At 41.0% G+C, this 72,089-nt stretch overlaps 3 protein-coding genes across 4 annotated transcripts in view; all 3 read left to right on the top strand.

Annotated features, from left to right (window-relative positions):
* Positions 1 to 8,056: 8,056 nt before the first annotated feature.
* Positions 8,057 to 30,780, top strand: LOC310634263 (keratin, type II cytoskeletal cochleal-like). Its single transcript, XM_083352471.1, has 9 exons — positions 8,057 to 8,594; positions 10,475 to 10,686; positions 19,015 to 19,075; positions 20,845 to 20,940; positions 22,764 to 22,928; positions 23,663 to 23,788; positions 26,311 to 26,531; positions 27,371 to 27,405; positions 30,095 to 30,780. The coding sequence occupies exons 1-9, from the start codon at positions 8,235 to 8,237 to the stop codon at positions 30,283 to 30,285; spliced, it is 1,467 nt and encodes a 488-aa protein (XP_083208597.1). The 5' UTR covers positions 8,057 to 8,234; the 3' UTR covers positions 30,286 to 30,780.
* Positions 30,781 to 47,673: 16,893 nt separating this feature from the next.
* On the top strand, positions 47,674 to 48,705 carry LOC310633254 (mitochondrial carrier homolog 2-like; the record flags this gene model as incomplete). Its single annotated transcript, XM_083350940.1, is given in 3 exon segments — positions 47,674 to 47,737; positions 47,740 to 48,481; positions 48,567 to 48,705. Coding segments are annotated over 3 exon segments (882 nt in total). The 3' UTR covers positions 48,643 to 48,705.
* Positions 48,706 to 69,626: 20,921 nt separating this feature from the next.
* The window catches only part of ETAA1 (ETAA1 activator of ATR kinase), an 11,791-nt gene continuing 9,328 nt past the window's right edge, over positions 69,627 to 72,089 (top strand). Inside the window, exons 1-2 of one of the 2 annotated variants that reach the window (XM_083357098.1) lie at positions 69,627 to 69,841; positions 71,094 to 71,231. In XM_083357098.1, the coding sequence (XP_083213224.1) occupies positions 69,694 to 69,841; positions 71,094 to 71,231 (286 nt within the window). In that variant the 5' untranslated portion in view covers positions 69,627 to 69,693. The remainder of the gene's footprint in view (positions 69,842 to 71,093; positions 71,232 to 72,089) is intronic. The other variant, XM_083357099.1, reaches the window with a different exon arrangement.

The following is a 72,089-nucleotide window of genomic DNA, read 5'->3' on the forward strand; positions in this document are numbered from 1 at the left end:
TTGTTGTTAGCTGCGAAGTCGTGTCCGACCCATCGCGACCCTATGGACAACATTCCTCCAGGCCTTCCTGTCCTCTACCATCTTCTGGAGTCCATTTAAGCTCACGCCTACTGCTTCAGTGACTCCATCCAGCCACCTCATTCTCTGTCGTCCCCTTCTTCTATTGCCCTCGATCTTCCCCAGCATTAGGCTCTTCTCCAGGGAGTCCTTCCTTCTCATTAGGTGGCCAAAGTACTGGAGAAGGAAATGGCAACCCACTCCAGTATCTTTGCCATGAAAACCCTATGGACAGTACCAAAAGAACAGGGCATATATAAATAGAAAATACAAAAATTAAAAGAGAATTAAATAATTGCCCAGATAAAACAGTAACAATATAAAACCCATTAAAAAACCCTAACATCCCCCATCAGGCCAGGCCAGCTTGTTCAAATAAATGGGTCTTCAGACCGCGCCGGAAGGAGCGAAGGTCCAGTGCTGTCCGGAGCTCAACCGGCAGTTGGTTCCATAACGCCGGAGCGCCCACAGAGAAGGCCCTCCCCCTGGGGGCCACCAGCCGACATTCTCTGACCGGAGGCACCCTGAGGAGGCCCTCTCTGTGGGAACGCACAGGGCGGAGGGAAGTTGACGCCGGCAGCAGGTGGTCCACGAGGTACTCCGGACCCATGCCATGTAAGGACTTAAAGACCATAACCAAACCTTGAATCTCACCTGGAAGACAACTGGTAACCAATGCAGCTTGCGGAGCAAAGGTGTAACATGGGAGTACCGGGAAACTCCCAAGACAACTCTCGCGGCCGCATTCTGTACCAGTTGGAGCCTCCGAGTGGTCTTCAAGGGGAGCCCCATGTAAAGAGCATTGCAGTAGTCCAGGCGAGAGGTCACGAGCGCTTGAGTGACCGTACACAGGGCATCCCGGTCCAGATAGGGCCGCAACTGGCGCACCAGGCGAACCTGGGCGAAAGCCCCCCTAGTCACGGCTACTATATGGTCTTCCAGGGTAAGCCGTGAATCTAGGAGGACTCCCAAGTTGCGAGCCCTATCCACAATAAGCATTTTGTCCACAATAAGCATTTTTGTTTTGCTGGTGCCAGCTTCTGGGGGGGGGGGAAATCATAAATCACAGTCATGGATGATGCAAACGCAATCATGTGACAACAGGGTGGGATGGCCATCCAAATTTCAAATTGGCTTGTATGTAGCCTTTTGAAGTAGCAGCCTTTTCTTGCTGCACTTGAAAATTGCTGACCAGAACAAGCAGTGCCAAGCGGTCAATCTATAGCAAGATACGTTCAGAGGCAGGGGTCTTCCCTGCTGTTACTGACCTCTAGGTTGTTGAGGTCCCCCTCTGGCCCCTGATGCTGATTTTCATCGCTCTCACTTCTGTCCTGGAGGAGGTGGTGGTAGTAGTAGCAGCTACACTGAGCTAAACTGCTATCCGACAGTGGAAATCCCCTCCTCCCGTTTGAGGGCTGTACTATGAAGCATTTTAAACATGTGTTCAGTGGCCTTCCTATAGACCTCTGCACAGATATTTAAACCACTGGTTCCTCTATGTCTCCTTGCAGCTTTAGTGCTGTAGTGCCAAATCCATGTCACAGTCTCTTGTATGCAGACATGCCAGCTGCAGAACCAAATGCACAGGTACAGTATATAGGTGGTCCCTTGCTCAACAGTAGTAACTCTGAGAGGGATCTCAGTCCTGAGTCCTGTAACTCATTTTTCACCAGATATCCAGGAACTCCAACATCTAGCCCGGACCTTGTTACCCTGGGCAACATCTGAGCTGGTACGGCTTTCTGAAATTTACGACTCACCATATTTTTTATGGGAGAGACACTCTTTGTCTGACTGCTCTGATGAGACCTGTCCAGTATGGTTGAACCTCTGGCATAGCTCTCATCTTCCTCAGAGTACAGAAGCACCACAACCACATCAAGGTAATGCCTCACTGGGGGATGATGATGGTGATGATGATGATGATTAAACTTTATTCATTAAACATGAACCTCAGTCAACTGAACATTCAAACTGACTGGCACTAATGGTTGACACGGGTTGCTGCCAGCATCCTAGGTATCAACCAGGTATCTCCTTAAAATGTAAGATGTTCCGAGTAGCGCAGTTTGTTGTCCAGGTTTTGCGCTTTTGTTCCAGTCACTTTTCAGTTGTACGCTCTGTTTTCCCAGCAGTAACAACTGAGCCCTGTGGCCCATTTTTCGACAGATGTCCAGGAGACATAGCATCTGATGCGGTCCTTGTTGACCCTGGCAACGACTGATCCAGCATGGGATTTTTTTTTTATTTCTTCTCATCATTGGTGATGGGAGGTGCCTCAGTTGGTTCATGATGGCTAAGCCACTACCAATTCGAAAACTGGTAATCCCATAACCATAGGGACCGCACCCTATAGCCGTCCAGGGCCAGCCATGGGTTGTTGATAATAATAATAATAATAATAATAATAATAATAATAATAATAATAATAATAATGATGATGATGATGATGATGATGGTGATGGTGATGATGATGATAGTTATTTCCCAGGCTTCTCAAGGAGAGGAGGTTCTGCAGGGTGCTCTCCTATGAGAAACAGGGAGGGAACATAGGTTACAGAGCCACGACAAGTTGCTTTGCAAGTTTTCCCACTCCTGTGGGAAAATGGTGAGAAGACCTCTTTCTCCTTCTCTCACTCCTTTGCAATATAGTCATAAGAAGCAGTGGGGGAGAGAAGCAGTAGAGATGGTTCCTTTGGTACTAGTTCTCCGATTTCACCTGCCTGTTCTCCAGTTACCCTGTGTTCCTTCTGCTTATTAGTGGGTGGCACCAAAAGAGGCATTCCTCACACTGCCTCTTCTCTCCCAGATTCTCGGTGCAGAAAGTACTCCTGTTCTGCTTCCTTTCCAAGGCCGAAGAAGGATCCCAAATGGTCAGCCTTTCTTTGGCATACAAAACCCACCCTGGATTAGGAGCGCTTTTAGGGTTGCTATGTGGAAGAGCCAGAAGGCAAGCAAAAATGCACTGTTTGCACTGTAGGCCTAGAAAGAAACTTCTTACCAAACAGGGAGGGCAAGAGGAGTACATTCCCTTGCTATTATTATGGTAAAATCATGTTGACACCAACATATAGGACTGCATAAATCAATCCCACTTCACTATTCTTCAGAAATGAGACATAAATCATGTCTTGTTTCAGCACAAACTTGAAGTAGGGGAAGAAAGCTCATCCCTAGAATTTCAGTGACAGGCATGGGATTTTCTTGCTCTGTCACACCCTTCCCCTCCCTCCTAAAATTCCTGGATTTGAAGATATTTCAAGTCAGGCTCAGAGCCCTTCAAGCTGGGCCTCCCAATAAGAGTTTCAGGTATTTCTGTCTCTACATTGTAATGTATTGGCCTTTTTTTCTATAAGTTGTAAGTGTTTGCTTATCTTACACTGCTTGGTACCAGCTACACAACATACATAATCCTCCTTTCCAGACTGTCATCATTCCGAAACAAAATAAATCAGGTTATGTTCTAAAGCAGAAGATTTACAGAATAGTGTTGTATTTTTCAAACTAAAAATCCAATTACTTTTAAGTTTGCTATGAACACTCTAAATGTTGTTTTGAGCTCGTTTGCTTTTTTATATTACGAAAACTACCAGCAATTTATAATTCTGTCTCACAAATGAGATCTTACCATTTTCACATGACATCTCACAATAATCTCTGAGTGAGATAGCTGAAATCTTGCAAGATTTTGGATTGCGAGGCGGGGCATGTAAGGATCATTGCACAAGGTCATGCAGTGAAAAAGAGGCGGAGGCAGTTAAAAAAAAATCCTTTCCAATATCTGCTACAGATCATTCTCCTGACATCAAAACATGACAATTTGCACGATTCTGTTGTGGCAATCAGCACATTTTGTGGAAATGACCTCAGACCACACTCATAATTAATGGGAGACTAAACTGAGTGCAGAAACATTCATTCTGATTGAAAGACTTATAACATATAAATAATAATTAGGTATGAATGTACATTCTTCTTTGTATAATGTGACAACCCCAACAATTATCCATTGTCTAGCATTACATCATGGTTTAAACAAATAAAGCTATTGTTTACATAAAACTTGTTAAGAGGTAGGAATGAAGCTAGTTCTCTCAGTCTGGCTGATGATGACTTATAGAGAGTGTGAGAAAGAAAAAGAAAAGATGAGATATGGTAATACAGGACTGTGTCATATGACTCATGAATGAAAATTGCACAAACTAGGTCCTTTAAAGGAAAAATAGTAAAGAAAACTTTTTACCTTCAGGGAATATTTTGCACATTGATTTGTCTGTAGTAAATCATTGGTGTCTGCTATCAAATCTATTGATAAGAAGGATTCAGATTGGTGTAATAGATGAAGTTTGTAATCCTTATTCTATTATTTCTGATAATCCTTATTGGATTTTTGCTGATTAATATAGAGAGATGAGGCTTTAGAGAGAATAAACTGCTAAGCTTGTAAGCCGCCCTGAGTCTTCGGAGAAGGGCGGGATATAAATGGAATTAAAATAAAAAAATAAATAAAATATGGAATGAGGAGGTGTCTTTTATCTTAGAAATGATAAAAGAAGAAAACTCGCTCATGATCCCTAGCAAATATAATCAGCATTAGCAATTTATCACTTCAGCCCGACATCTCTTTTCTGCACTTTATATTTTTTTAAAAAATTAAAATATATTCCTGTACTATGCAGTTTTATTAGTTTTTATCTATATAGTATAATCTTCAATAAAATTATTGGGGGGAAAAAGAATTATATATTTTTCCTTCTGTCATGTTAATTTTTTTTTAAAGAAAATGTTTCTGAGGGACACACTAAAGCTCCTAGGGACTCTTGTAGTTCTGAAGCTTTGGCCTGTCACCTCTGCAAAAAGTCTTCATGGAAATGGGAATGGAATTTGCCTGATGACTGTCCATTCACGATTACTGGACTTCTTCCTGAGAAACCCGTAATGCATTTCCAAGGTGTGTCTTATGAGAAAGTGTAGGCAAAAAGAATGAGGAAACTGTTGATTCCTAATTCATCATAGACATCATAGGGTACAATTTTCAAAGACTTTCCTCCGAGGCAACACTCAGTTGTACGATTTCCTTTTATGGCCCAATTAATCAATTAAATAATTACCATCGCTATTATCTCTTTCTCCTTCTTCATAGAAATACAGGTGGCCTCAGTTAACAAGCATTTGAATTTGCAATAGCACTGAATAAGTGATGCTTACAACAAGCCCTCACAGTTCCAGCCATCTTGGTGTCCCCCATAGTTATGCAATCATGATCCAGGTGCTTGGTGTGCAGCTCACAATTATGACATTGCAGCATCCCACGGACACTTGGTCACCCTTTGAGACCTCTTTTGCTGACTAAATACAAGAAAAGTCAGTGGGGAAGGGGGCAGGCGATCACAGATGGTGACCACATGATGTCCTTGCTTAATGGCCACTTAACAATGACAACTGGAACTGCCAGCACTAAGCAGTGTGGTCATGTGACATCATGCTTTACAAGGTCACTTAGCAACAGAAATTCTGGTCCCAATTGCCATAGTTATCCAAGGACTGCCTGCATTTAACATTCTTTTCCTGCCAATTGTGTGATTGTCCACCCATCCTCCTTTATTTTCTTCATCCTCTCACACCAGGCATGTCAAACTCACGACGTCACCTGAAGTTGTGCAACATATTGTGACTTTTCCCCCATTGCCGGCAATCGGGTGGGTGTGGTTTTGGCGTGATGCATCCGGCCCGTGGGCCAACAGTTTGACATGCCTGTCTCACACAACCTTATTGGTGGTATGAGAAGACAGTAGAGCAAAGCAGATACACAAAGATCTTTGTCACAGAATGGACCAAAGAGTTGAAACCAGCTCCCTAAAAAGATTTCGCCACCAATGAAGCTCCCTTTTTCCTTTGCAGCAAAGCATAAGACTTTTTGTCTTTTAGTCAGTTGCTATATTTACAAAGATCTGCAGCAACTTTCCACATGCTTGCAAACCTCAATGTTTGCTTTAGGTAGGGCTATTACTGGTGCGGAGAAATCACCTGTTTTCTTCTATCCCCATTTTCAGGTTCACACACCCAGGGATCTGAGCCTACCACCTAAAGACTGAATTTTCAATCTTCACTTCAGCTTTGCATCAAAAAGAGGAAGGCCTTTTCTCCATGTTGCAGGAGACAGAACTGCCAAGGGTCAGCTCTGTAGACTGAGATTATTTGCCTAATGGTGGCTGATGTTACCATGGTAACCAAAACATCAACTTGCACCTTTGTTTCTGATAACAAGTTTGGCCTGAAACCTCCCAGGGCAAATTCTTATCTGTTTTTTCCCTTCCCTCTCACAATAACTCTTGAGTCAACTCATACCAAAGAAATGAATTGCCCCCAATTCCATCTTAAGCAGGATTTGAAATGCAAACGTGAGCCAAGTGGGAATCTTTGCTGGGGACTCAGGAAAAAGTCAGCCTTTTAAAACTCCTTGAATGTCAGAAAATAACAGTAAAGGTTTTTTTTTCTCCTCACAGAAATAAACATTAACCCTTTGTAACAAGAATGTAAAAAGGGCCAGGGACTATTTCTTAAAACTCAGCTATTCTTTCAATTTAATGTGAAGGACAGTAAAACAAGGAGATCTTACAAAAGGTCATTTTGGCTACCCTATTAGATTTGTAGGCTGCTTCCTTTGGCTTGATGCATCAAGTGTAGTAAACCAGCCAGTTCCTGAAGAAATACACCCTGAGTTTCCTCATAAGGTTTAATTCCCATGCTAGCCAAACCAACATCTGAAGAGCAAGTTGACTAGGTTGCCACATTATATTAAGCCACAATGTCTTTGTTTGGCTGTGGCTTAATGTGTGTGAACCAACCATTGCTTATGGATAAGGGAGCAATGTATGAATCTAGCTACTGTGGCTTAGTTTAACAAGCCATGGTTAAAATATATCCAGCCAGTCCATTCATATTATCAGAATATAGTCCACAATTTCTTCTCTAACAGTATGCTTTGAATCTATGGAGACAATGCAGGGATCTAGGACTATAGAAAAAAAATCTCTTCTAGATTGAAAGGTCCAGGAAGAAGGTTTGATTGCAGCTGCACCAAAATAGCTCATGTGCTGCTTTAGTCAATATAAATTACACTAAAAGAGCATATGTTTGCTGTGCTGTTTGCTCAGCAAACATATATTCCATTTGGAGGCCTAGGATTAAATTTCCTCTGTTGTTGTATCGGAGTATCTAAAAACCTTTCAGGTCAACTGTTGGTGAGCTGAAATGATCAATGGTTACCTTCCTTCAGTATGAGGGAACAAAATCCCACCAACTGGTGCATAAAAACACAAAATATAAGAAAACCAAATATAAATTATTAACCATGGAAATGATGAGAAATTGAAGTATTGGTGCTTATTTAGGTTATACCCATTTGATGCAGATATTACATTACCAATAGTTTAATACAACCCAGCCCAGAGTTCTGCTTTTCTGTATCCTGTTCATGGCTGGAAGGTGATAGGATCTGTTGTTCAACCTATTTAGAAGGATATCAACCTGAGGTAGATTTTTCATTATTGTATCTTTTTAAATGTTATACAAAGAAGGCTCAGAAACAGCACATCTGAGTGAAGGCCCTGATCGAAGATGCTGGATTTGCAACGTTCAACAACGTTTTTCTTCCCTTTTGATCTCATTATCCTTGGTTTATTCTCCCCATCATCTCTCTCTCTTTTTTTTTTAACATAAAACCACACATTATTACAACTTCTCTCTGATCCCCATATACCGTATTTCTTTTTACATGTCTTTAGCCACAAGGCAGGAATAAAAGACTGTCAGACATTAACTTTATTCTGCTTGGGGCCAAGCTATCCGGGAAGGTGGACAATAGCTGCTAAGAAAAGGGCAAGGTGTAGGGAGTGGAGCTGATAGCGTTTGCCCAGCTGCCTTTCTTCTCCACTGAGCTGGGCAGGTTGAAGGCAGTGGGCCGGCAGCCAGACACACCCAATTCTTTCAGGCAGTAAAATGATCCTTTCTCTGCCCCCAAGCCAAGCCCAGCTCTTTCTAATAGATAAAAAGGAAAGGAAGTGCTAGCCTCCAGGTTCAGTGGGACTTTTTTTTTAACTCCCCTGAGTCTACCTTGCTGTTCTTCCTCTCCTCATCTGTAGCTTGCCAGATTGCAAACCCCTGTTTGAGCAATCATGTCGCAGCTGGCTTCATTCAGTTCTCGTTCAGCAACTTCCCCTTCTAATTTTTCCCATGTCCGGATCAGCTCTGTTTCTTCATCGCGTGGAATCAGAGGGGGTGGAAGCTTTAGGAAGCCGGGTGCCTTCGGTAGCACCAGTCTGTATAACTTGGGCTCCAGCAGCAGGAGGCTTTCCCCATCCCTCTCTCACTCACCTTCGTTTGGATATGGTGGCGGTATTCAAGAAGTCACTATTAATTCGAATCTCTTGCACCCACTCAACCTGGAAATTGACCCAACCATCCAGAAGGTACGCAAGGAGGAGAAGGAACAGATTAAGGTCCTCAACAACAAATTTGCATCCTTCATTGACAAGGTGAGATATCGGGCCTTTTTGTGATTTCAAGAAATTCCTGTGGGCCTTAGTGGGTTGCAACTGTACTCATAATGCTGTGATATTTCATTGCTTTTTTTTTTTTTGCAAAGTTAGGAATTCCTCCTCCAGGCTTACTACTTAAGTAAGGAGATACTTGATTCTCACCCAGATAACTTGGATTTAAACTGTGATGGCTCAGTGACTCTATATTTACCACAAGATTGTTCTTAATAATCCCTTGATTAAGGCTGGGTATGGCAGGATAGCGGCTTTTGAGCCGATCTGTAAAAGACGGTACATCTTCACAACCTGGATATGCCTCACTTTGTTCTTCCCATGTTGTCAGGATGGAGGCTGATAACGTTATACACACAGGGGGAAAAGGAGAGAGATCTCCCAAAGTTCAAAATTATTCTGGGGGGTCATACCCATAGCTATGAGTGCACACATCTTAAATAATTAGTAATTACACTTGATATGTTCTGTAACATTTTTGCTTGGCTCTTAAGTGGCCAAACTGTCTTGTTTTTATATTTGCGCCCTAGAGGTTGCAATGCATTTGAGTTAATGTAGTTCTTGACAAAGGAAAGAAAAAATTATGGATCCCATCCCATGAGGATTTTATCTCTGTATACCCTTGCTCATAAATTCTTCTGCATATTATCTTGTTCCTGGGAGCAGCTGCACTGAATATATATAGGGATTTGCTTCTGAGTAAGGATACTTAGAAGCATATTGTCAGATATCTACACAGAGATATCCCATAAGTATTCATCACAAGCCATCTATACCTTGATGCCATTTGTGCTCCTTGCCCAATAGTTCTGGGTTGGGTTGGGTAGCTAGCCAAAAGCCAAAGCTCTGAGCATTATGAATTGTCCACTTACAACCATTTGTTAAGGTACTGTTCGAAGTTACAATGACACTTAAAAAAGTGACTTATGACCATCACAAAAACCCCACAATCATGTAATCAAAATTCAGGAGATTGACAATGGTACCAAAAAAAGAGAAAAGAATATTTGTAGCTCAGGTTTCAAATGAGGAGTCCTTATTGTCCCTCAGAGCTTGGCAATGGGCATGTATTTAACAACTGCAGCTTGCCATAGTCTTTCTTGCCATTTGCAACCTTCCCAGATGCTTCCCTCTCACAAGCAAAGTCAATGGGAAAAGCCAGACTGGCTTAAAGATTGCATGTTTCACTTAACAGCCATAGTGGTTCACTTACCAACTATGGCAAAAAAAGTCAGAAAATAAGGCTCAACTTACTTATTCACCCCTTTGCTTAGCAATTGAAATTCTAGTCTCAATTTTTGTTGTAAATTAACATGTCTCCTGAAATGTTATAGCCCCTATAAAGGTAGTTTATTCATTTAAACATTAGAGAACAATGTGTGTGCATGAATGAATCTCTGCTTAGCTGTAAAACTGATCAGGAGGTTTCTTTGCTGGAAACCCAAGTCTGTAACCTCCCTCAGTTCTTAAACCAACAAAAGGAAAATGCAGTAAAAGGCAAAGCAAACATTCCTGAACTCTTAAACTGTGCACCGTGCAAAAACTAAATATCACAAGTTCAAAAAGCTTGTAAAATGCGCAACTAATTTCAGGCATGTGTTTTGCGCTGAGCCGTGGCTAAAATTCTGTCTTCAGACCAATCGGCTAAAACAAAGATTTATCCATTGAATTTTTCTTCCTTTGCAGCTTCCCTCCCTCCCTCCCTAGCTACTTAATAGTGTCAGATAATTCATTCTTTTACCCTCTTCTCTGTATCTGAGAGCTGAGGGCTATTCAGGCTGGTCATTTTCTTATGATTTTGTGGCATTTCATGTTGTGCTGGAAAAACAGCTATTCTTTAAAATGCACTTGTGGGTATTTGTCAGGTCCGATTCCTTGAGCAGCAAAATAAAATGCTGGAGACCAAGTGGACCCTCTTACAGCAGCAAAAGACCTCCACCCGGAGCAACATTGCACCCATCTTTGAGGCGTACATTAACAACCTGCGGAGACAGCTAGACAGCTTGCAGAATGACAAGGGACGGCTGGAAGGAGAACTGAAGAACATGCAGGATCTTGTTGAGGATTTTAAGAACAAGTAATGTATTCATAACGGTTTTTGTGAAGTCTGGGAGGCTCCAGGTGTCTCTTTGCAAAGCATCCCAGGTTTTCCTTTAGGGGAAGAGTATCTAGAAGAGAATTTAAGGTCTAAAAGTGTGTGGGATTTTTTTTTTGGTCAGAAATTCATCGCGAATTCCAGTTGACCCTACTGAGACTCATGCTCAAACAAATGTGCATTGAATTGTAAATAAGCAATATGAGCTCACAGGTGTTTGAAATAAGCCCTGGAGACATTATCAGAGTTTATTTCAAGCACAGGACATGCAGAAATTGAGCTGAGATTATTCTCATGCTATTTGAGATCTGGAAAACTCTGTCTGTCTGTCTGTCTGTCTGTCTGTCTGTCTATCTATCTATCTAGTATTTATTTAATTTCTAAGCTGGCCCATCTCTCTCAAATAGAGGCAATTTTTATTTCTTTGTGATCTACATTTTTGCAACCTAGATCTGGTAATTCTACTATTTAGGTTGCTTCAGACAACTTTTGGCATACAGGGGAAGTATGCAAACCTTCTGTCCAGGTCAGAATCCAGGAAACCGGTGCACTTAATTGGACCCAAGATAACACTGATGATTCATCATAAATTGTGTACATAGCATAGAGCAGTGATGGCGAACCTTTTAGAGACTGAGTGCTCAAACTGCAACCCAAAACCCACTTATGTGTTGTTGGGTGCCGAGTGGGCATGGCCCATTGGGGGGGTCGTGACATTGGGTGGTCGTGGCTGCGGTGGTTATGGCAGACTGGGTGGGACTAAAAAGTTCAATCAATCAAATCCGACTTTGCGAGATCTTTTTCCCCCTGCAAGTTGAAATTGATTAATTGATTGAATCTTTATTTCTTTTTTGCACAAGGCGGTGGAGGCATAAAGCGAAAAGGTTTTATAAAACCCAGCTGAAGGCCTAGGACTGGGGCAACAGTGCACGTGCCCACAGAGAGGGCTCTGCGTGTCACCTGTGGCACACGTGTCATAGGTTCAGCACCGCGGGCGTAGAGAGTTCAAACCCGAATGCAGCATAAGTATCTAAACCTGGCACAATGTTACCAACCATTGCCCAGTATTGTCCCTGGCTTGCTCCCTTATCCATTCTTTTACGGGGTAAAAGCAAGATTTTTTTACGTGGACTTACCATCAATTTAAGTAAACAACTAATCTGCCTTCCTCAAACTAGTGTTTCAGATAACATTTCCCAGAATTTCTAACCATAAAAGCCTATTGATAATCTAGGAGATATAATTGGAACATATCTGGAAAATAATAGCTTGAATAAATGCTAAAGGAAGAAATACTCAGAGGTATAGAACAGGGGTCTTCAAACTTGGCCCTTTTATGACTTGTGGACTTCAACTCCCAGAATTCCTCAGACAGCATGCCTGGCTGAGGAATTCTGGGAGTTGAAGTCCACAAGTCATAAAAGGGCCAAGTTTGAAGTCCCTGGTATAGAAGTTTAACATGAGTGGGACCTTAAACAGAATAAACATGCTTAGACCAACATGCTGTCCTCAAGTTGTCATTGTATTTAGCAAGTCTGAGAGTTGTAGCCCACCTAAGGACAGCATTTTTCATTGCATCCTGCCAACCTATTTAAGCACCTTTATTATACCAAAGGGTAAATCCCAGGATTTTTTGTTATCATAACTTACTTGATATTTGAAGAAATCTATACACAGTTGAAATTTGGAGTCAATATTATAGTCTTCATTCTTCTACACTTGTATCAAAGAAGTATTAATATTGTTCACAGGAGGATAATAAACATTATATTGCTATTTCCTTGTAAATGGAATAGCCTTAATCTGACAAGATGATTTTTTTTAATCATTGAAAGAAACAAGGTCGAACTGTTCACACAACACATCTTTCTCTTGTGAACTGTCTAATCTTCTGTGCAAAATGTATGAAGCAGATACAGAAGAGCAAGCCATCCTATTCATGGTAGTGGCTGGGGAAAAATGCCATGTATTTATAATCATTTTGCCCATATACTGTTTTTATCTAATCAAAGCAACAATGACTTCTAAAGTACAGGGTACTAGATATTAAAGCTATGCATGATTCAAAAATTACTCGGAAGCAACATGCACAATTCCAGAACATCTCTGTTATTCATTAAAACAGTTTGGTTGGGTGGGGCTCTGTTGATTCAATATTGGTGGGAGACCACAAGGAAAGTAATTACTACTGCAGAGTCTGCAGTACAGTCAAGTTCAGAAGCATTTGAAATGTAGTAGCTGCAAGGACCAAGAATATTAGCAATGTAGAATTATGTGAACTACAATATAGATATTGAATGGTATCCACTTCTTGCCAGCTTTCATCAATAGGTAGAAATAGCAGATGAAGAGAAATTAATGGTCAATCATATAACGCCTAGGATCCAAACAGGTGCTCTGTTAGTAAAACACACACACACACACACACACACACACACACTTACTTTGAGAACAGTAGACTGACTTTCCCATACATACAAGATTTAGGTTTGGCATGTCTAAAGGGTTTCAGGCCACAGAAATTTAGATGAAGCATTTCTGCTTATTATTTTATTTTTATTTATTTTAATCCCATTTATATCCCGCCCTTCTCCGAAGACTCAGGGCGGCTTACAATCTAAGCACAAACCAATGTGCTTAGCAATAGCCTTCATTCTATGTATATGCCTGCCTATTAGGGCTTTCAGGGCCCCCCCAAGTGGCATTATTACAAAGTCAGCTTATTGCCCCCAACAATCTGGGTCCTCATTTTACCTACTTCGGAAGGATGGAAGGCTGAGTCAACCTTGAGCCTGGTGGGATGCGAACCTGCACTAATTGCAGGCAGCTGGTGTTACTTAAGGAGACATTAGCCCACTGCTCCACCAAGGCTCTTATTGAATTGTTGGTACTTAGGCTCCAACCCACTGGAAAGTTTCATGTCATTAATGTTCATGTCCCAATATGGATTCTTCCTTCGATGGTGGAAGAATGGATAACTAAAAGGATTAGCGTAGGGAATTTAGAAAACCTTGACCTGTGAAACTGGAAAGAGGATGGTAGGCATACAACATATGGAGTGCTGCATATAGCTGTAAAAATTACTGAAGGTTAAACATTGTCAGACAGATTTTTTTTAAAGGCTCAAGCTATTTAGAAATGGCACGTGTTATAGTCCTAGTATAGCTGTATAGTATTATAGGTGCATGTGACAAAAATGTTGGTTATAAGTTGGGTTACAATGTACTAGGGTAGTTGTGGTTGAGCATGATGTGCACATAGTCATTAAGATCTCCAGCCTATTTAACCTATTAATTATGAACTCTTAAGAATGGCTGAGTCTGGCCAAAATGGAATCTAAGTATGACACAGCCCTCTTTGGATGGTACCATTTGCTGATTTGCAGAGGGGGGGGGATCCCATTTAAGTCATTCAGGAGACAGCATTAAAACACTTCTGCCTGATGTTCACACATCTCATACAAGGGGCTTTCCAGCAGGTGTGCAGATAATTGTAAGGGCTTAAAAGATTCACTTGGGGGAAAAAAAACCTTCAGGTATACAGTTTCTGGAGGTGCAGAAATGTGGGTGTTAAACAATTTGTTTCATCTGCCTGATCTCTGCATGTGTACTTTATGGGCAGAGACAGGAATGCTTTGTCTACCTTTCCATCACGTATCCTTGATTTAATGGTGTGAATGACCTGGAGCTGTTTTCTGTGTGGCATTCTGTAGTATGGAATGGAAAGAGAAATTGCTAGAATCCAAGGGGGTTGCTGTATAGTTAAAGCACAGTATTAGCCTAGATAGCTGGGTCACCATATTTTAGTTTATGTATTGTTTACAAATCTTATGCACTCTTAAACCAAGATTAAATAAAGCAACCCTTATAATGATAAATAGCCTTATAATTTGATCTATGACTATCCGTTATATTAATATGCATATATTCCACAGTAATTATGCTGCTGAGTTGTATCTTTATATGTAGCAATATTCTGCAGCCTGGCTTGTGACATTAGCAGATAATTTATATTAAAGTCACATGAGCTTAGGAAAATGTTTGTTTAAGGGAAGAACCAACTGTCTTGAATCAGGCACAGTATGGAACAATTGATAGATTCTTCATCGGTTCTACTTGGGCATAACTTTTTTTCATATTGGTATTTTATTAAAGCTGCCCTCTAAAAATGCTGATAGTAAGGCATTAAAACAGGCTTTAGAAAAGCCCACAAATACTTAGAATATAAAAGTGAGAATAAATAAGAGGTGATAGGGAAGCCACTGTGTTCTCTGAGGGAGTGATGTATTCTTATAATTTGGCTCAACACAATATCTTATTGTGTGATAACAGCTTTAACTACCTCTAACCCCCAGTAATAGACACTTAGGTAACACTGCATATGCAAAATTTATTTCTAATATTCCACCACCTGCCAGTTTTGATGTATGGTTGTTCCTTAAAATTAATGATACCTGTAAATTATGGCTTAGTCAGGCAAATATTATTTGCAAACTCTACCTTCAGTTTTGGGGAGTCCAGCCTCTAATCTCATTACCACATTAGGGACAAATCTAGGAACTGAGAAGGAATTCCTTAAACATTCTGATCTCTTAAAGTATGAATGACAGCCTACTTTTGCCTTGTATAGTGGTGGAAAATGATTTGGTTGTGAGAAGTTTAAGATTGAGCCAAGATTGAGAGGAATCTCTGGCTTAAATGGAATCTCACAAGGGCCCCTGAATTCCTTTGGGCTACAGAAAAGACATAGTTGGACTGAGTTTTACTGCTTTGTGAAGTTTGGATACTACTCTTAAAAACTCGGAAGTTTTTAGCATGTTTGATGGCTTGGTTGTTTATGAGCCTTTTATTTAGCTTTATATAACCATGTATGTGGTTATATTTAAAGTCAAATTCCTTTCTAAAGAATTCGGAGCAGGGCACACAGCTCAAACACAAATCCTTGTTTTGTCTTCTCAGTGCTCCTACTCAATGTTCTTATGAGGTGGATTTTACTGAAAGCAACCTGAGCAACCTTTTACTGAAAGCAACCAATGAGTGATTTAACAAATTGTACAAAAGACTGAGGATTTTAAGTGAGTTTTTTCTCAGTCTGTGTCCCATACTTCAACTATTGCGTGATTATGATGATATGGCAGACCTTGAACTTAGGACCTCTTATCTCATCTGTGTAACTTAAAGGTAAAGGTAAAGGTTCCTCTGCACATGCATGCTAGTCGTTTCCGACTCTAGCGGCTGGTGCTCATCTCCGTTTCAAAGCCAAAGAGCCAGCGCTTGTCCGAGGACGTCTCCGTGGTCATGTGGCCGGCATGACTAGACGCCAAAGGCGCACGGAACGCTGTTACCCTCCCATCGTAGTGGTCCCTATTTTTCTACTTGCATTTTTACGTGCTTTCGAACTGCTTGGTTGGCAGAACCTGTGACGAGTAACAGGCGCTCACCCTGTTACGCGGCACTCGGGATTTGACCCGCCAAACTGCCAACCTTCTGATCGACAAGCTCAGCATCCTAACCCACTGAGCCACCGCGTCCCTCTGTGTAACTTAAGGGTATAGTATAGCCTAACTCTTCCACATTAGGAGCCATTTTGAGTGGAAGCATTATAAATCCCTTCCACGAAGGTCCTGGATTAATTTCTCATGCAATCAGTCAATACAAAGAGCATGCTAGCAAGTGAAAGGTCATTTTTTTTCCTCCTATCTCTCGACAAAGGACTGTTGAAAAAGGGAGTTGGAGGAAGGAAGTTTAATATTTTATCTGCTGATAGCTCTCTATTTTACCAAGGAGCACACCTGCTGTTATTCAGAAAGCCTCTATGGAGACAAAGGAGCAAATGGTGCTGAACTCGTGTGAAAAAGCCTCTTGCTGAACCTATCTAAAAAAGCTCTTTGCTTCTTACAAATGTCCAAGAGAAACGGACTCCTTGCCTATTTTGCCCACCCGGCCACACCTGCAGTGTTTAAGAAATAGAAAGTTGGCACGCTAGCTTCAGTAAGAATGGAGAGCAAACAGAACTGATAAACTGCCTGAGGGTGTGTCTCTGTGGAGGAGAAAAGTCAATAACTTTTAATATTTCCCAAAGGGCAGGCAAGTTACAATATGGATGGCTGGAGAAAAGGAGGAACAGCCTTAGGATAGGCCTTAACTAGGCTTTCTAAATGACTGAGGGGCACCAACCCCTTACATATGTAGTAGGGATAGTTCTTTGTGTGAGACACCAATTGTGCCATCAGCTGCTTAAAATGGTATTTGCTTTTATGAACTCCTGGAATTTGTGAGAGAGTCTGTTACCGAAGAGTCTCTTCATCTGCTTCAATTTATAATCCCCACAATTTTTTTGCAATGAGGAAATGCCATGGCAGTTGTTAAGTTTCAGGAGTTTCAGGTTCTTCCAGGAAAGAACAAATTTACAGATTTGAGAGGTCTTCGTGCCCAAAAGGAGAGTAAGAGAAATAATTATAGGCAGAGCTCTCCTTTCTTTGTTCATCAATTTAGGTTTTCTAGTTCCAGCTGAAAACAACCCAGGAGATAATTTCTACCTTTTCCTCATTTAATGTATGCTTGGCCCATGCTTGCAGAACCCAATCTCAAAAAAGATAGACCAGTTTTTTTAAAAGAAAAAAAAAAGATTAATGATGGATTGAGATCTGTGTAATATAAGGACACACACACACACACACTCATACAAACCCCTTCTTCCACCGGGCAGAAAGGAGGCCAAAAGGAAATTGAAAGTGAAATGAAGATAAGAAGAGCTGTATTGGACAGGAAGGAAAAAAAGAGAGTGAGCTCAAGCTGTAACTATTGTCTATTGTGGAAAGGACCACGTTGTAGTTCTCAGAAGTCCACTTTTCTTATGAATTCATTTTGTGTCTTTGAAGGCTCTGCCTATCTACAGTACAAGACTTTTAATTGTCATACACCATGTCAAAGATGAATACTTTTTAATTTATTTGAAGCATGACTGTGCACTTAGCTGTTGTAGGTTAACTGGCCAGTCTTAACAATAGACATGTGTCCATTTTTGTGTTTTGAGTAGGTGGCTTCTCATTTATTTATTGTTTGTTTGAAAATTGTTGGATCAGAAATCAGAATTCTTGCCAACCACACCCCGATTTCTGCCATTTCTATTAACCCTAACTCAACAGAGCAGAGAATCTAATTTTTATAAAGGCAGAATTTTCAAGGCTACTGTTCAACATTCTTTTTCCATTCCAAAGGCAATCTGGCTTGCAAGCACTCAGCCTTCTTTGCAAAAGCACTGTATTCTCTCTTCCAAATTCACACATAGTTTTCAGAAATAAGATACTGTTTGTTTAGAGCAGAGGTCCCCAATCTGTGGGCCGCAGCCCACTAGTGGGCCACAAGGGGTTTGCAACTGGGCCATGGAAATGGCCGGCGAGCGCATGTGCATGCAAGTGCATGCCCACTTGCGCGAGCAGCGGGCAAGCACATGCGTGCTCTCTTTGCATGAGCATCAGGCGCGCGTGCATGCTGCTCATGCAAATGGAGCTGTGTGTGCACTTGCCATTCCCTCCGCCAGTCTGGAAATGTTGGGGAACTCTGGTTTAGATCATTCATTTGAGAATGAACATTCCAAGTTATCTATTGCATTTCTGTTTGATAAACTTATGCCTATTTTGTACAAGTTGGCAAATATTCAATAGGCCAGATAGCAGCTTTAACCACCTTAGCAACCAATATCTACTAGATCATGAACTATTGGAACTGAAAACAGTATGTCTTTATTTTAGTGGGAGTGCAGTTCTACTCAGAAAGATAGAGCGTGCATGCTGATAGTCCCAGGGTTAATTTGTCTAGTGCCTGAGATCCAGACAGCCCTTGTCAGTCAGTGTTGATGATGCTGAGCTACATGACTCAACTGCTTTGATATAAAGCAACTTGCTTCCTGGTAATCATATACATTTGGGAATAAATCCCCTTCAGTACAGCACAAGTTAATCTTACAATTAAGCAGGGGGTTGGACTAGATGACCTCCAAGGTCCCTTCCAACTTTATATTATTATTATTATTAATAAGGACGACATACAGTATCTAAGCTTATCGTCCTAGATTTATATGTCCACAGTCACAATTTGACTTCCCAAACTTGAATGTTTAATATGAAGAATCCTGTTAAAAGATAAATTTTCATTTTCTAAAATAGTGTGGTGGGGGAAGGAAACTTGATTAGTTTTAAAAGCAGGGACATCCCATCATTGTTGCTAGGGTTAGATGAATTTACAATTTCTGTGATGATTTAATTCATGAGCCTATTTAAACCATCTGTCTCTTCTGCATTCATCATAGGTATGAAGATGAAATCAACAAGCGCACCACTGCAGAGAATGATTTTGTTGTGCTCAAGAAAGTAAGAGTCTATTAACCTAAATTTGCATGTTGTGCTATAGATGGCAGAGTTTCAGGTGTGGAAAGGATTTCACTAATAGAATTTCTGTAGCATTATATGCAGGATAGCCCCTGAAACAGTATCTTTAAAACAATTGAAATGGATCAGAGTAGAAATTTATGTCTACTTATTAAATTTATTAGCATTACATTGGGATGTAAAAATTTATTTCAGTGATGATATCCAAATGTCAAATTTATTGAAATTTAATAGTAATTATGGAAATGTAAACTATTGGGTAGCATCTGCTCTTGTCTATACACACGCACACAAAAAAATGATGGCATTACCTCAAACTGCCAATGTGGAAAGGGCCATCTATTTATTTTCAAAAAGAAAAAAACTTGAGAACCTATTAAAAATAAATTGTTATGGAAATAGACTTTTTTAATGTCAGGTTTTTATTTCTGTGCAGAGATTATTTTCTCATGGGAAATATTAACTGGGGCAACCTGTCATCTCTACTATAAAGTGGCTATTCCACATATATGCTTTGAACAGAATAAAAACTGAATTTAATAACCATTCTGAAAGGAAGATTCTTGCAAACATTAGCCCAACTTTTTATGGAGCATATGAATGACAGGAAGAGTAAAAAAAAATATATTTTTAAGTCACTAAACACACGGCTGCAATCACCAAACTCCTTAGAAGAATACTTTTTTCGCCAATTGGTTTCATTCATTGATTCAAAAAGCTGTTGGATAGCCCTGATGCAAGAATTACATTGGGGTATAATAAATGTAACACCTATCCCCTTATTCTAGAGTTACAGCATTAAAAGCAGGGCTTTATATTATGCAGACAGGTGTTTCTTGTTCTTTGTATACAAAGCAAACAGATGAGATGGAAGAGGAGAAGGATAAAGGATACAGAGCAAGGCTAGGTGACCTACCCAAGGTCAACTGAGTCATCAATATGGACAAGACATTTAGGGACAGGCCTACATATTATCTGAAATGAATTACTTGCAGCTCCCTTTTTTCCCTTAAGTAGTTCATTACAGAAAAAGGAAATTTATTTTTGAGCTTGACAAAAGTGACTGGGCCATGGAATGAGAAGGCAAGCGCAATTGCAATTAAAACTAGAAAAGGATAAAATTCTCCTTCCCACATGCAGTGAACTCAGTTATAATTGTGCCTTTAAATAATAATGATTAAAAAGCCACAGTTACCTGCTGCATGTTCAATATCACATGTAAGGAGCCCCTATGGATTTTAATCTGCTACTCATTGCCGATTATAGAGGGCGGTCCCCCCCTTCGTTTCAAAAGCCATTGAGCCAGAGATGTCCGAAGATGTTTCTGCAGTCATGTGACCAGCATGATGTCAGAGTGCTGTTATACCTTCCCACCAAAGTGGTACCTATTTATCTACTCACATTTGCATGCTTTCGAACTGCTAAGTTGGCAGGAGCTGGGACAAGTAATCGGAGCTTACCCTGTCACACGATGCTCAGGTTTCGAGCCCCGGCTGTTGATTTTCCAGCTGACAAGCCCAGTGTCTTAATCACTGAGCCAACGCACCCACCCCAGTATCGTGTATACATTGATGCTAGATCATTCTGACAATTTCATTTTAAGGCAGGGACAAGGATGATTAAACCTAACAACAAAGAGATGAGATTCTCTATTACATTTTTGTTTTTTGCCCATGGTAGCAATCTCATCCTTTCTTTCTTCTCCATTTCTTAAAAACATAAGTTGCTTTTCTTCTAATGGTTTCTTTTAGGATGTTGATGCTTCGTACATGAATAAGGTGGAGCTGGAAGGCAGAGTGGATGGGCTGACAGATGAAATAAATTTCCTGAGAGCGCTTTATGAAGCAGTAAGTAAACTTTACTGTCGTTTTCCACAGTCTGGTACTGTTCAGATGTGCTGGTTTACAACTCCCAGTCAACAAGAAGCATATCTGGAAGATGCAAGGCTAAGGAAGAATGTTTGTGTTATTGCTGTCTTTAGCTCACACACTGATCTCCACACAGAAGACAAATTAAGTGATCCCTGTAAAGAATTTATTTAAATATTTATATACGACCTGTTAGCTTGTCGTTGACAAAAATTGGGAGGAGAGATTAAGAAAAGGATTTATTTATTTTATGAAGGGAGAGGAAGAATAAAGATTATTCATTAAAAGAAAATATGTAACTTAGCAAATAATAAACATTCTGTAATGACAGTATTCAGCTTTAGCATCTCACAAAAAAGAGGAAAATTAAATTCTCTCATAAATTTATTCAAGGAAAACTAAGGAAGGTCATTTTCTTCTAGCAATAATTTAAATATGCAGATGTAACAAATGTAATCAAAGAAAGCAAATTATGGTTCTCCATTACATTTGAGCCTTGAGGAGTATTATCTTCTCCATTGTTAAATATTGTCAAAAATACATTGTCACTAATATTGATTCCAAATTATTTGATCCCTAATGTAATCACTGTGTGGGTAGGTGAATTTATTTGCTGAATTTTTCATTAGAAATTTATTTTCTCAGTATTGAAGAAAATAGGTTTAGACAGAATTCCAGTCTGCTTGGAATCCTATTTTTAACTGAGTTTATATTACTATGTAAGCCAAAATTTAATTTGTTTAGTTTTGACATTTTTTTATCTGTTTAAATTTATTGGCTGCCAAACTCCAATGGCTTAATGTGATGTGTGTCCCCAGACATTGTAGTTTATTCAACAAATCATGGTTAAGCAAATGATAGTTTAATACAACATGCAAAGTACACTTACAGCAATCTTTTACTTAGATTTAACTCCATCCTTTGACTGGGTAGGCTGCATTTTTAAACTAAAATGTATTTTTCAAGGATAACTTTGCTCAAGTGAAGAGCGGTTCTGTATTCCAAAATTTCATTGGAAAATGCAGTTTCCCCATATAAGGAACCTCAAAAAATTAAATTCAAGCTTGACATGACATTGAATACAAAGCTGTTAGAAATTACAAGCACTGGAATTCTACTGATGTAATCATCTATATTTACTTTTCATTGTTCCAACTCCCTTTTCTCCATAATCTCTAGGCTATTTGTCAACCCTGTCACAATTTAATGTACAAATGCCTCTGTAGTGGAAACCTTAAACCCTTGCTAAATATATCAACTGGCTTGTCTCACATGATTCTTTTGTGCAATAGTTGGGTATCAAAGGAGTTTACAAATCCGGCTATTTTAATGAGTTAATATTGTTTTTCTGTATGTGTATGGCACAATGAGCTTAGCCTGCGTGACCAGGAGAAAGTTGCTGCCACTTGTTCATTGACGCTATTGCCAGGTCTTAAATGGGGTATTTGTTCTCATTATTTTCTGTGTTTAATAGAACCCATGGAGAAAAAACCCCATCTCTTCCATATATAGCAATGTCTTGTGCTCATAATTCAGTGTACATGTACATTGTACATAATAAAAAAGTACATGTAATTCAATGAATACTGAGCTACCATTTTGATCCTAATCCCATGAAAAATTGCTCATATAAAGTGTCACTTTTATTGAACATTTAATTGAAGCATGATGCTTGGTTTCAAAGGCTATCTCATTCCTCTCTTTAGACTTCAATTGTTGTGTTGCTATACACCCTCACCAGAACAACACAGGAAGGGCGGCGAACAACTAATGTCTGGTTTTTTGTTTTTCTTTCCTGTCAGGAACTGGCTGAATTGCAGAACCAGGTCTCTGATACATCTGTTGTCCTCCAAATGGACAACAATCGGAATCTGGACTTGGACAGTATCATTGCTGAGGTCAAAGCTCAGTATGAGGAGATTGCTAATAAGAGCAGGATGGAGGCAGAAAGCTGGTACCAAAGCAAGGTGAACAATGGCAGAAAATATGGGTTTACAAGGGAACCACTGGGTGATATTCAATAGATCATTTATAATGGCTTAATGCTGTATTGTAATTTTCAAATATATTGCAAATGAACCTCAAATTTATAATTAATATGGATACTTTCTATTACCTTCATAGCATATTTGGAATCTCTAGCTCCAACATGTTTAATCTATTCCTCTGAGTAGAAGCTGTAATAATATCACCATCAGTTAGCCTTTTCCTTCGTTATAACTGTTCATTTTGCAATGCCTATTGGATGAAATGTTCAAGAAATTTCTCAAATAAGCTATCAGACAAGTGTATACATAACATTGGAGATACGTGATGGAGATTAGTGCTGTTTGGGTCCTATCCTTTCTGAATTTTTCCTAGTTTTCCACACACTGTCTTAATAGACATTTATCCTCTTCCAGCTCACTCTTCCTACTAACCCTTTCCCCCAATTCACACATGCATACCTCATTCACCTGAAGAAATTTACATGGGCCTTTTGTACTTGTCCTTCTAGCCTCAGAAAGGGATCAGTTGCTACTTGGAGCAAAGAAGATATTTCTTTGCATAGAAACCAATTCTGAAACTTGAACATTATATAGAGTTCCAGGAAGTGACAGGGAACTGAGCCTAGGCAGGAGCCTAGTATGAGGAGGAGGAGACTAGCAACCTCCCTTTATATTTTCAACAGCCTATTTTCTGCATCTTTCATTAATTTTAGTTTGAGGTCTTGCAAGCCACCGCTGGAAAGCATGGAGAAGACCTGCGGAACACAAAGAATGAGATTGCAGAGATTAATCGCACAATATTGAGGCTGCAAGCTGAGATTGACAATGTGAAAAACCAGGTGAGTACGCAAAAAAACAAACAGACACTAGTTCTCTCACTGCAAAAACTACACTGAGACTCAAGGAATAAGAGTGTGGTAGAATGCCCATGCACAGTCCCAACAGCCCAACTCACCATCCCACTTATGACTTAAATCCGTACAGGAAATAGACAACAGCTGGAATTATACTATTGGATTTATGGTTTCTTTTTACAGTAAAGCCAGATGTATCTACTTGCTATTATAAAGAGCAGCAAGAAAAAGCAGGCTGAGATTCTGTTGTAAACCTGGTTGGAGTCAAAGTTCTTTTGGTAAAAGCAAGGATAATAGGTTATGGAGAAATTGGAGCCCTTTATAACAGCGTTCCGTGCGCCCTTGGCGTCTAGTCATGCCGGCCACATGACCACGGAGACGTCCTTGGACAAGCGCTGGCTCTTCGGCTTTGAAATGGAGATGAGCACCGGCCCCTAGAGTCGGAAACGACTAGCACGCATGTGCGGGGGAAGCTTTACCTTTACCTTTTTATATCTGCTGAAACATTAAAAAGGGGGGGGGGTATCTGGCCACACCTGTGTCTTCTTCCTTTTGGCCCACACCTACCTAAGTATTGAGTTCATGGTGTTTCAAGCCAGAAAACACTCCTTTTTTTCTTCTTGGGCAGCTTTGTCAGTTTGTTGACTAGTATATATATATATATATATTTATTTTAAAAAATCAACCCCCATCTATTTACGGTTGCCTGTAAGGATTGGATATTTCATGATAAATTAAATAGATTGTTTACACAAAAGTGAGAGATAAGCTATTGTGAATCACTCTCCATAATGTGTGTTTGGCTTTAGGGTAGGGAAACTTAAGCAAACATTCAAGGAGAAGCAATGCACACATAGTGACCCAGGCAAATTTACCTCTGAATGATGAATGGGAGGTCTGAAGTCCAGATGCTTAGCACTAACTTTTCTTCCACACCCTTAGAATTGAGGGAGTGGAGCACAAGGAGTGCAGCACCTAAACATTTTCTGTATAGCAAATTGCTAGCAATTTTATCTCAGATCAGCAATGTAATAAATCATTGTGGCATGAATGGTGGGCAAAGGGCAGATAACTAGAAGATTCCCCCCACCCCCCCATCCTTTTTCCTTTGAGACAAGGCGTTGCTATTTTCTGACCCTAGCAACATGTGAAGGCATTTTATCTTTCACCCATCAACGCCAGGGCAGATGATGATAAACTGCTGACCATGAAGATTTGCACAAGTCATTTTGGAAGCACTCCTGCCAGAGGCCCATTTTTTTGGCATGGAGGGGAGAGTGTCTCCCTGTGTGTTGTTCTCAGGCTAAGGCACATGCTCCCTTGTGAACATATATTTGAGACAGACATTTGATTAATGTTGATTCTCATATTAATTTTCATGTTATGGGTCACATTTCTTGAACTCCTGCCTAAATTATTGTGGTTGCTCTAGTACTCCAGGATGGCCAAGCAAAAGTATTTCTTGACTTATTGACTGCAGGGGCCACGAATTGGGTCTGCCCTGGGAGGGGGGAAGAGACAGAAAAAGTTGCATTGCCATTTGGCTGTGGGCCCTTTCCCAAACCTTAATATATCAAATCACAAGTATGCGCCTAATGATGTTTGTGCATTGATTTAAATAAAGGGTAAACCTTTTGCTTCCTCTCCAAAGAGTTCTAGATGGCTGGATTATGACTGCTAGCACAAGTTCCTCAGCCCTGTATTACAAAATCCAGATTTTTGGCTCGTTTAGTGTAATCTATTTTTGCCCTGCCGGGGGCTTTCCTGATCTTCAACAGGTAGTTTCCAAAATGTTTCAACCTCAACTCTTTGTACATTACTTGATGAACTACTTTCAGTACACAATGCAGACATTGTACGGCTGACCCATGCCTCCTCCCCTCCCCTTTTCTTTTTTCTTCTTAAAGACACAGTACCATTTGCTGGACTTTGACCTAGAGGGCACTGTATCACAGTACAATATCAGTTCAATGAATGCACTGACTTCTAAAAAGAAGTTAATGCCTTCCTGTTCTATGGGATCAATAGCAGAAAAAATAAGAGATAGAATCGATTGGAGCTCCCTTTACTTCCCGATTATTTTCCCCCTTGTTTTGCCGAACTGAGAAGGAAAAGATGAAAACAGGGTTGAATATTGAATCTATAAAGAAGGCTTGAAACCCTCTACTTGCTGAAATGCTTTCTTTACAGCCAGTAACTTTACCATAAACATTTCTTGGATTCTTATAAACTGACCTAACAGGTTCAGTCTTGCCTTGGGAGTTGAAGCCAACTTTAGATTTATTTTTTTTTCTGGTCACAGTTAGGGATTCGGTCTGAATATATTTCCTGTAAAAAAAAAAGTAGAAAAAGAAAAAAGAAAAAAGAAAGGATGAATGGACTTCCCCATAACGATACTCATTTCAGCTATGGCTTTGGAATACTTTTTGTTTTCTCCTCCTCTCTGGTGGATGCAATGAAAAGGCAGAACTTCTGAGTAATTCTGTCCTCTTGGTCTGTCTCTCCAGCGTGCCAAGCTTGAAGCTGCCATTGCTGAAGCAGAAGAACGCGGTACGTTGGCTGTCAAAGATGCCAAGGCGAAACTAGAGGAGCTGGAGGTGGCCCTCAACAAAGCTAAGCAAGAGATGGCCCACCAGCTGCGTGAATATCACGAGCTGATGAATGTCAAACTGGCTCTGGATATTGAGATTGCTACTTACAGAAAGCTGCTGGAAGGAGAAGAGAGCAGGTATGTGGCTGGAAATAATATTCTGATCATGGCAGCAACTTTACTAGGGCTACAGTTTTCAGTCAAGGGGTGGCTTAGATTTTTTTTTTTAAACCAATTAAAATTTTATGTCTCTGTCCATATTATATATAAAATAAGTGCTTATGATCATTGCCTATGGAAGCGATTACCTCTTCTAATAAGACGTCTGCTATAAGGCCAAGAAGGCATTTACTTTTTAAAAATGGTTGTTTTTTTAAAAATCCCTATTTATTTATATATATATTAAATAAATAAATAAGCAAGCAAGCAAGCAAGCCACCCATCTTACCACAGGATAACTCTGGGCAGCTTGCAATCAAATGCGTGTTTGTGTGTGTGTGTATGCATATGCATATAATATACGTGTGTGTATAAAGTATATAAACTGTATATAAACTGCTAAAGTCCACTACGTATCACTCTGTATATTTAATCCAATGTTACTTTTCATTAATTGAAACTCCAATGGTGAAATGGTTAAGATTAAGTGAATCATGAAGAAGACCTATGCTTTGTCCTTTAAGCTTATCCTACTCGTATTGTCTCCAATTAACAACAATAAAGGATTGGGTGGGGAAGAATCATCTTCTGGATCATTAATCCCATCCAACAGAGTAATTCTGATCTTCTTCCTAAGACCAGTAATGTACATTAATTAAAACTGGCAAGAATCAATTAGCTGTCTCCTTTGAATATTTTATATTACCGGTAATAATGTTTTGTTTCCTTATTGCCAAGACTAAAATCTTTCAATTAGTAAAATGATTGCTTTCTTTTTTTAAACAAAATTGCTTCTTTGCTTATTTCTCACATAATAGATTGTCTGGAGAAGGAGCTGGTTCTGTAAGCATGAGTAAGTTTACTTATTTCTTTACTTCTTTTCAGTATATATTAAACCCCAGGGATCACAGATCATGGAAATCATCCCTTACGGCAGCAGTTTATAATTTTCTCCAAGATGAAAGTCCCCCCTAGACTTTGAGTGTGTGTACAGGCATTCCTCACTTAGTGACTGCCTTGTTTAGTGACCAAAGTTCAGTGTTCAAAAATCCCCTTAGAGACCAGTCCTCGCATTTATGAACTTTGCAATGTCTTTCTGCATTTATTTTCACTTATTTAGCCCATACCAAATTGTCCTGAAAGAGAAAGAACCCCAATTCAGCTGAATGAAGAAGCAAGAAGCAAAGGAAAACTGGCAAATTATAAGCATAGTCATGGTCATGTTATTTTCACTTAGTGATTACCTTGCTTAATGACCAAGTTGCTGTTCCCAATTGCGACTGCTAAACAAGGACTACCTGTAGCTATAGTTGCATTCCAAGAAGTAGGAGACCTAGCTAGGAAAAACACTTAGATTTAATTAAAATAAGTATAGAGATTGTTTGTTTGTCCCTATCTCACCGTGGGGCTAATAAAAAGGAAGAAAATGAAAGCAGTGTAAAATAATAGAACAAATACAGGTGGTCCTTGATTTATGAGCGCAACTGAGCCCAAAATTTATGTTGCTAAGCGAGACATTTGTTCAGTGAGTTTTGCCCCATTTTGCGACCTTTCTTGCCACAGCTGTTAAGAGAATCACTGCAGTTGTTAAGTTAGTAACAGGGTTGTTAGGTGAATCTGGCTTGCCCATTGATTTTGCTTGTTAGAAGCTCATAAGAAGTGATCACATGATCCTGGGACACTGCAGCTGTTATAAATTTGAGTTGGTTGCCAACATCTGAATTTTGATCATGTGACCATGGGGATGCTGCAATGGTCGTAAGTGTGAAAAATGGTCATAAGTCACTTTTTTCAGTGAGGTGGTAAGTGCAACCAGAATACATCAATTTGATAACCAAAAAGATGGATGGGTGGAGAGCCTAGAGCAAGGGTAGGCAACCTTGGCTCTTTTATGACTTGTGGACTTCAACTCCCAGAATTCCTGAGCCAGCATGGCTCAGCATGGAAACCTCTCCCTTTCCCCTCAGCATGGCTGGCTCAGGAATTCTGGGAGTTGAAGTCCACGAGTCATAAAAGAGCCAAGGTTGCCTACCCCTGGCCTAGAGCAAAGGGGAGGAAGGTGGAGTCTGTCATCAATCCAGCAGCCACCTCCAGTGTGGAAATTCCCCATTTGGTCCCCAGGCCAACAGGCAGAGTCAGGTCTTCAGGCCCTTGTGAGAGTTTAGGAGGTTGGGGATTCTATAACAGGAATGCATTTAATAATTTCATCTTCTATCATGTTATGCATCACATTTTGATAACTTGGAGCTATTTCTCGGGGCCATACTCAAATTTATGCTCCTTCGCTTTAGGGTGTAGATAGAAAGGACAAGCCAGGGCTTTTGTGTATTGAGGATACAGAAATAAAGGATAACATATAAATAAAGGATAACATATCTTCATAAGAAATATTCTCAGTTGGGGGTTCAGAGACAATTTTGCCATTCATATCAAAAGCTTTTTTATGAAAGGTAGATTGCAGAATATGTATTTATGTTTTTTTTTAATCTAGCCCTACTATAAGTGTCCTGGATTCGTAACAATGGTAAACAAAATAAGCGTAATGAATGTGCTTAATTCTCAGTTAATTCACATTGCCAGTCAATCTTGACAGATTGAAGAAATGGGCTGGAATCATCAGAATGAAACTTAACAAGAGCCAAGAGGCCAGGATAGGAGGAGAGAAATCTGGCTCAATATTAAAAATGCAAAATGTATTTGGAATTATCAGAAATGGAATCTGAAACAGTAGTGAAACATCACTGCAAAAAAAAAAAGCAATTGTGCATTTTAGCCAGGTCAGCAGAAGTATAATTTCCAAATCATGGAAAACAGTAGTTCTGCATTGGTCAGATTGCCTTTGAATACTATCTGGGCACTACACTTTAATAAGGATTTAGCAAAGGCCGATGAAAAGGATCAGATGATTGAAAACTAAGCTGTATAGAAATACATTGAACAAACCAAGCGCTGGAAAGGTGGGATTACGGTAGCAGTTTGAAAATACTTAAACCAATGCGAAGAAAACCAAGAACTGCTTCCTCTTATTCCAGAACAGAGGACATAGAATAGCGAAACTCAGTTACAGGAATGTGTATTCTGAATGAATGTTGGCAAGCAGCCATCTTTATAACCTGAGGAAATATCTATTAGATTATTTGTGGTTTTGAAACCAACGGTGCACGATCAGTTTCAATAAAAAAGGGATTTTTGGCTGCCTTATCTTGCCTTAGTCAAAGAAGATAAGATGGTGAATCAGGGATCCCAGAATCAATGTCGTTTCACCACACTGGCCTGTTGCAAGTCAGCCCACTCTATATGAGCTCTCTGAGGACAAGGGAAGCCAATTGGATGGGATAGCAAGAGTAACCTGGCCAAAATGGCCCAAATCCCCTTTCATACATATGAAATTATAAATTCAGTGGCCTCTGCTGAGCCCTAGTTAATGCCCCCACTCTCTTCAAGAACCAACGTCTTGCTGTTGTTGGCAGAGTGTTTGTTAGAACATTCCAAGGTGTCTCATTCTTTCTGCTAAACATGACATGCTTTTTTGTATACTGCAGCCCTGCTCAGCTCCAGTGGTGGTGGTGGTGGTACATACAGCAGCGGAGGTGGCCTTGGCTATGGTGGAGGATTTACGCTGGGAAGTGGAATGGGCAGCGGAGCCCTTGGTTTCACCTCTGGAGCTGGCTCAAGCAACCGGAAATCGACATACAGTGTGACGAGCACATCCAGGAGAAGCGTCAGAAATTGAAACAAGCAAAGAAAGAGTCATCACTGAATAAAAGAAATGTCTCTTCGTTTCCTTGCAACAGAAAAGAAAATATGGGCTGGGGGGGGGAAGGGGGTTGTTTTTTCCCCAGCACCCCAAAATGGCCACAATATCAAGCAGTGGCGATACAAATTTATAAATTCACCAGCTCCTTCCTACTTCCTTAAAGCAGCCTTAATTAATTCTCTTCTTGTCCCCACTAAGACCAAGGAGAACTTTGCTGTGAGTTTCACTGACAGCAGAGTAAACCTTGGTCAGAAGTCTCCAGAAAGTAACCCTATGCTCTGGCTTTGATGTAGAAAAATGCTGCATTTTCTTACCTTTGCGGATTTTTATTGGGAGTGGCGAAAGTGTTAAAGGCAAAAATAAAGTTGAGGCTATCTTACTTTTCTCCTAAATGGTGTTCTTTCGTGATTCTTTTAATTTTTCTTCCACATACACCAGATTAAGAAGAATGGACATTTATCATCCACTTTTTTTAAAAAAAAAAGTTGACCAGGCCCTTTGAATTCTTGAGATACCACAACCATGATAATTATTTCAGGCTGAAGTGGAGAGAAGGCGGGCAATCAAATAACTTATATAGGACCCATAAGGTACAGTATATGCTGCCATTAAGAAAACAAAGAAAGAGTTGTTCCTCAGGAAGTTCACTCAAGTAATAATTACGGTACACATTGCTGCATAAATTGGGATTCTAGGAAGATAGAAACTTTTCTATGCCTAGTAGCTACTAAAAAGTCTTCAAAATAATTGATGTAGATAAGGTCTTCCCATCTGGAGTTCAGCCACTTCTTTATTACATTCAGGCCCTTGCTGAGTTGTTAAAGCTGCCCAGGAAGTGACCTGTAGTTGGGTCCTTGTGATGGTATTAGCTTCCTTGAGAAAGGGGGTAGTTCTTCCTACAATGAAAAAGTGATGTATCCCCTCCTCAACAAGATCTTGCTGGTCCCAACAGTTCTGGACAGCTGCAGTCTAGTCTCCTAAAAAAAGGGACAGTTGTTGTAATGTCAGACATTGGAGGAAGCAAATGATCTGGATCCATTTCAATCAGGTTTCAAGCTAGAAGAAGTATGTAAACAGCATTGGTCATGCTTGTTGATGACATCTGGTGAAGGTGGGATGAGGTTGGCACATCCATCCTTGTGTTCCTTGATCTCTCATCTCTCATGGTTCTTCTTAACGTGGTCAGTTCTAGTTAGCGTTGACAGAAGGGAGAGAGGTTGAATCCACAGTCTCCCATTCATGGTGTGCCTCAGGATTCAATATTCTCACCCCTCCTCTTTAACCTCTACATGAAACCACTGGACGATTTCATCCATTGTTTGGGGGAATCTGATATGATCAGTATGCAGACAGTATCTAGCTATACATCTTGACTCTGGGTCATCCAGGTGATGGTGTTAATGTCATGACCCAGTGTTCAGAGGCTGTTTGGATTTGGATGCAGAGAAATAGACTCTGATTCAAATCTACTAAGACTGTGTGGCTGTGGTTATTTGGACTCCTGGATCTGAGGATTTTACATGTTTAATCTTGAATGGGGTTGCACTTGCCCATTTGTGACTCATGCTCCATTTGGAACTTATCCAAAACTTATAGCTCTTGCTCAAAGGGCAGGTAGCAGCTGTGATTGGGAGATCCTTTGCACTGGTCCATCTAGTACAGGGGTAGGCAACCTTGGCTCTTTTATGACTCGTGGACTTCAACTCCCAGAATTCCTGAGCCAGCATGGCTGGCTCAAGAATTCTAGGAGTTGAAGTCCACGAGTCATAAAAGAGCAAGGTTGCCTACCCCTGATCTAGTGCATCAGTTCATTCATTCATTCATTCATTCATTCATTCATTCATTCATTCATTCATTCATATAACTGGCCACTTTACAATTGCAACTGGGCAGTTACAAAGAGGTACAACCAAATAAAACAAAATAAGAAAAATATCTCCATAAACAGAGAGGGTGGTATGGTGTTTCCAAGGACCAGATTGCAACAGAGAGTGCACACCTCCTGTGTCCTGCAGGATGATGCTTTTTAAGACAGGGAATCTGGAGCATGCCTGTCCTGCTGGAGACAGACAGAAACAATTTAAGAGAGGCTCCACAAATAACCTGGTCCCATGCCAGTAGTGTCCATTCCTAGAGTAGACAGCCCTTCAGGCAGCCACTCACATCAGAGTCACTTCATGAATGAATTACTGCAATGCACTGCATATGGGGCTGTCCTCAAAGACCACTTGGAAGCTACAGCTGATCCAGTATGTAGTGACACACAGATATGGACTGGGACAATTTAGTGCAGCCAACTCATCATGGCCAACTTGCAGTGGGATAATTCACTGCAGGAGAAGTCAACAATTAAAGTATTTAAAGTAATTAAAGTATTTAAAGTAATTAAAAATAAATAAATTTTTGCCATTCACATTTCATTTTGTCCCTCCTTTTGCATCCTTTTTTTAATGATTCTATTCCACCATTTCTTCGATATTAGTGTAATTCTTGTCTTACGGCAAGTTGTCCCATGGTGAGTTGGCTGTGGCAAGTTGGCCGTGGCAAGTTAGTTATAATGAGTTGGCCACATCAAATTGGCTGTGCTGAATTGTCCTAGACCCCACAGATATGCCTGTGTGTCACTGCTGCTTTATGAGCTGTGTAGGTTACTACTTGGCTTCTAGGTTCAGTTCAAGGTGTTGTGGAATCACCTATAAAACCCTTCATGGCATAGGGCCAGGTTATTTGAGCAACTGCCTACTACCAATGCTCCCTGCCCAGTAATATCAACAGCAGTGATCTAATGCCATCTATCAGGACATACTGTAGATGTGCACCTTCTCTATCATGTGCCTGCCTTCTGGAATAGCCCCCTTCCCAAAAATCCATCTGAGTCCCATCTTGCAAGAGTTCCAAAAGTCCTTTAAAACCTGGCTTTGCTTGGGGCGTGGGTGGGCTGTTGAGACTTATTCCCCCATTTCCCCCCACCCCATGATTTCTGTTTGTTTTCATATTTATTTTCCTTTCTTTACTTTTAAAATGTAAATTGCTCAGATGAGCCTCTAAATCCAATCGGTTAAGCAATCTTGGTGGAAAGATTGCTGCAAGCACACATACATACATACCAAACACATTCTCACAGAGAGACACACTTATAGGCACTTGAAGGTTTTTCCAACAGTGAGAGACAAGAAAGTTTGAGTAAAGGAGAGTCCCGAGACATAGCGGTGAGTGCAGGAATTAGAGGAAAACTGCTTGACATTATTGATTGGTCAGAGCTATACTGGATGACTTAGTCTGTTCAGTATTATGATAGTATCAAAAACCCTTTTATGTATTATTTAGCAATGGATGGAGTTCCCAGGCTTTTTGAGAGAAGGGCAAATACCATCTCTTTTTGAAGGAAAAAGTTAAATCAGTTAAAATGTATCATTGTCCCACTGTGAGTTTTTAGCTTTTGTCCCCTAATAAAATTTTGCTGCTAGGATGGGAGATACTTAAATACCAGTGACTCCATTGAATTTGATCACATGCTCTTGGCTCTTTCCCTTCCTCTTGTTGATCCTCACAACAGTCCCACGAAGTAGGTTAAGAGAAAAGCAAGATGGGCAACATAGTGCTGCACGTTGCCATCGAATCTGCAGGACCTCCAAATACCATCTGGAGAACAATACAATGAAAAGATAATAATAAAATGGCAAAAAAGCTTGCAAAATTGCCACATCTCACATGAGATCTCACAAGGACCTGCACATAATTTCTAACATGATATGAGATTTAGTGGGCCTGTTAGATTTAGGTCATTTTTTTTAAAAAAATATTTTAATGCCTCAAAATTATTAGTAGCTTTCGAGGACCATAAACAAACTTCAAACAATCTTTGAATATAGAGGATGAATTTGTAATGGTATGAAGACCAGACACATCCACACACCCCAATTTTACTGTTATACTTTTACCAAAATTACTGGAGAGAAAAGCTTGCACACCCCAATATATTTCAAGGGTGACCACAGAAGGTGCTTCACCTGCCTTATATTAGAGCTGACATTTCACGTGGATTATATCTGATTTTATTACAAGCAATCAAGTTCATGATCAACCCAATCTTGGCATTTCATAGGTAGCAGGTTGACAGAATTCACATAATGACTGTATTGACATATTGCACCTAAATCTGCTTTAATTAGGGTCTTGCCAACATATTAAATCATTGAGTAATTGCAAATGCTGTAAAATACTTGGCTGACTTTATCAAACTGATTATGTGGTGCCAACAGTTAACATCCACATAGATATATTTTTATCTGTAATGATCTGTCCCTAACCTGGTCTTTCAGTGATGGTTTGTCAAGCTGAAAGACAATACTGTCTGATGCACAGAACACAGTGAGAAAGACGCAAGGCTGGAAAACGTTAAATATATTGAACCTGTTGTATCAAAACACCAGCTTGCAGGCTCTTCTAAGTAAGCAATACTTCACCATCTTTAATAAGACCACTTTCCTCCTAGGGAAGAAGTCAGGCCAGTATTAATGCTAACACATTTCCTATTTATTTATTAAGCTGGTATGGTGCCCAATCCATTCCAACTCACACCAGCTTGCAAGAACAATTAAAGTCTATGGAACACATAACAACAAAAAGCAATACAATTGCCACGGTAAAGATACTTCTAACTTCTTCTTTACTTCCTCTTTTACTGCTTCAGTTATCAAGGGAGATACAAATATATAAGATATTTCTATATCTGTTATAAACAATACTATAACATTTATGGTATATATAATACTGGTATTAAAACATCTATGGTAAACAATATAACAATTTAGTGAAATAACACTTTAAAAATATGTATTATTTTTTTTTGAAAAATCTAATACCATAATTGAAATTAGTAGTGTCATTACCAATAAATTATTATTTACGGTAATTGTAATTATTATCACTCCATCATGCAGACCCACACCTACACAGCCATACCTAAACCTACACAGCCACACACGCATACACCCAAACACGCATACTATTTTTCCTGGCTATTCTGCAAAGAGAGATATTATTGAAATTGGTGGAACTTATTTAATATGATTAGGCAGCAAGATTTAACTGTGTGTTAAGATCATAAGATGCTGGAACAAACCCGCTTTTCCACATTAATTCTTCAGAGGTTGCCTAGAGACCCACTAACAGGATGTAAAGAGGATAACCTGTCTAGTGCCCACATGCTGCCTTTCATTCAAGAGATAGCATACATCCACTGACAATAGAAGTCATTGATTGTAATAGGCCTGTCCTGTATGGATGTGTATAAAACCCACCTAAAATAGGAGCCTTTGTTGCATCTTCTGGCAACTCTATTCTTTAATAACTAGGTACTGTAAAGAAGGATTTTCTTTTATTAATCCTGGATCTCCCCGCATTTGTTTCAGTGTTTGATCTCGCATTCCAACATCATGAGCAAAGGGAAAAAAACTTTCCTCACTCCCAGTTTTCATGCTGTGTATCTTTTTCTGTACCTCTGTCACATCCACCTTACCCTGTTCCTTTGTAAGCCAAACAATGTCCTCAATGCTACAGTTTGTCTGCGGGTTGAGGTGAGAAAGCTGTTCTAAACTATTCCCTTTGATTGTATTTTTCTGCATCCCCCCCCAATAGGATTGGAAATAACCTCAATGCTTAGAAATAATGCTTGATGTTTGAGATGACTGAGTGAGATTAAAGATTTAAGGCTTCATGTCTCTCCTTGTCCTGGGAATGCTAATGAACAGGACACCCACAAGGAACAGTCAATTGCACTGGCTCAGTGGGTTAGGACGCTGAGCTTGTCGATCAGAAGGTCGGCAGTTTGGCGGGTCGAATCCCCTGTGCCGTATAACAGAGTGAGTGCCTGTTACTTGTCCCAGCTTCTGCCAACCTAGCAGTTCGAAAGCATGTAAAAATGCAAGTAGAAAAATAGAGACCACTACGGTGGGATGGTAACAGTGTTCTGTGTGCCTTTGGCATCTAGTCATGCCGGCCACATGACCACGGAGATGTCTTCGGACAAGCGCTGGCTCTACGGCTTTGAAACGGAGATGAGCACCGGCCCCTAGAGTTGGAAACGACTAGCACACATGTGCGGGAGAAGCTTTACCTTTACCTAAGAGCTATAGACTTTAAACAAGAAACTGGTGAAGAATTTCTCCTAATCATGTGGAAATAGCAGCTATAAAATGGTGCAGTCTCAGTATAGTTAAAGTGAGGCTAAAGTTTCTCAAGTCCAGCTTAGAATTGGCTTTGGGCAATGTTCCAACTTTTGGATCCATCTAATTGGCTGAGAGGGATGTTACATCATGACATTCTGAAGATCTATGACCTCTAGACTCCTGACTGACTTCAGCCAGGCTCATTCTTCTTATCATACCTTATTTTCAAAATATACTGAGATCACTTTATTTCTGTTCCTCACAGGAACAGACACAATATTAAAAATAAACACATTAACCTGAAAGATAGTTCATTTTTGTTTCATAAAACTAACAATAACAATAGTCAGTCAGTGCTGTATATTATGATTCAACGTTCAGTAGAGATTATGCAAAGCTAAAGCTAATGTTCAGAGTTACAATGGTAGTGGGAAAAAAAGACTTAAGACCATTTTTCATACTTAAGGCCATTGCAGCATCCCTATGGTCACGTGATTTATATTCGAATGCTGGACAACTGATTCACATTTATGAGGGTTGCAGTGTTGTGGGGTCATGTGATCACCTTTTGCAACCTTGTGACAAGCAAAGCCAATGGGGAAGCCCGATTCATTTAACCACCGTGTTACTAATTGAACAACTACAATGATTTGGTTAACAAGTATGACAAGAACTGTTGTAAAATGGGGCAAAAGTCAATAAATTTCTCACTTAGCAACATACATTTGGGGCTCACTTGTGATCATAAGTCTAGGACTACCTGCATTTCTGAACAATTCAGTAACATTAGAGAGGAAGAAATGGATATTAATTACTATTGGGATTCAATAAGCATTGTAAGCCTAATACAGTCATAGGAACAACAAATGGAAGATAAAGGTGCAGTTCAGGTATAAGAATCATTAATGTACAACCAATATAGTACTACCCAAACAGTACATATCCAATACAATAAGGCACTGGCACTGGGATGGTGGTGAGGGGGGTCAAAAAAGTCACAGAAGCAGGATTAAAGCCCTGCCATTTTGTATGTGTGTCAACATCCACACCCTCCCCCCCCTCAAAGTGTCAAGAGGTCTGATCATCTTTCTCCTGTTACATATGTAACGTCACATAGATGTTCCCTAAGCTGGCCTGAAGAACCAAGAAATAACCCACCATAAATGAGAGCAAGCTGCCTTTTCTGCTGATTCTGCGACTGTTCTTCTCCGGTTTCTCCACCCATCCCTTATGACATTCACGGGATCAAAAAACTGTGTGTGGCGTTCTGAGGAAAATCTCTGTAATTGTTATGTTTGTCTGCATAATTATCTGCCAAGCTTGAGGATTTTGTCCTGACTTGCTTCCTTTTTATTCCCACCAAGAGAACTTATAAAATCAAAAGGAAATAGAAAATCTCTTGGGAAACTGGACTATAATGCCGTTCCGTCACAACCAATTTCATCCCTGGGAACTGCTACAAGTCCTGTTTTGCAAATTTGCCAGCAACTGTTTAATAAGATAAACATTAGTGACTCAATAGCCAAAGAAGATTCAGAGACTCCCAGATCCAGTACCAAATTTCCATCGTTTGCAGGCATTATACAGCCAGTTGTTTTCTCTTCCAGCTCTTGACAACAATGCATCACTATGTAAATGAGCTGAATATTCGTTTTGCTCTTCATAAGTTATATCTATTGTACAAAATAATATTTATAGACACTGTGTACTTCAAAACTGTGTACAGTTCAGAAGTGCTTTGCATCCATATGAGCATTACAGCTCTTTGTTGTTCAAACAGCCTGATTCTTTTCAGGTTTTCACACAAATACAGAGAAAAGTCACTTTAGATCAGGGGTGTCAAACTGCCAGCCCATGGGCCCGATACATCACGGCGAAACCGCACCCACCCCATTGCCGGCAATGGAAAAAAAGTCACGATACATCACGACACGTCACGTGATGTTGCGAGTTTGACATCCCTGCTTTAGATTATTCAAGGAATTCATTCATTAAAAATAATGGCAGATTTACAGTAGCAGCTACAGCCTTTTTTAAAGTCCCAAAACATTTCTGGATGAATCTCAAAGTATGCAGACCCTCTAATGTACATAATAACATTGTTCCAGCAAGAAAAATGTCTGTCTGGCAGAACTGAGAAATATTACATGGCATATGAGGATTCAAACAGAGCTTCTATTGAATGAATATTGTATTATTTTGGAAGGAAGATGGAGAAGCAAAACAAGTGTAATTTCCATATTACTCTTCTGATGATATAATACTACCATTCATTCACACCTTCTTTCTAAGTATTTTTCTCTACCCTCATTTATTTATTTCAACATCTATGCAAAGTTAATTGCTTCCTATAACTAATTAGAGCAGCATTGTGGCCTAGTGGTGAGGACCTCCCATTCAGAAAGTTGAGAGTTCAATCCTAGGTAGTGACAGATGTTTCTCTCTCAGGGCGCAAAGAGAAAATATCTGCTGCAAACTCTGTGTAGGCGTCAGGAAGGGCATCCGGACAATACTCACTTCCATTGGGTCAAAGCACTTCCCAAATTATAAAGTAGAGTAATATGCCTAAAAATATTCAAAAACCAGGTGAGGGGGAAAAAACTTGACTAAAAGATACTGTTTTCAAATCTTTCCTAACTACTAGGCATTATTAACATTTGCCAGGTTTCCAGAGAAAAGCATTTCAGAGCTCAGGGCTGGCTATTCAAAAGGCCCAAAATCTTTCTAACTAGAGACAACTGAAGTTGCATCTCTCATACAAATCTTAATAAGGGTGGGAGCTATATAACTGAAGTCTGGCAGTCCCCTACCCTGAACAGAATGGGACAACTTACCACAGCCAACTCGCTGCAGCCATCTTGTTGGGGCCAACTCACCACGGCCAACTTGCCCTGGGACAACTTGCCGCAGGACAATTTAGCAATTGTATTTAATTATTTAAAATAAATAAACAAATATTTTTATTTTTGCCATTCACAGTTCATTCTGTCCCTCCTTTTGCACCCTTTCTTTAATTTTTCTATGTCACCATTCTTTTGATATTAGCGTAACTCTTGTTCCACAGCAAGTAGTCCTGTGGCGAGTTGTCCCGCAGTGAGTTGGCTGTGACAGGTTGGCCTTGCCAAGTTGTCCATGGTGAATTGGCTGCATGAGGGTACCATGGAGAATGATGTTACACATACAGCTGTACAAATAACAAATCAAGGGAGTGACCTGGTTAATTTTCCTACATTGGATTTACAAAAGAAGCTTGTGAAAGCTTTGAAGAATTTTGTGAGGAAAGAGCAAAGAAATGTGAAAATCAATCAAGTTCTGTGGCAAGAGTGTTAGAAGGAAGAATATAAATTTCATTTGGCTCTTTGAGCTCTCCGGCCCAGGCTGAGAATTTTTAACTGGAGTTTTTTTAATTTTAGGGATAATTTAATCTTTTTTAATTTGTTTTTAACTTTTGTACTGGTTGTTTTAAATACCCTGTAAACCGCCCTGAGTCCTTCGGGAAAGGGCGGTATATAAATCTAATAAAATAAATAAATAAATAAATCTATTTGATCAGGATTAAAATAGATATGTTATAGGATCCAATGTGGTATTCCAGTAGAGAGAAGTTCCCTTGAGGATGGGCTCCAGCAGAAATCCGAAAGCTCAGAAGACTAAACCTCTGGTCCTGGTGACTGAGCCAGATTGGATCCTGCAACATTATCCTGGGACCCGTACATTTTCCTTAATTGCTGATATGTTAGCTCTGGTAACTCTCAATGGACTTTTGCTGAAATCATGACTGAAACAACAAGGCTATATGGATTTATTTATATATAAGAGCTGGCATAGGGAAGAAGAGATGATTTACTGTATTGTAAGAGAAGGTGATAAATTATTAACATTATTTATACCTGTGATGAAGGGGAAAGTCACTTCTTTATATGTTTCTTTTCTTTTTCTTTACAATATTTTCTCTTTTTTCTGCACCTTCTATTTTTTTCTTTTATTTCTTTTAGCTTTTTATCATGAGGTGTTACCCCCTGTTGATAGGGCTCGCAACTTGGGCGTCCTCCTGGATTCACGGCTCAATTTTGAAGATCACATAGGAGCCGTGACCAGGGGGGCTTTTGCACAGGTTTGCCTGGTGCGGCAGTTGCGTCCCTATCTGGACCGGGACGCCCTACGCACAGTCACTCATGCGCTTGTGACCTCCCGTTTGGACTACTGTAACGCTCTCTACATGGGGCTGCCCTTGAAGACCACTCGGAGGCTTCAACTGGTGCAGAATGCGGCCGCGCGAGTTGTAATGGGGGTTTCCCGATACTCCCATGTAACACCTCTACTCCGCGAGCTGCATTGGCTTCCGGTTGCCCTCCGGGTGAAATTCAAGGTGCTGGTTATCACCTATAAAGCCCTACATGGCCTGGGTCCGGGATATTTGAGGGAACACTTGCTGCCGGCATCAAACGCCCTTCGCCCAGTGCGCTCCCACAGGGAGGGTCTGCTCAGGGTTCCGCCGGTGAGAGATTGCCGGCGGGTGACACCCAGGGATAGGGCCTTCTCAGTGGGAGCGCCTGCCCTCTGGAACCAGCTGCCGGTGGAGCTGAGGACTGCCCCCGACCTCCGATCATTCCGCCGGGGCCTGAAGACCTGGCTTTTTCAGCTCTCGGGCCCAGACTGAGGAAGAATTTTTAATTTGGGGTTTTTTAACTGACTACAGGGTTAATTTAATACTTTTTAATTTGTTCTTAATTTTTGTATTTTGGATTTTTAATTCCCTGTAAACCGCCCTGAGTCCTCAGGGAATAGGGCGGTATATAAATATAACTAAATAAATAAATAAATAAATCATTATAATCATTATTTTTCATAAAATTGCTATTAACAAAAATTATAGGAGGAGGCAGGGATTGCATTTCAACTCTTCATCCATCATGTTGCCAATGCGGATGCTTCTCCCCCTAAGCTGGTGGACACTTCTGAGGAGATCTGATGGGTACAAATTGCAAGGAGGAAGATTTTGGTTCAAGATGCATAGTGAAAACGGGCTTTCCTTTTCTAGGATTTTAAAGGAGAGGCAAGGCTTTCATCTTCAAATAAGTTGCAGTTGTTGGATTCTGCAACATTTACTAGGGGATGCTCCAAACTGCTGGTATCCTGACTCAAGATATAAAGCAGAAACAATAGAAGCTATAACAAGTCAGTTTTTCACAAGGAACGGCCAAACACCAGATCATATAAAATACCTACAAGCAAGCCTCTCTCATACAGTAAGGTAAAGGTAAAGGTTTCCCCGCACATGCGTGCTAGTCATTTCTGACTCCAGGGGCCGGTGCTCATCTCTGTTTCAAAGCCGAAGAGCCAGCGCTTGTCCTAGGACGTCTCCGTGGTCATGTGGCCAGCATGACTAGACGCCAAAGGCGCACGGAATGCTGTTACCTTCCCACTGTAGTGGTCCCTATTTTTCTACTTGCATTTTTACGTGCTTTCAAACTGCTAGGTTGGCAGAAGCTGGGATGAGTAACAGGCGCTCACTCTGCTACGCGGCACTCGGGATTCGACCCGCCAAACTGCTGACCTTCTGATTGAGAATCTCAGCGTCCTAACCCACTGAGTCACCGCGTCCCTCTCTCATACAGACAGGGCTACAAAAAAAAAATCCAGTTACAAGTAGTTCATTTAATGACTGTTCAAAGTTACAACATCATGTAAAAAGTGTCTTATGACTGTTTTGCATGCTTACAACCATGGCAGCATCCCCCATGGACATATGATCCAAATTCAGATGTGTGGCAACTGACTCATATTTACGATGATTGCAGTGTTCTGGGGACAAGCAAAGTCAATGGGGAAGTTAGATTCACTTAACAGCCGTGTTACTAACTTAACAACTGCAGTGATTCACTTAACAACTGTGGCAAGAAAGGTTGTAAAATGGGGCAAAACTCACATAACAAATGTCTCACTTAGCAACAGAAATTTTGGGCTCAATTGTGGTCGTAAGTCAAGGACTGCCTATATTACAGGCAGCTGTGTAATCAGTCTTTGCTGAGTCAGTCCCACTTAACAGCTTATCCTCACAGGGTGCAGATTCTTTCACAAGGCAAGCAGAAGAATGCAGAATTAATGATCTCTTGAAAGTTTTTCAGGCCTAAGATCCTAAGCACCTTCTTTGGTTTGACCCTCACTTTTGACAAAATGAACTGAACATGAATCGATGAGGAAAAGATGTTTCCCAGACCATCCCTTCCTCTGCAAGGTTCTTATCATGCCTTCCTTAATGATCTTTTAACATTTTTTAAAATGATTTTTTTAAAGACAGTTTAGTGAAGCGGTGAAGGTGCTGGCTTAGAAACCAGGATACTGTGAGTTCTATTTTTGCACTAGGCCTGGAAGCCGGCTGAGTGGGTCAGTCACTCTTTCCTAGTCCAGCCCAGCTCATAGGCTTGTTTTGGTTGAGGAGAAAAAGAGATGGAAGGAGTATTAGGAATGTCTACCTCCTTGAGTTACTTCTAAAGCAGGGGTAGGCAACCTTGGCTCTTTTATGACTTGTGGACTTCAACTCCCAGAATTCCTGAGCCAGGATGGCTCAGCTTGGAAACTGTTGTGTACTGGGTTTGTTGCTTGAGAGAAGAGACGAGGCGAGTGAGTTCAGTCAGGAACATTCTTTATTTGCTTGTAGGAACCGAACTGGGGAACAGGGCTGTGAATGCAACTATTTATACCCTGGCCTCTAGGTGATGGCCAATAGGTTTAAAGCAACCCATCGCCACCCTAGAGGCAGCCAATGGCGGCGTTGGAGACGGGTTGTCTGAGGAGCTGGGAGCCATTAGCCAGCTCCCTGCTTAAGCAACCTTCCAGCATTCAAACCCATGTGGTACACTCAGTAAAACAAGCCCAATACCTTACAGAAACCTCTCCCTTTTCCCCTCAGCGTGGCTGGCTCAGGAATTCTAGGAGTTGAAGTCCATGAGTCATAAAAGAGCCAAGGTTACCTACCCCTGTTCTAAAGTATGTATTACTTACAAGGTAATTAAGGTGGGATAAAAATCTTAGAAATAAATAAATAAATAAGATGTGCCTTGACCTTCTCTGAAGATGCTTCAGCTCCCTTTTTGCAGAAAATTATGACTCTCCAATCCAAAAGCAGTGATAATATAAAGGGCACTTTCTTTCATTTTTAGCCAATTTATTAGAAGCAGAGAACACTCACCCTTCAAGATAAAAGAAAGAAAGGCGAGGAGAAGCATGTTAAATTAAAAAGCTTAGGAATCTCATATAAGCAGTCAGCAAATTTGCAATGCAATCACACTTCCCCTGATGTAAAACCCCTTTGTTCTGAACCAGCCCTCTTCTAACAAACCCCTTATCAGAAAGAAGAGACTGGAGAGCGTCCAAGGCTAAAAGGCTTCTGCCAAGATTTAATTACGCAGTTAACAAAAACACTAGAGCTTGTCTTCTCAAGCGGAAAAGTTGCTTTCAGCAACCAGCCCCTCCCCAAACACTCCTTTTATAGAGAGCTCAGGGCGTGGTCTCCCTGTGCCTCCTCCCGAGGAGTCCCATAGCCTTTCTTTGTTTGTTCCTGCTCGACTGCCTCCTGCGTCGGGCGTCCTTGAACAGGGCCAGCTGTGGGTCATCATCCCCCGCACTCTCGGGCTCACGCAGCTGAGAAGAGGTCCCCGGCTGAGGACTCTGCAAAGCCTCCAAACCATCATCAGCCGGTTCGTCTCCCTCCTCCCCCTCATCTGAGTCCTCCGATACGTCGGAGCCGGCTGTCGGACCCACAGGCTGGCCCTGAGTCACAACACCCTTTTTGTTCTGGGTGGCCCATGCCCAATCATGTCTTCAGCGGATTATAACGATAATGATAATTATATATCGTCGTTATAGCATGATGATATCATGAAAATGCCTGTTTCGGTACTTTGGAGGCGGGGAAACACATATAAGCTTTCAGACGTACTGCAATTCCTAACTACATGGAAAGAAAGAGAGGGAGATTCACAAGTATTATGTCTGAAAGGTTGAACTTTCACTACATTTATTTCTCTTGTTATTTTCTTGCCATGCACAGATAGTCCTCGGATTAGGAGGGCAATTGGATCAGCACTGCCATCGCTAAGTTGAGCCTTGGTGGAGCAGTGGGCTAATGCCTCCTTAAGTAATTGCTGCCTGCAATTAGTGCAGGTTCGAGTCCCACCAGGCTCAAGATTGACTCAGCCTTCCATCCTTCCGAGATAGGTAAAATGAGGACCCAGATTGTTGGGGGCAATAAGCTGACTTTGTAAAAATGCCGCTGGGGGCCCCCGAAAGCCCTAATAAGCAGGCATATACATAGAATGAAGGCTATTGCTAAGCACATTGATTTGTGCTTCTTAGATTGTAAGCTGCCCTGAGTCTTCGGAGAAAGGCGGGATATAAATGGGATAAAAATAAATAAATAAATGGTAAGTGATTGTTGTAAAACATAATGCCACATGACTGCTTTGCTTAGTGATGGCAATCCAGGCAGTCCCAGTTTCCACTTTCCCCAAGATATGTGGGTTATTAAGCAGGAAGGGCCTGGAATCCCAGGCATGGTGTGCAGGAGATAAGAAGTCCTGGGAAACCACAAGTGAGTTGGGAGAGGGAGTGCAGTGAATTCAGGGAGGCCAAGGAGAGGAGGCTGTGGGCCAGTGTTAGCATGTTAGCAAGAAGGCTGAGGGAAGGAGAGTGCAGTGCAGTGCAAGCATGCATGAGTGCGGAGAAACAAAAGGAAGAAGGTGCGAACATGTACAAATCCCGGGAGGCTGAGGGAAGGAGGGTGAGCACATTTGAGTGCAGGGAATCTAAGGGAAGGAGGGCATGGAAAGAGGGAAGGAGGATGTGGCAGTGAAAGCCCATTTGAGCTCAGGGAGGCTGAGGGAAGGAGGGCATGGTATTGCAAGTAGGTGCAAGCATGAGGAGGTTGAGGGAAGAAGGGCCCAACAAGGTATGTAGGAAGACTTACCAGAGCAAATTGCAACTTTCGCTGGCAGCTTTCCCATTGACTTTGCTTGCGAGAAGCCAGCAAGGAAGGTCCCAAATGGTGGTCATTTAACTGCAGGAGATTGCAACCGTCGTACGTACTGTATGAGATGGTTGCTAAGCATCCCAGTTCCAATCACAGGACTGCAGGGTTGCAGCAATGATTAGACCTTTCCAGGACTGGTCGTAAGTTCCACTCTTTCACTGTTGACACAATTTCAAATGGTCGCAGAATGAGTGATCACTAAGGGAGGACTACTTGTATAAGCATATAGACCAATTTGACTGGAAACCTGGGAAGCTTTGATAACCCCTTGCCCCTAAGAAGAACAAGAGGTAGAAGTTGCAGGTCATTCCAGTCTCCTCCAGGGAAGTCAGGAAAACTAAAGTGATCAGCCAGGTGTTTGAGAAGGGAGATTTCTGTTGGAACCCCTCAACTTTCCAATGTGGGTTTTCTCAAACAACAACAACAACAAAGTTGGAAGGGACATTGGAGGTCTTCTAGTTCAACCCCCTGCTCAGGCAGGAAACCCTATACCATTTCAGAATAATGGCTGTCCAGCTTCCAGCTTCTAGAGGCAGGTTGTTCCACTGATTAATTGTTCTCATTGTCAGGAAATTTCTCCTTAGTTCTAGGTTGCTTCTCTCTGATTAGTTTTCATCTATTGCTCCTTGTCCGGCCTTCTGGTGCTTTAGAGAGTAGCTTGACTCCCTCTTCTTTGTGGCAGCCCCTAAGATATTGGAAGACCGCTATCATGTCCCCACTCGTCCTTCTTTTCATTAATCTAAATATACCAATTCCAGCAACCATTCCTCATGTTTTAGCCTCCAGTGCCCTGATCATCTTTGTTACTCTTCTTTGTACTCTTTCTAGAGTCTCAACATCTTTTTTTACATTGTGGTGACCAAAATTGGATGCAGTATTCCAAGTGTGGCCTTACCAAGGCATTGTAAAGTGGTATAAACACTTCACATGATCTTGATTCTATCCTTCTGTTAATGTAGCCTGGCACTGTGCTGTCTTTTTTGGCAGCTGCAGCACACTGCTGGCTCATATTGAAGTGATTGTCCACTAGGACTCAGAGATCCCTCTCGTTAATATTTTTTTTATTGAAAAGTTTTACAATACATTTTTTTTAAAAGACAAAACCCCTCCCAACCCCCTCCCCTCTTCTCAACCCTCGCCAACATATCCCTCCCTTCCCCCTCCCCCCTCCCCGACTTCCCAGAGCTCAATACAGGGTATAAAAATACAAGCAATCATAGTCTACCTTATGCCAACAATAAAATATTACGGTAAATCTATCGCACTTTAACTCTTATAAAATAACTACAAGCAATTTAAATATCACATCAATACTTATTCAAATGCTAGATGAAATTTTTTAGTCCCATATTTATTCTGGATATAATCAATCCATCTTCTCCACTCCACAATATATCTTTGTTGCGACTGGTCCTTCAAGTACGCAGAGATCTTTGCCATTTCCGCCAGGTTGGAAAGTTTTAAAGTCCATTCTTCTACAGTCGGCAGTTCTTCCTTCTTCCAATATTGCGCTACTAAAAGTCTCGCTGCCGTAATTAAGTTCAACATCAGCTTAGTGTCCACAACAGTAGTATCAATAATAGTGCCCAGTAAAAACAGTTGCGGACAAAACTTTATCCTTTTCTTGAATATCTTTTGCATGTTCCACCAAATTTTAATCCAAAAAGCTTTAACCTTTTTACAGGTCCACCATATATGAAAATACGTTGCATCTTCACCGCCACACCTCCAACATTTGGGCTGACAGTTCGGATACATACTTGCTAATTTTTTAGGATCTAAGTGCCACCTATAAAACATTTTATAAAAGTTCTCTTATGTTTTGAGCCTGCGTAAATTTTACATTTTTCACCCAAATCTTTTCCCAAGTATCCATTGTAATGACTTCTTGAAAATTCTGAGCCCACTTTATCATACAGTCTTTAACAAGTTCTGTCTCTGAATCAATTTCTATCAATGCAAGATACGGTATATCCTTTTAATATTTGCTTGACCTTGATCTCTAATTTGCTTTACCAGATTTTCATCAATCATTGAAAAACCAATTTTCTGATCTTCCTTCCACCTGGCCTGTAGTTGCCCATACTGAAACCAAGTTTGTACAATCTTTTCTTCTCTTAAAATATTATATGGCTTTAATTGGGAGCCCGGTGCGGCTGCAGCATGGCAGACACGACCTCCCAGGTGCTGCTGGGCTCCGGCTTCACGGTGCTCTCACAGCCGCTTATGTGGGATATGAATCGCTCCCTCCAACTCTGGGAAGAAATATTTTTGGTCGGCATGTCTATCAACTGCCTGGTCTGTTTGCTTATGCAAAACACATTATGAAGATTGATGGGAGGGCTGGACTCTTCAAAGGTTTGGCTCCTAGACTCTGCTCAGGAGCCATTGGCACTGTAGTACACAGTAAAGTTTTACAGCAATGCCAGAATGCTGACCAAAGTGAGGAATTAGGGAATACTCACAAAGAATCCGGATCCTCTCTGGATCAAGTCATTAAAGAGACCTCTCAAGAGATGATTGCACGTTCTGCTGCTACACTAGTCACCCATCCATTTCATGTGATCACCTTGAGGTGTATGGTGCAATTCATTGGCAGAGAGACCAAGTACAGCGGAGTGTTTAGCTCTTTTGTCACCATTTACCGGGAAGAGGGCATCTTTGGATTTTTTGCGGGCCTGATTCCCCGCCTGCTCGGAGATATCCTATCCTTGTGGCTTTGTAATATGCTGGCCTACCTCATCAATACCTATGCACTGGAGAATGGGGTCTCCACCATGACTGAGATGAAGGGTTACTCTCAGGCTGTCACCTCATTCTTTACCGGTATGCTAACCTACCCCTTCACACTTGTTTCAAACCTGATGGCCATTAATAGCTGTGGGCTCGCTGCTGGCCTCCCACCTTATGCACCAGTGTATACCTCCTGGTTACACTGCTGGAGCCAGCTGCATCGGGAGGGCAACATAGAATGAAGGCTACTGCTAAGCTTGTAAGCCGCCCTGAGTCTTTGGAGAAGGACGGGATATAAATGGAATTTTAAAAAAAAACATGAGCCGAGGCAACAGCCTGTTTTTCCGGAAGGTACCTGCAGGAAAACGATACGTGTGGGAAGAGAAGAGATTTCAATGAGTCCACAGCCTTTTGTGGCTGCTCCAGATACACAGAATGATGGCAGTGTGTTGATTTCTATATGGCTTTAATTGCCATACATTCCTTTCCAAACTTAAAATTTCCTTATATGTAGTCACATCATGTTTAAACCCAACACTTATATTTTCTATTGCATGTTTCGGTATTGCCCATATAGGTATCTTATAATTTAACTTATGTCTATACTTTTTCCAAACTCGCAACAGAGCATACCTTAAAATATGTACCTTGAACACATTATCCACCTTCTTATCATACAATAAATATGCATGCCAACCAAATAACAAATCATGGCCTTCAAGATTTAGTAATCTCACTTGTGTTAAATTAAACCAATCACTTATCGCTGACAAAGCAGCAGCTTCATAGTATAATTTAAAATTAGGCATTTTAAGACCACCTCTCTCACGCGTATCCTGCATAATCTTAAATTTAACTCGTGGCCTTTTCCCTGCCCAAACAAATTTATTAATACCTTTTTGCCATTCCTCCAAGTTTGAATCCTTTTTAAGTATAGGTATCATTTGAAATAAGAATAAAAATTTTGGCAAAACATTCATTTTCACAGCTGCAATTCTTCCCAATAAAGATAATTGTAGTTTTTTCCAGCTATCCAATTCTTTTTGAACTTTTCCCCATAACTTTTCATAATTATTTTTATATAACTTTACATTTGAGGGTGACAAATATATCCCCAAATATTTAACCCTTTTAACTATTTCAAATCCCGTTAGCTCTTCTAAAACAGCCTTTTGTGATACTGTCATATTCTTAGACAACATTTTAGTTTTTTGTATGTTAACCTTGAATCCAGAAACTTTCCCATATTGCGTTATTATCTCCATCAGTTCTACAACTGAGTCTTCAGGCTGAGTTACTGTAACAACCAGATCGTCTGCAAACGCCCTCAATCTGTAATCCTGATCTCTAATTTGAATTCCCTTAATTTTATCCGAACCCCATATTTTAATCAATAATATCTCCAATGTTAAAACAAATAATAAGGGTGACAACGGGCACCCCTGCCTTGTACCCTTTTCAATGTTACATACTTCTGTCAAACTATTATTGACCCCCCTCGTTAATATTGAGTAAGGTACCACCTATACTATACCTCTGCATTTGGTTTTTCTTGCCTAAATGTAGAACCTTACTTTTTTCACCATTGAATTTCATTTTATTAGATAGCACCCAGTGTTCAAGACTGTTAAGATTCTTCTGTATCTTATGCCTATCTTCTGGAATATTGGCTATTCCTGCCAGTTTGATGTCGTCTGCAAATTTGATGAGTTCCCCATCTATCCCCTCATTCAAATCATTGATGAAGATGTTGAAGAGCACTGGGCCCAGAACAGAGCACTGGGCCCAGAACAGAGCACTGGGGCACCCCACTACACGCTTCCCTCCATGTAGATGTGGTTCCACTGAGGACCACATGCTGAGTACAGCCGGTCAGTAGAGAAAGTAAGGTGAGAATTATCAATTTAGCATTTCTGAACAACTCTTCTATTGGCAACAAGGCATCAGAAAGCAGCTGTGCTTTGTTTTTTGAAGCAGCCATTGTTATTTATAAGTTTTCCAAACTCTTGTGGGTCTTACATATTGGTTTCCTAATGATTATATACACAATTGGCCATAGGTATCACAAATACCCGGTGCCCTTCCTCTCCCATATCTTAAGCCACCTGGAGGGGGACATGTGAGCAAGTCATAAAGGTGGGGAGCAGGGCCACAGGTTGTCATTCCAGCATCATGGTTTCTCACCAGCTTTCTACCTGACCTACATATACCATGGCTTTTAGGTTTCAGGCAGTGGAGGGATTCAAATATATGAACAGCCGGTTCTCTGTGTTGATGCCGCTTCCGGAAGTCCATTCTGGGCCTGGGCAACAAAAAATTAGTTACTGGTTCTGCCGAAGTGGTGCAAACCAGCTGAATCCCACCACTGGTTTCAGGTATTTCACAAACATACTTTATTACACTTAAAAGTGCCACATATTAAAGTGCTTATTCTCCTCTCCCTTTGTATACATGAATGAAACAAAACTTGTACTCAGCACAGGGATGTTTCAAGGTTGGGGCCTGGGTTTAATCTCCTTTTCCTGCCTATGCCAGTAGTCTGCAGCTTTGATCATGCAAGTTGTTTGCTTACTTCAGGAACTCATGGGCAATTTTGCCAAATCCCTAACATGCTGAGAAAGCAGAAAGCAATAAATCTGCAGAAAGGAAGACAGCTTGCCATGGAACATTTATAGCAGAGGAGGGCAATCATCTCAGCCCCAAGAACCACAAGCAGTGTTGGATGGTGGTTCATGCATGGCCCTAATAAAAAAAGTGTTACAATCCCGGGACTTTGCCCAAAGCACTTTTGACAATATCTTGAAAAAAAAATGTAAGTTGGAACATCTCCAGTATTTTCAGGTCTAGCAAGCAAGTTGATAACCATAGCTAAATAGGTTAGAGTTGCAGATTATCTGTACCTACCAGTATTTTGCAATTAGATTGCATAGTTTCTTTTCCCGTGAATCATGATTGTAAAATGACATTTGGTCATAAAATTTAAAAGGTGCTATACCCTGAACATGGCACCGAGGAACATATTTATTCTTTTTCTATTTGTTTGTGTGTACTCTATAGATTTGGCAAGAGGAAAATAATTTCAGGCAACAGATTATTAATCCATATGTAGTACATATATATGGATTAGTCTTAGTGTTTACAGTACATTTAAAAAAGAAAAAAAGCCTCATAGATAGCTAAGAGCTATTTCCTCATGTGTGTTTTATCTCAGAACACTTGATTACAAAATCAGGATCCCTCTTATCTTGAATATGGATAAATTTCAGAATACACTGAAGTATATCATGGACTGAAAGTGACTGAAATTAGTTGAAGCAAATGACGAAGACACATAGACAGTACATTATTTTGATACAGCGGTATTTGTACAATATAGCCTAAAGACTGCTAACACTCTAAACACATTAGATGTTGAAATAACTTAAACCACTGAAGATAAAAGACTGTAAAATATTGTTGTGATTCCGTGCCAGCCTGTGATCCCGGCAGCTGATTCCGGGGAATCAGAAGAGGAGAAGGAGGGGCCTGGGGAGCCATCAGAGTCGGAGGAAGGCTCTGATGAGTTACAAGACTTACAAAGTGAGGAAGAACCTGGCCCCTCCACTCGTGATCAAGCTGAAAGCCACCTGTGCTGGGAGACTGAGTCAGACTCAGAGGAAGCACAGCTGGAAGACCTCAGAGATGCAGGTAAACATAGACAGGTCACACGAGTAAATCAAAGGGAGGCAATGGGGCGACTCCAGGGGAGAAGGAGAAAGCAGTGCGAAGCCACGCCTTGTGGGCAGGGCTGGTTGCTGGAGGCAACCATTTGCAAAGAACTTCTGTGTCAAGAGTTGATGGTCTGTTTATTTTACCAATGAGTTATTTCCTGTTTTGGCTTGTGCTCTGTTTTGTTTTGGACAAAGTCTGTAACTCAAATAAAAAAGGGTTTATTTTTCCAGTCTACTGTTAAAAGAGGGGTTGCCTTGTGAAGTAACAAGGACATACGTAGGCTGGGACAGAACAAATATTATATTGGTGTTAATTATGATTTAAAATATCAATATTAAAGACCATCAGATTATTTACCTTTTTTATCCAGAACTGAATAAAAAATGCTGCAGGTTACATTAAAGTATTTGTTTTAGAATAAACATTTTTGTCTTAAGCTGATAATTTGGTATTGATATTGTATTGATTGTATTGATAGGTAAAGGTAAAGGTTCCCCCGTACATCTGTGCTAGTTGTTTCTGACTCTAGAGGCCGGTGCTCATCTCCATTTCAAAGCCGAAGAGCCAGCGCTTGTCCAAGGACGTCTCCGTGGTCATGTGGCCGGCATGACTAGACGCCAAAGGCGCATGGAACGCTGTTATCTTCCCACCGTAGTGGTCCCTATTTTTCTACTGGCATTTTTACGTGCTTTCGAACTGCTAGGTTGGCAGAAGCTGGGATGAGTAACAGGCGCTCACTCTGTTACGCGGCACTCGGGATTTGACCCATCAAACTGCTGACCTTCTGATCGACAAGCTCAGCGTCCTAACCCACTGAGCCACTGTGTCCTTTACCTTTATTGTATTGATACTGAATATTAATGTCCATGTTGAGAAGAAAAGATTAAGAAAGCAAAATTGACAATTAAAAAATTAGAAAACAAAAAGGAGAAAATGAAGAAAAAAAGGAAAAAGAAACTGCTGGCCCATGGGCTGGATGTGTCATGGCAAAACCGCGCCCACCTCATTGCTGGCAATGGAAAAAAGTTGCGATACGTCATGACACGTCATGTGATATTGTGAGTTTGACACCCCTGATATAGGTTCTCCTGCTTGAGCTGGGGGGGCTGGAGTAGAAGAACTCCAAGTAGTGGTGGGATTCAGCCGGGTTGCACCACTTTGGCAGAACTGGTAGCTAATTTTTTGTTGCGCAGGCCCAGAATGGACTTCCAGAAGTGGCATCCACACAGAAAACCAGTTGTTCAGATATTTGAATCCCACCAATGCCTCCAAGGTCCCTTCCAGCTCTATTCTATTCTACTGTGTTTTATTTCTGAATATTTCTCTGGTCCTTTTTTATCTTAAAGAGACAGGAATATTTCCTTTTGTCTCTTCTATTTACTCTCTATGATTGGAAAAAAATATTTCAATACTTCCTGCTGTTAGATGTTTGTGCAACAGTTTATCCTTGAGAGGGATTATCTATGTTTTTGGATTACACTAAAAATGCAAACAGCAAAGGTTTTCTTGGAAACTTTCAAAAGAAGAATGCTTCTTAACCTGCAAGCTTTTTTGAATATTTAGATCAGGGGTCTTCAAACATGGCCCTTTTATGACTTGTGGACTTCAACTCCCAGAATTCCTCAGCCAGTGTGCGTGGCTGAGGAATTCTGGGAGTTGAAGTCCACAAGTCATAAAAGGGCCAATTTAATTTAATTTAATTTAATTTAATAATATTTGTATACCGCCCTTCTCCCTGAGGACTCAGGGCGGTTCACAGGGCAGAATAAAATACTAAATACAAACATTAAAAAGAGATTAAATGATTGCCCAAGTTAAAACAATTGGAATAGAATTCTAAAACACCAAGTTAAAATTAAGACACCAAAAATAAAAAACCCCACCAATCCCCATCAGGCTAGGCCGGCTTGAACAAACAGAAACGTCTTGAGATCGCGACGAAAGGAGCGAAGATCAGGCGCCATCCGGAGCTCTACCGGTAGCTGATTCCACAGCTCCGGGGCGCCTACAGAGAAGGATCTCCCCCTGGGGGCCACCAATCGACATTCTCTGATCGGTGGCACCCTGAGGAGGCCCTCTCTGTGGGAACGCACAGGGCGCAGGGAGCTTGATGCCGGCAGCAGATGTTCCCTAAGGTACTCCGGCCCCATGCCATGGAGGGCTTTAAACACCGTTACCAGTACCTTGAATCTCACCCGGAAGACAACTGGCAACCAATGCAGCTCACGGAGCAGAGGTGTAACGTGGGCGTATCGGGAGACTCCCAACACAACTCTCGCGGCTGCATTCTGTACCAGTTGGAGCCTCCGGGTGGTCCTCAAGGGCAGCCCCATGTAGAGAGCGTTGCAGTAGTCCAGACGAGAGGACACGAGCGCATGAGTGACCGTGCACAAATCATCCCGGCTAAGATAGGGCCGCAACTGGCGCACCAGGCGAACCTGGGCGAAGGCCCCCCTAGTCACAGCTCCTATATGGTCTTCCAAGGTGAGCCGTGAATCTAGGAGGACTCCCAAGTTGCGAGCCCTATCTACGGGGGGTAATAGTTCACCCCCCATAGTCAGAGGTGGAATATCCGAATAAACCCGGGATGAAGGTATGCAAAGCCACTCAGTCTTGTCGGGGTTGAGTTGAAGTCTGTTCCTCCCCATCCAGACCCGAACCGCCTCCAGGCAACGGGACATCACGTTGAGGGCATCACTGGGGTGGTTTGGGGTCGAAAGGAAAAGTTGGGTATCATCAGCGTACTGATGATACCCAACTCCAAAGCCACCAATGATCTCACCCAGCGGTTTCATGTAGATGTTGAACAGGAGAGGCGAGAGGACCGACCCCTGAGGAACTCCACAAATGAGAGACCTCGCGGTCGACCTCTGCCCCCCTGCCAACACCGACTGCGAACGTCCCTGGAGATAGGAGGAGAACCACTGTAAGACTGTGCCTCCCACTCCCAGTCCCCTGAGACGCCGCAGCAAGATACCATGGTCGATGGTATCGAAAGCCGCCGAGAGGTCTAATAGGACTAGAACAGAGGAATATCCCCTGTCCCGAGCCCTCCAGAGATCATTCACCAGCGCGACCAATGCCGTCTCCGTGCTGTGCCCGGGCCTGAAACCCGATTGGTACGGGTCCAGATAATCCGCTTCATCCAGGACCAGAGGGAGCTGATGCGCCACCACACTCTCAACAACCTTCGCAAGAAAGCGAAGGTTGGAGACAGGACGAAAGTTGATCAATACAGCTGGGTCAAAGGCAGGCCTCTTGAGGAGAGGCCTCACCACCGCCTCTTTCAAGACGGCGGGGAAGCTACCCTCACTCAGAGAAGCCGATATAACTGCCTGGAACCAGCTGCGTGTCCTCTCCCGGGCTGCATAGACCAGCCAGGAAGGGCACGGGTCCAATAAACATGTGGTGGTGCTCAGCCTCCCCATGATCCTGTCCACTTCCTCCGGAGTCACAGAGTCAAACTCCTCCCAGGTGATATCGACAAGACCGCCCATGTCCTGATCGTCAGACTGCCCAGTCAGAGTCCAGACCGGTCCGAATCCGAGCGAGTCTGAAGACCCCTGATTTAGATAATATGTTCAATAAAGTAACAACAATCAGAATTTCATTTTTAATGTGTGCCAGTGTGTACACAGAAAAAATGACAATGAAGGTTATCTTATCTTATCTAACTTAGCAAATCCCAAAAGCCAGCAATATCTCCAAATCCCTGAAATTCATGAAGATTTGCAATTAATTTTCTTACCCATTTAAGCCTTCACCCTCTCACATTCCTTTGATACCAGGATTTTGCCTCAGTTCTCCTTCAGTTGGCTATATCTTCATATTGACCTCAGCAACGATGCTTGTCATACCCAAGTTTCGGTTGTTGTCCATTTGAAGAATGACTGAGATATCAGAAATTTGTGTTTGCAACTGAGCTAGTTCCTAAAGAAAACCACAATGGGAGAAAGAGGACTCACCAGGTGAGAAAAATATGACAATCTTTATCTCAGCCAGGAAGTGTTCTTGGAAACAAAAAGATTCTGCAAAAAGTTGGGGATCAGATTTTGGAGTGATAAAAAATAGCTACTTGTTTTTAATGTAGATAACACGATTCTTCAACGTACTTGGTTATTATTTACTAAATATTGAAACCAGATTTAATACTTTGTGTTTGTACTATTTCTTTTTCATCAGGGAAGTCTTCCTAGCCTGGTATACTCCAGATGTGTTAGATTTAACTTCCATAAGCCTACACCAACAGGGCCAGTAGGAGTTGAACCAACTTTTTCTCTCCCCCAAATAGCAGGTGGCAAAAAAGAGACACACCTCTCATATTGAAGATTTAAACTGGTCTTTTTTTGCAGAAAATTTGTGAACTACCCGATGTCAACGCTGTAACGTTGGATGTTCCTGCTCTGACAACTGATGGAAATTGCAGCCATTTTTACTTTGCTTTTAACCTGCTTTTTCTTCTGTTTAGAAATTAGATGTTGAAGGGGGGGATGGGGTGAATGCTTGAGCTCAGCTATCTGTAATAACAATGCAGCTCCGTGGGAAATTCAAGGACACAAACCGATAACGTTTTGGTGGGCTGAGGAGCCGGGAAGAGAGCCCAAGCTCCTGGCTAATTGGAGAATGTGATTTATGACTGCTTTGTGGGGGTGGGACTTGCATACTGTTACTTTGTATCTGGGGGAAGGGAATCTAGTTTTGGGTTCAACTATGTAGTGCCGATACTTTGTTTCCTGAATAAAATGTTCTTTGAGGAAGAATTCTTTCCTTGAAGTTCTTTTGATAGGTTTCATCTATCGGAACCATGACACCCGCACAGGAAATTTTTCTAAACTCAACTACTTATAAATTCAGTACTAGTAGTGGGAACTTACAGTACTAGTCATAGCTGATTCAGTGCTGTTGCTTCAGCTCTGCCAGACTGTTGCTGCAGTCATGAGATACTCATTTTTAACATTCCATGACAGTTTCCCAGCCGCTCTCACAATCTTGCTCCTTCTCCCACCCAACTTCAGCCACTTATCTATCTCCTGGGAAGGGAAGGAAGGAGCAGGGAAGGAGCATCGTTCCTGGTCCAGACTGGCCCCTGTATGCACCCTCAACCCACATCCCCTCCTCATGTGCCTTCCCAACACATGTACCATAGTACACCATCCCTGATCCACATGCACTACATTTCTCTGACCCACATGGCATCTCTTGGGCAAATCCACAAACTTTCCCAACCCATGCTGCCCTCCTGGCACTGTCTCTGACACCTCTCGCACAGTCCTGCAACTTCCCCCACATGCTCTACCTCACATCACATGGCATATTTCATGCACCCCCATTCATCCTCCTGACCCATGCTAGCCAGCCATGTACCCTCCACAACTCACATTGCATCTTTTGTTCATACCCTTAAAGTCCTTTTGACCCACACCCGCTTGCTCCCTCCTCCACCTGGCAGCAGCCATTTACCTGCCTATTGGCCTTGGACTTGCAACTTCCAGCTGGCTTCCCCACTGACATTCCCCTTGCAAGCTTCCCACAAGCAAAGTAAATGGGAAAGGAATTTTAGAGAGGGAGGAAAAGAAGGAAGGGGGAGGGAGCGAGGGAGGGAGGAACAGTGAAAAGAAAGGAAGAGGGAAGGAGGGAGGGAGAGAAGAAAGGAAGGGTGGAAAGAGGAGAAGGAGGGAAGGAAGGAACAGAAAGGAAGAAAGAGGAAAGGAAGGAAGGAAGATTTCCAGTGTACCCTGTGAGCTTCCCAGGCTACTGGAAAACCAGTAGGGAAGCCAGCAGGAAGTTGAAAGTTGTTCCCACTCCCATTGTTTTTTGGCCTGCCCTGTAGTTATTCTGTTTTTCTATTGATGTAAGGGAATATCTGGGGCATCTGGTTAACATTATCTAGTTAAAATTATATCCAGCTGAACGGGTAGGGCCAGAAATAATGCACCATAGCTCGTAGTTGCTGCGGTAACCATGAATTCCTGAGCCACTCCTGACAGAGAAACCTCAGCATGGACAGTGGAACTGGTCAGAATAAACAACCCAGGACATATCAATATCACAGAGAGGCTGTGACCTCCCTGTGGCCCTGACGCTGCTGAATAAAGGGATGGGAAAAGAGCAACAAGGGTCAAGAAAGAGGTATTTGGAGCTTCACTGTGTTCCTGAGATTCTCAAGAACATAATGGGAACTGAATTTCAGAACTTGGGTTAGGTAACACTTGCTTCGGTAATACCTGGCCCATTTCATGCCATAAGAAGGTGACCCATCCCTAGGCTTGGCAGGACAAAACTGATTTTCCTCTTCACCATCTCAGTGCTAGGATTGGCAAAACATTTGGTCAGATCCTGGAGTTAGAGATGTCAGTGTACCCCGGATCTCAGCTGCATGGAACATCTGGAAACATCTCCTATTAGCTTGAGTTCTTCCTTTTACTCATAGGAATAAGTTTCAGTTTTGCGGCTGGAGTGTGCCTCCTCTTCATTATTTAGCCTGCAGAAGCTTACTGGAGATATGGTGATGACACTAGGACTTTATTAGGGTTAGGGCCAGGGCTTTTTTTTTTTGTCATAGAATGCTCAGAATGGAGTTCTGGCACCTTTTTTGGATGCAACCTTGTAGGGTAGGCAAGGCAGGTTGTATGACATGTGTGAGTTCCGGTACCTTTTTCTTTTACAAAAAAAGCACTGGCTAGGGCCCAGAATTTCCAGTTCTTTCCCTCTCTCTTTTCCATGGGGTGGGAGCCAGAATTTTCGGCTCTTTCTCCCTCTTTTCCACGGGGGTCGTTAACACATTTCTTTAATTGCACTTCTGTGGCAATTTGGTAGGAAATTATGTTATGATATGTAGCAGCTATCTGACAACTTTCTTCCTGCGATTCTGATGCTGCAAAGTACCCTGGATGCTGCAAAATGAAGTGAGGGTATGAAATCCCTGATAAGGATACCTTTCATAATCCAGAAGGCTGAACTACTGCACATCCATCAGCTCATTCCAGGGCCTTTATGCATCACCTCAGGACTTCAAGATTCCTAAGTAAGCAGGGCATGCTGTTTAGTTCAGACACTGCTAGGCAATGTTTACTGATGTCAGTATTACCTACCTGACAGTGAGTTAGGGAAGGGATGGATGGAAAATGGTAAAAGGAGAAAAAGATAGAGAGAAGAAATAAAATAGAAGCAGACCAAGAGTCCAAGAAGTTATTGCTGGAAGGGCTTTTATAGCAAAATCACTGGGGGTCTTGGTGGAAACACACATGGAATGTTTGGAGTATGTGAGATAAGGGAAAGATTATAGGGAAGAGAGAGGAAACTTATATACAGTTATTTGACTGCACAAAACGTTTGAACAGTATTCAAAATAGCACTTGAATGTTTCTCCTACTATGTAGTTATGCTCCAGTTCAGTAATAAAAAACACAGTGCAAAAAATGTATCAGCACAATTAATCCACACAATTATATGAAATTGCCCATGAATGCAAAAGCATATCAACAGCAAGGTGTGGGTGAAAGGGCAAAAGTTAAGGGCCACAGTATCGTTGCTCTGAAATAAGTAACAGAGGAATGGAAAGGTTTGGAAATATCAGCTTCCCCTTCCAAAGGAAAATGAAATTAATAACCCCAATTCTGAGTAGAAATCTATATGAAAATCTCAGAAGCATCTATCTTCGTTTCCAAACTGCATCCTAAATGCATTGCTTGTATTATTTCCCAATGCCACCACTAGGGGCCTCTGTTCTTCAAGAGATGAGATGAATGCGGCATATGAATGGGACATTTCCATTTTAATCCCTGTATAAGGATCATATTGTTATACTTTAATTTGCTCTGCAACAGCATTCTGTCTGTATATCTTAAATACTAACTCTATAAGAACACTTCCCAGCCAGAACTTTCTCAACATACAAAACTAATGTTCCCCCCTTACACAAGATAGTGTACAGATTTTAGAAAATGGCAAATCTATATTATATTGCTTTTGAGTTTCAAGTTTTCTAACACTGATTAATTAACCTCAAGTATTAATAAACTTTACAGGTCCTGGGCATCATGATGACAAGAATGCTGAAACTGCATTACATTGCAAGATGAAGTTGCTGAAATCATATGAGATTAAGGCCACTTTCTTTTTTTTATAAAATCACCATTTGGGGAGTCCTACAGCTGCTACTTAAGACTGTCACAGTTGACACACAATTTTTAAACTACCTGATATGAACAGGTAGTGGAGAGTAGCTGGTCCTTCAAAGAACAAATCAGTCATATCCCCAGAGTGAGTCACCTGACCCGCCTAAGAGCAGTGGTGGGATTCAAATAGGTGAACAACCGGTTCTCTGTGTGGATGCCGCTTCCGGAAGTCCATTCTGGGCCTGGGCAACAAAAAAAAAAAATTAGCTACCGGTTCTGCCAAAGTGGTGCAAACCAGCTGAATCCCACCACTGCCTAAGAGCCAATAAAAGAAAAGAAGGGCATTCTGTTGAAGTGTGCGGGGGGGGGGGGGAGAAGAGATTTTGGGTTTGGGGGAGTTAACTGGAGTCCTAAATGAGGTGGCCTCAGGCAAGTCTGGAAGTTGAGTTGTTTGGCTATAGTTGGAATAGCGTTAAGATTGTATTTTATCTTTTTTTAAAAAGAAAAACACTATTTGGTGTAGAACCTTATCTTCTTTTGGGCACCTTCAGTAAAATTGATTTTAGGTTAAATCCTGGCGTTGATTGGTGGCCTTTCAGCACCCGCCTCAGCTATTAATCCCCTGAAGTTTTGTTTAGTTTCCCTTCCCACTTTTTTAGCCAGACCCCCAAAGTGGGGTGAGGATTTCAGTCTTCTCCTGGTTCCCCAGAGGCTGGTGGGGAAGGGAGAAAATGGGTTATCATAACCAAGGGGCTGGGGGCGGTGGTGGTGGCAGCAAGGGGTCTTTTCCCAGTCATTATTCCTCCTCAGGTGTGGATTACCTCAGAATTGATGAGCGTCAGGGGACAGGCTGGTTCAACCCCGAGGGCACCTTTTCCCTCATTACAATTTAATATCCAATTATTACAGGAATTATACAGTTTGCACGCCCTATTTCTATGCAAAACACATAATCGGCTGTGACCGATTATTATGTTTGGTCGCACAGTAAGCCAGGTATTTGGGCTGGATTTGGCAATTTTTATCCTCTTATTGAGTGCTTCCTAAGGATCTGGGGGTAAGCAGATTTTGTTTGATGGCATGATCGCTGGAGGTAAACTGTTCCAAGAAAAGCTGCCTTTTATAATTGACTAATGGTGATTTTGTCAATGCTGATATTTTGTGATTCTCTCCTTTTTTGATTGTGATTCTCTTCTGTTATCTTCAGGTATTGCAACGTCCTTCATTCAGTCTTTCTTATCAACGATTGTTAATAAAGGGTGTTATATGGCAGGTGGTGTCTGTTTTAATTATTATTATCATCATCATCATTATTACATTTTCCCTAACCTTTCTCTCTCGTTCACTCTCTCTCTCTAAGCAGTGAACCTACCTAATACTATTGGGCAGTGTCGAGCTTCGAGTTTAGTGATGTGGCCTAGACAGCAGGTTTTTAGGCAGATATCAGCCCTGAAATCCTGCCCCAGTACAATTAATAATTCTGCCTTCCATTTTCCACACAACATATACAAAGGTAAGCAGATAATATAATTTATATTTATCTTCTTCAAAATCATTGTTGCATGAAATCTTGAGCGTTCTTATGTAACAAATTCAAAATCTGTCAGTTTTTTTAACCCACATTTTGGGGACCCCAGTTTGTAGATGTTGGGGGAAAAACCAGAATATTTTTCAAATTCATATCTTAACTTATCCTATGTTTTAAAATCTTGTTCAATAAATCAGTGTTAGAATATATATTGATTCCAAATCTAAAAAAAAACCAACCACTAACAACTTTATCTGAGGTAACTTCTATAGAATTCACAGAATTTGTGAAATACAGATTCTAGTATTAGTCTATACCAGGCATGTCAAACTGCCGGCCTGCGGGCTGATGCATCACACCGAAATTGCACCTACCCCTTTGCTGGCAATGAGTTTGACATGCCAGGTCTACACACATACAATATTTCACCTCATAAAGCAAGTAATTGCCTAATAAAAAATGAATCTTCTTTTTTTGCCAGAATAACTATTTTTCTCACTAATTCAGAAACAAAATAATCACAATTTTGGTTCATACATCATAAAAAAATCTTGGGCATAGAATCTCACAGGGTGACTGTGGACCTATTATTTCTTCTCAGCCCAACATACTACACAGAAACCTAGAAACCAGGAGACTGTGAGACTTAGGCATGAAAGCCAGCTGGGCGACTTTGGACCAGTCACTCTCTCTCAGCTCAACCCACTTCACAGGGATGTTGTTGGGGAAAAAGAGGTGGAGGAAGGAGTATTATGTATGTTCACCACCTTGAGTTACTTATAAAGCAATAAAGGTGGGATAAAAATCTAAAAAATAAATATGTACCCCTGAGCTCTTGTATGAAAAGCAAGATAAAAATCTAATAAAGAAATAATGATCTAAATTAATTAGACTGAGCTCATTGTAACGAGCAGTAAAGCAGAAATAAGAAAGTTTTACAAACAAGTCGAGGCTCCCCAATATGGAAGAAGGAATTCCTCAACAGTCTTGCATACTGTGGCATTAATTTCTCTAGCAAATATTGTTTTAATTTTACTACAATTTTATGTTGAAAGTGCCATCTACCTGCCTTTCATAAGAAAGATTTAAAGGCACATGACAAGTAAACAAAATAACCATTCATGGATCACAGTTCATTTCATCAAATTCACAAAATGGATTTTTTCTTGAGAAAGCTAACACTCGGGGAAAAACCCATTGTTGCTCTCCAACAGGACTCTTACAACTACCACACCATCTTTAAAATACAATCTTAATAACCCCTTCAGAAACATACTTTTTTTATTGAAAAGTTTTATCATACATTTTATCTTTGACAGTCCCCCCCTACCCCTCCCCTATCCCTCCCTCCTTACCCCTCCCCCCCTCCCCACCCACCCCCCCCGACTTCCCAGAGCTAAGTACAAGGTATAAAAAACAAGAAAAAAAATCATAAACATCCATATGCTAACAACCATGAGCTCTAAAATCTATCACTCTCTAGCTCATATAGGATAACTACAAACACTATTAATATAAAATATATAAAAAAACAAAAAAAACAGGAAAAAAGAAAGGAAGACTTATTCAAATGCTACATGAAACTTCTTAGTCCCATATTTGTTCTGGATATACTCAATCCATTTTCTCCACTCCGTAATATAGCGTTCTTGCGAATGATCTTTCAAATAGGCCGATATCTTTGCCATCTCTGCCAGGTCAGAAACCTTTAAAGTCCATTCTTCTATAGTCGGCAGTTCCTCCTTCTTCCAATACTGACCTATTAAGAGTCTTGCTGCCGTAATTAAATTCAACGTCAACTTAGTGTCCACAACTGTAGCATCTGTAATTATTCCCAACAAAAAAAGTTGCGGACAAAACTTTATCCTTTGCTTAAAAATCTTCTGCATATTCCACCAGATTTTTATCCAAAAAGCCTTAACCTTTTTACAAGTCCACCATATATGAAAATATGTTGCATCTTCGTCACCGCACCTCCAACATTTAGGCTGATAATTCGGATACATACTTGCAAGCTTTTTAGGATCTAAATGCCATCTGTAAAACATTTTATAAAAATTCTCTCTTAGATTTTGAGCTTGTGTGAATTTTACGTTCCTCACCCAAATCCTTTCCCACGTGTCCATTGTAATAACTTCTTGAATATTTTGGGCCCATTTAATCATACAATCTTTAACAAGTTCTGTTTCTGAGTCAATTTCTATCAATGCAAGATATATCCGTTTGATATGTGCTGGACCCTGGTTTCTAATTTGCTTTATCAGATTTTCATCAGTCATTGTAAAACCAATTTTCTGATCTTCTTTCCACCTGGCCCGTAACTGAATATATTGAAACCAAGTTTGAACAATCTTCTCATCTCGCAAGAGGCTATATGGTTTCAGACACCAGACATTTCTTTCCAAACTTAAAATCTCCTTGTACGTAGTCACATCATGTTTAAAACCAACGTTTATATTTTCTATTGCGTGCTTTGGAATTGCCCACAATGGTATCTTGCAGTCTAGCTTATGTCTATACTTCTTCCAAACTCTCAACAATGCCTGTCTTAAAATATGGACTCTAAACACATTGTCTACCTTCTTGTCATACAACAAATATGCATGCCAGCCAAACAACAAGTCATGACCCTCAAGATTTAATAATCTCTCTTGTGTCAAATTAATCCAATCACTTATTCCTGCTAATGCAGCAGCTTCATTATATAGTTTAAGATTGGGCATTTTAAGACCACCTCTCTCACGAGTATCCTGCATAATCTTAAGTTTAACTCGTGGCCTTTTCCCTGCCCAAACAAATTTGTTGATACCTCGCTGCCATTCCTCCAAATTAGAATCTTTCTTAAGAATCGGTATCATTTGAAATAAAAATAAAAATTTAGGCAGGACATTCGTTTTCACTGCTGCGATCCGTCCCAACAAAGACAATTGCAATTTTTCCCAACTCTCCATTTCTTTTTGAATTTTCCCCCATAGTTTTTCATAGTTATTTTTGTATAACTTTGTATTAGAGGGCGACAAAAGCACCCCCAGATATTTAACCCTTTTAACAATCTAAAATCCAGTTAATCCTTCTAAGAGAGCCTTTTGCGAAACTGTCATATTTTTGGCCAGAATTTTGGTTTTCTGTATATTAACTTTAAATCCAGAAACCTTCCCATATTGTGTTATTATCTCCATCAGGTCCACAACAGAGTTCTCTGGCTGGGTCACTGTAACAACCAGATCATCTGCGAATGCTCTCAATCTATAATCCTGATCTCTAATTTGTATAGCCTTAATTTTTTCCGAATTCCGTATTTTAACCAATAATATCTCTAATGTTAACACAAATAACAAGGGCGATAACGGACACCCTTGCCTTGTGCCCTTCTCAATATTACATGCTTCTGTCAGGCTATTATTAACTATAATTCGGGCAGTTTGTTTTTGATATAATGCCCTAATCGGTTGTAAAAAATTTTCCCCAAAATCCATTTTATCTAGAACTTTCATCAAAAATTGCCAATTCAGTTGATCAAAAGCTTTTTCAGCGTCTAAAAAGATTAGCGCCGCAGGGATCTGGTTGTTCCTTTCCAAAAACTCTAACACATCAACTATATGCCTCACATTATTTTTCATTTGCCTACCACTAATAAACCCCGTTTGGTCCCCATGAATCACCTGTTGCAGAACCCTCATCAGTCTGTTAGCCAACACCTTAGCAAATATCTTGTAATCTGTATTTAAGAGCGATATCAGTCTATAATTTTTAACTTGAGTAGCATCTTGGTCTTCCTTCGGAATCAAAGAAATAAAAGCAGTTCTCCAAGACGGAGGCACCTTTCCCCCCCTCTGGATTGTCTGGAACAGTTCCTTTAACGGTTTTATCATCTCTAATTGTAAGTTTTTGTAATAAGCCGCAGTCAAACCATCCGTACCTGGTGCTTTATCCACCTTCAATTCCTTAATTGCTATAAAAATTTCTTCTTCTGTAATCAATTGATTAATCCCCTCTTTTTGTACTTGCGTAAGAACCGGGATGCTAGCATTCTCCAAATATACATCAATGTCTTTTTCATTAATCTTCTCCTTAGCGTATAATTTAGAATCAAAATCCACAAAAGCATCCTTAATAAGGTCCTGTTGAATCACAACCCTTCCTTTATGCTCAATTTTGTCTATATTAGAAGCCCTTTGCTTTTTCCTCAGTCTATAAGCTAGCCATCTACCTGGTTTGTTAGCGTTGCAAAAGGTATTATGCCTGGCAAACCGCAAATTGGTTGCCACTTGGTCAGCCATTAATTTATCAAATTGTCCTCTTAACAGCTTAATAGCCTCCTTAGTCTTCACATCCTCTGGATTCAAAATCAAAGCCTTTTCTTTTTCCTTTATTTCATTCTCCAATTCTTTCCTCCTGGCTTCCACAGCTCGTCTATGTTTGTTGTTCATATATATCAACACCCCTCTCATATAGGCCTTGCTAGCATCCCAAACCATGTCCATAGAGGTGCCCTTATTCATATTAATTTCAAAAAAATCCTTCATCCGCTGTTTACATTCTTCCACATTTCTCTGATTTCTAAACAAATTCTCATTTACGCGCCACGAGCGCCTATCTCTATTCTCCTTATTAATCTCTAGCCAGACTGGGCTATGATCAGAAATAGTTCTTGCACATATCTTCACCTTCTTAATCCTTGAAAAAAAGTCATTAGTCAACAAAATAAAATCGATCCTGGAAAAAGATTGATGTCTGTCAGAAAAAAAAGTATAATCCTTTTCATGCGAATGTCTTTCACGCCAAATATCTCGCAGTTCCAAGTCATCCTTCATTTCAAAAAAGGATTTAGGCAGTCTAGCATGACTTGGGACGCGCTTAAAAGCTCCAGCCTTGTCCATCTGTACATCCAAAACACCGTTCCAATCCCCCATAAAAATAAAAGATTTATAATCCAACTGAGTAAGCTTTGTATGAAGTGAACTAAAAAAGTCAGCTTGTTGTTGATTAGGAGCATATAATCCAACTAAAAGCGTCTTTTTACCTTCTAGCAGCAACTCTATCATAACATATCTTCCATGCTTATCTGCTTCAATTAAGTCCGCTGTTAAAGCACTTTTAACATAGACAACCACTCCATTTTTCTTATTCATTGCAGAAGCAACAAATTGCGTGCCCAACCTTGAGTTCGATAAATACTTTTGGTCCACAACCCTAATATGCGTTTCTTGCAAACATATAACATCTATCTTGAATTGTTTTAAATATTGAAAGACTTTCTTCCTCTTCTGTGGTGAGTTTAGTCCATTAACGTTCCAAGTTAAAAATTTAGTTGCCATGCCCTTCAGAAACATACTTCATAGAAGTAGGTTATTTCTATATCAGGGTTGAGGGGGGGCAGGTCGAGTGGGAACAACTCAAACTACATAGATACAGTACATAGAGTTATCCTTTATAGCTAAATGGAAAGTTGCAACTGAGAAAAAGTATAGAAAAGGAGAGCTTCAGATTAATATGTACACCTAGCCCTCTCAGAATCCAAAAAAGGGAGAGCAAAACTATTCTAGGAACATCAGTTTAAATCTTCCACCTGAAAACAAGATTAGCAGGGGTTCCTTCAAGAGTTTGTGACATAAATTAAAATGGTTTACAGCGTTGGCCTCATATTCCACAGACAAATATTTTATGATTGCTGCAGTTATCCAAGTCTCTTTCTCCCATATCATATATCTTGTGCAGACATTTCAGTTATGTTTTACATCCCATGATATAGCAGTGTGTATGACAGAAAGATATGCAAATAGTCTTTGCCTAACAAACACAATTGGAATTGGCAGCACTGTCACTAAGCCATCAAGCGAGATATCACCAGACTGTGACTTGTGATTTCACTGCTGGCTTTTCCATTGACTGTTGTAGGAAGATGGCTTGAAGTGTACAAATGGTAATCAGTGACCGCAGGATGTTGCAACTATTGTAAGGGCGGGCTGGTTGCAAAGCACCTAAATCTCGATCACATGACCACAGGGATATTGTGACGGTCACAAGTGCAAGTATGTCGGAAATTTACTTTTTCATTCCATCATAGCAGAGCAGTTGTTAAGCAAGGATGACCTGTATACACATACACAAACACCCCTAATCTGTAAATCTTAAATGCCTCTTCTCAGTTAACAGCTATCAAAGATTTTTCAAAATAGTGCAATTATATAAAAATAATAAGAGATCATTTATGAACTTACAAACTAAATTAAAAATGCTTCCCATATGATATTTTACAGGCAGGATAATGTTCAGAGAACAAGAATCACAACCCAGCACCTGCAATCCAGAGAAAGCTCCTCCTACAGCAGCATTTATGCCTTCCTTACATGTCATTCAGATGTCCTGGACCTGGAACATTAATATTCCCCATCCTGAGATTGTTGGGACTAGATTCCCCATCCAGGCATTGTTGGGACTAGATCGTTTACAAATTGGACTTTTATCTGTCCTGAATTTCTTATTGGTGTCAAGGTGGCATAAAACCACTTTCCTTTTGTACTTTGATTGTAGGTGAGTTCTAGGAATGACAACTGGAATATTTATTTATTTATTTATTGATGGGATTTATATCCCGCCCTATCTCCCGAAGGACTCAGGGCGGCTAACAAGAAAACATATAATAAGTACAGAAATCAAGATAAAAATGAAATTGAGAATATCAGTGCAATAAATTAAAATTAGAGAATTTAAAAAATGAATTAAAAATACTAAATATAAATTAATTAAAATGCCTGTCAGTCTAGGTCAGCCTGGTGGAACAGGTGTGTTTTGAGGCCGCGGCGAAAGGATTGGAGGTTTTGGGCCATCCGAAGCTCAGGGGGGAGCTGATTCCATAGGGTTGGCGCTCCCACAGAGAAGGCCCTCCCCCTGGGGGTCGCCAGCCGACATTGCCTAGCTGACAGTACCCTGAGGAGGCCTTCTCTGTGCGAGCGTACTGGACGATGGGAATTTGTTCCCGGCAGTAGATGGTCCTGCAAGTATCCCGGGCCTAAGCCATGTAGGGCTTTAAAGGTAAGTACCAGCACCTTAAATCTCACCCGGAGGGCAACTGGTAGCCAATGCAGCTCACGCAGGAGGGGTGTAATATGGGAGTATCGGGGAGCTCCCATCACAACCCGTGCAGCTGCATTCTGCACCAGCTGAAGCCTCCGGGTGGTCTTCAAGGGCAGCCCCATGTAGAGAGCATTACAGTAATCAATACGGGAGGTAACGAGTGCGTGGGTGACTGTGCCTAGGGCATCTCGGTCCAAAAAGGGGCGCAATTGGTATATAAGACGAATCTGTGCAAATGCCCCCCTAGCCAGTTTGAGGTGTGTATGGGGGCGGGGAAGGGAGGTACTTCTAATTGTTAAAAGGGAGATAATTTAAGCAAGGAGAAAATTGGGATATGCTGCTCTTTCTCCCTGTTCTGTTTAAAAAGCCACCTTATTTGTCTGTTTAGAAAATCATCTTATCTCTCAAACTTAGTTAAAAGCTACTCCCATCTACACACACACACAAAAAAGGCCCTACCTAGTGGAATAAAGTCGTTTGAAAAAGTTGAACAATACTGTAACGGTGCTTACAAAGGTTCGCATAAGTTCGTGTGCCCCCTTCTAGTCCGGCAGACTAGCTTGCAACGATGGTTAGCGCTTTAACAGCCGTCAGTCTGTCGTCAGTCAGTCGGAGCATATAGGATGTTGCCTTCCTGTTTTGTTTTGTTTTTCATGTAAGAAAGATACTTTGCAAGCGCAAAGTTCTCGCGGCTGACAACCAGTCCCGTCTGCAGTTGATCTGACAGCTAAGTTTCTCTTAAAGCCCCTAATCGCTCACAGCGTTCTCTAAGGGAGCGTTCTCCCTTCAATCCAAGCGGGAAAGAAACTAGAAAGCCGCAACTTTGCTTAAAACCGAACCGCGCGCATTTAAGACACCACGCCTCTTTTTTTTTCCTTCTTCTTAAAGTGAGTACGGCCAATCACCCGCTTACACGGGACCAGATTTGGCCAATCAGCGGCTACGTTTTGGCTCCGAGAAAGATGGCGACGTTGCGAGCGGTTTAGACGGGTATGGAGGCAGCGGCTGGATTCTGCCATGGCAAACAGGCGGCGGCAAGCGGCGTCGGTAACGGGGACTGAAAAGCTGATCGCAACGAGCCCGGCAAGGCGGAGCAATAGACGAAGGGCTGCTGTTGAGAGTGCCCAATGTGGCGAGGGTCCCTGTAGCGAAAACAGAGCAGAGGGTGAGAAGCCAGCGGAGCCGTTTGTCCTTGGTATTTGCACCTTTCAGCCCAGCTTTGGGCGATGTGGCTCCTCTGCCCGCGCACCACCTTAGCTTCATCCTGAGCAAAAGCACTGGATTCCATGGTTTATTCCCGAGGAATGGTAGCGAGTTTGGAACGCAGCTCTCGCTGTCCCATGCCAGCTGAGACTGATGGGAGATGTAATCGGAAGCATCTGGACTTAACCGGAATAGTGGCGGATCGGGTACCATATTAAAATCCAAAGTCCCTCTCCCCCTCTCTGTTAACGGATCCTTTCCTAATTTATAATATTTGTTTCCCATTATTTCTAGGATCTTTATGCTTTTTCCTGCTGGATCCGCAAGTAGGGCTTTTAGATAGGGAGTTAAATGCATTGCACTTAAAACATTTATGCATTTATTACAGCTTCAGAAAAAATAAAGTTCTTATCCTGTGGGTCTGCAAGATCTCCAAGAATATTATATCGCTGTATGAACTACAAACTGAAGGTTTTTTTCGTTCAGTTTCTTCTTCAGGAACATGAGATTTTGTAGCAAACAACTTGATTTCTACCTTCCACTATCAATGATAGCACTTCCACTGTAAGGAGAAAAAAAAACCACTATAGCAAAACAGTGCTCTCTGTTTCCAACCCTCAAAGCCAATCTGAAAGGATAGCGTGATAAATGGTATCAAAGACCTCTGAGAAATCAAGCAACTCCAGGAGAATCGCAGTATCCTTGGTTTTGCCAGAAGTTATCCATAAGTAAGATTAATACTTTAGGGCCATGCCCAGGCCTGAAAGGTGAATGAAATGGGCTTAGATAATCCATTTCCTCTAGGATTATCTGCAATTGCAGCTCCACCACCTTTTTAACACTCTCCCAAGAAAGGGATGTTTCAAACAGGTTAATCCAGAATTGCTGGATTAAACAAATTAGAATGCATAATCTGGCCTCCCAGGGATAGTAATGGAAGCTTTCATTAATCAGGAGGGATAGGGATCCAGATTGCAGGTGAGGGAGCTGATGTCACACAAAATCCTGTCCCCTTTAACTCAGTGTAGGTAGCTGGACAAGCCTTTCTCATTAGGACTTGCTTAGCTGGCATGGAACTCCAAACACTTGGGAGCAATTTTGGCCACCAATTGCCTAGATAATTTCTCATAACTTTCGTAGTTTCATTTTACCAAAGCTCATATATACATGTCCATTTTGAATGGGTGCTTTGCTTGTTTTATGTTTTTCCATAGAAAGATCTTTGTATAAAACACCAAAGAGAACTCAGGTGAGCAGATCACGGTTGCCTACTTTCAGTTCTCCTACAAATGAAATTGACATGCAACAAGAGATCTTTTGGGATCCTCAGTCACCTACAACATATAAACTAGGTAATTATTGTTAAATTTAAATTTTTTCTAAGTAAATTTATCTTTCAAAATGTGTGTTTACAAACCCTAGATTAGAACATCCTAACCATATACAGTGCTGAACTATAGTAACTCATATCTATTGAAAAATAACTGCAAGAGGTAGTTTATTTATAAATGTTTGAGCCTATTTTCCATTAAAGCATTTTCAAAACAAGGTATAACGGTATATAATTTAATAATGTCCACGCTATTGTCTAGGACCAGGCTATCCAAAAGGAAATCAGGTTAAATATGCTTGTGTAGCCTTTTAAAGACTTCATTGCTTTACTCTTGGGCTCCCTTTTTCCAGTGTGAAGTGGGTCAACTTTGTGGTGGAACCTCATTACAAAGCATTCTCCCCAGCTTGTTAATTTGCCAAATAGAAATAGGCCTTGCTTGCTTGTTGAATTTTTACTGTCCTTTTTGCTGTTTTGTGTTTGTCCTTTCTCTAATGGGCTTGTAATGGTATGTAGTACTTGTTTAAGTTTTATACTTGCCCACTTGACATTGGTGACTGGGTAGCACACATAATTAAAATGCAAAAACCAAAAATTCTCTGGGTTGATTTGTTCAATGATCCATCATTTTGTTTCCTCAGCCCCTCATGTTTATCAGGAGTCCTCTTTATAAGAGGAGACCTCTGTTTGCTGCTTTCATAGACCTTACAGCAGCATTTGATATGGTAAATAGAGAAGTACTATGGAGTAAATTGTGGCTATTCTACCTTTTGCTTGGTCCTTTATTGTTGTCTGTTGAACCTAAAAGACAAAGTGTCTGTTACTGTGATGTCTGGTTGTTAATATTTGTTATCCTTAATGTGGTTGTGTTTAATATTTA

This window comes from Vipera ursinii (genome assembly GCF_947247035.1).
Source record: "Vipera ursinii genome assembly, chromosome: 2".
NCBI lineage: Eukaryota > Metazoa > Chordata > Lepidosauria > Squamata > Viperidae > Vipera > Vipera ursinii.

Bases quoted from the DNA above. Each gene is read 5' to 3' on its own strand.
- LOC310634263 (XM_083352471.1), top strand. From the start codon at position 8,235: ATGTCGCAGCTGGCTTCATTCAGTTCTCGTTCAGCAACTTCCCCTTCT. The intron at 20,941-22,763 runs GTAAGTAAACTT...CTTTCCTGTCAG, and splicing joins TGAGAGCGCTTTATGAAGCA to GAACTGGCTGAATTGCAGAA. The intron at 27,406-30,094 runs GTAAGTTTACTT...TGTATACTGCAG, and splicing joins AGCTGGTTCTGTAAGCATGA to CCCTGCTCAGCTCCAGTGGT.